The sequence below is a fragment of the Podarcis erhardii genome, assembly GCF_964252035.2.
Source record: "Podarcis erhardii genome assembly, chromosome: 7".
Lineage (NCBI taxonomy): Eukaryota > Metazoa > Chordata > Lepidosauria > Squamata > Lacertidae > Podarcis > Podarcis erhardii.
In genome coordinates, this window is record NC_138511.1 from 40,697,698 (window position 1) to 40,769,622 (window position 71,925).

The 71,925-nt window shown below is 43.3% G+C and overlaps 2 protein-coding genes and 1 long non-coding RNA gene across 3 annotated transcripts; 1 reads left to right on the forward strand and 2 right to left on the reverse strand.

Annotated features, from left to right (window-relative positions):
* Window positions 1-837: 837 nt before the first annotated feature.
* On the reverse strand, window positions 838-3,300 carry LOC309346498. The gene is made up of 2 exons (XR_014158635.1): window positions 3,179-3,300; window positions 838-1,004 (listed from the first exon to the last, which is right to left on the reverse strand). It is a non-coding gene; the product is annotated as an uncharacterized lncRNA (long non-coding RNA).
* A 25-nt stretch (window positions 3,301-3,325) lies between these two features.
* LOC309346463 (hepatocyte nuclear factor 4-beta-like) lies at window positions 3,326-27,428 on the forward strand. The gene is made up of 10 exons (XM_081870270.1): window positions 3,326-3,460; window positions 12,824-12,995; window positions 14,204-14,298; window positions 17,089-17,195; window positions 18,633-18,788; window positions 20,528-20,615; window positions 22,239-22,391; window positions 23,984-24,220; window positions 24,886-25,005; window positions 25,607-27,428. The coding sequence occupies exons 1-10, from the start codon at window positions 3,343-3,345 to the stop codon at window positions 25,744-25,746; spliced, it is 1,386 nt and encodes a 461-aa protein (XP_081726396.1). The 5' UTR covers window positions 3,326-3,342; the 3' UTR covers window positions 25,747-27,428.
* A 2,158-nt stretch (window positions 27,429-29,586) lies between these two features.
* ZDHHC7 (zDHHC palmitoyltransferase 7) lies at window positions 29,587-54,917 on the reverse strand. The gene is made up of 8 exons (XM_081872244.1): window positions 54,688-54,917; window positions 47,003-47,084; window positions 41,310-41,632; window positions 37,749-37,873; window positions 36,232-36,328; window positions 34,672-34,753; window positions 33,151-33,281; window positions 29,587-32,966 (listed from the first exon to the last, which is right to left on the reverse strand). Exons 3-8 carry the CDS (start codon window positions 41,613-41,615, stop codon window positions 32,790-32,792), a joined length of 918 nt encoding a protein of 305 aa, XP_081728370.1. The 5' UTR covers window positions 41,616-41,632; window positions 47,003-47,084; window positions 54,688-54,917; the 3' UTR covers window positions 29,587-32,789.
* Window positions 54,918-71,925: the final 17,008 nt, after the last annotated feature.

Below are 71,925 nucleotides of genomic sequence, written 5' to 3' on the forward strand. Positions count from 1 at the left end.
GCATCCGTCTTTGAAGATCCTGTGTCCCTAACTCCAAAATGGGTTTACTATTAATAGTTATAGGATGCATTTGGTACCCGTTTAGCATGCTGACACTCCAAGAAAGGAGACATAATGTCTGTCTTTAATAGGCCAGCCTCCAGTGTTCTTCATGTTTTAGAGCTAGGAATGTTTGACTTTTGCAATGTTTGTGTTTGGCATTGGCTGAAAGAAAACTCAAATGTCACTACCAGCCATCTTCAGGAAGCTGTTTCTGCTCATGGTACTGGGAAGTGGGAATGTTTTGATTCTGCACACTCTAACTTAGTTGGCACCAACTTGGTGTCCTCCATATGTTGTTGGACTACAACTTCCATACGCCCCAGACAGCATGGCCAATGAACTTATAGGAATTGTAGCACAATTCCCAGGGTGTGGAAAGCTGATCTCATGGTCAACTCTAAAAGGGCATAAAGAAAAATGGGTTAGCAGGTCTTCCATAATACTGTGCAGAATCCATGTTGGACAGGCAAAGCAGGAAGTGCTAGCAAATCCAACTTCCTATGTAATGTATCAATGGGAATCTAGGCATCTTCCTTGTCATTACATTAGTGAGTTGTCCATGTGTCTGAAAAATACCCATTTCCTGGTTGGTTGGTTGCTTTGCTGTGACATAACTCTCCAAGACCCACTATGAGAGTCACAAGCAAAATCAGAACTACTAATTAACGCCTAATTGAGCTGATGCTGGCATTTCTGGAAGCCTTGGTACATAGTCCAAGGATAAAAAAACATAAAACTCTTATCTTTCCAAGGAGTCTGTGCTGTGCTTATTCTTTGAAACAAAGAGGGAATTGATTGCACAACTTAATTATTTTATATCTTGCACATGATAACAAACGTTCTTGCTTGAAGATAGATTTTAGGGGTGGTCTTTGTTTCAGTTTTCACACCGGCTGATGGCAGACCAGACAGATCCAATCTTGTGTTTTCACAGGTCACATGTTGGCGTGGTAATGTGGGGTCTGCAAGTCAGAGATAACGATCAGAGGTTGAGCCTAGTGACCTCCAGCAAAAGGTTAGCCAGTCTGAGGACTGAATTGAGGTCACAAGTATGAAAAAGAGAGAATGACAGAAGATGTCGAGCTGTTCAAAGACCGGCTTTGGCTCATCCCGTTATTTGTATTATTTGTTTTATTAAAGGATTTATTAGGTTAAACTGGGCCTCCCTACTAATGGAGTTGAATCTGAGTTCAGGAAATTTGGCAGAGAAAGCAGTTGACAATCCTTTGGCCCAAAGCCTTCCTTCTGGAAATTGCAACCCCCCACCCCATCTCTTTCTCTTGAAACATGACTGCATATCAGAGTAGGTTTGCCTAGAGTTGAAAAAAACAATCCAATCATTCAATTTTCCATGGGTGTAATTTTAGTGAGGCACACACAAATTCTATGGAGGTCTTTCTTCTCGCTATCTTGGGCTGTGGGCCTCACTTTAAGATTCTTGTTCAAACCTCCAAATCTGCCACCCACAAAGTTTCAAAGTGTGCCACTGGATTTCATTCCCCATAACTGATGCTGCTCCCACTTCTGTTTTTGTGGTGCTATTTAATGCATTTTGTGTACATGCGTGTTCGTATGCCAATGTACATATTTCAATTTGGTGGCCATTTTTTCCACATGCACCAGTGAAACGGAATGGTGGTGGCCAGCAGCGTGATCCAAATATGGCAGCCATTTTTAAATGTGCAAATGCATGCTCACATGAACAATGGGGACAGTAGTTTGAATCAAGTGAAATTATTTGGGTGGAACAACTTCTGCTTTTGAGTGGAACTTCCCTTTCCTTCCCTCTACTAACCCCCTGTCCCCTGTGCCCCTCCCAGATCTGCTCCAGAGGGTTGGGGGATAACATAGAGCAAATTTGGGGGAGGCCACATGGGGGGGAGGGAGAGGAAGATCCGCTGCACAAACAGAAGTCTTTCTGCTTGTGCAATGACTTCATTGGATGCAATCCAGAGACTCAAAGTCCCCAAATGAGCAGTCCTAACTGTGAATACTAGTACCAGATACCAGTTTATACCAAAGTATAAACAAATACTGTATTAGCCCACTGTAATGGATCAAAGCGGAGCCAACAATGGAATAACTGAAACAATTATCCTTCTCTGCACGATTGTGGTTGGTGATACTAGGGCTGCCATACATTTTTGAAAGGTGGATCTTAGGCAAGTCAATTGAAAAATTGCGGGGGTTTTGTTAAAAAAAGCTCAACAGTTCCGTGGTGTCTTGGTTTTTACTTTTTGAAATATGGCAATCCTAGGTGATACAATAATGCATTGCATCTGATATTAAAGTCTGGGCATTTGAGGACTTTGAGTTGTTGTCCCCATCATTCTTGTGGTCTAAGTTAATGTGCTTGCATGCACATATGTATAAAGGATTGCCATCTATGTCACCCATATTTGACACCTGCCACTCCTTTTACATTTCAACTTTCCAATAGTTGTTCAGACATCAGCATTTTCAATGGCATATACACAATGCGTACGCAGTACCAGCACGTCTCTCTCTTTTGGTTAAAAAGAGTAGCACTTACTGTAACAACTTCATGATGAGTACCGGCACCTATTTTTCGGGGTGGGGGGAGCACTGGATATACATTATATTTCCCAAGCAGAAATACATGGGGGGTTGTTTGTTTGTTTGTTTGTTTGGTCTAAGAGCCAACAGTGGCCTTCATAGAACCTGGGTAACTTTCTCTGTGGCTTCACATGCTTCCTATGAATGTGTGGCTTTCATGTAGTTTCCTCCTCATAGCCAAAAACTTCCTTTTCTTTCACAAAATGGTGGCACTTTCCTTCCAGCATCCTTTCTGACAAATATCGATATTTAAAACCCTAGAACAAAACCTAGAACAAAAAGGGGCATGATAGCCTCCAACACTTCGTGTCCTGCAGAAAGAGTATGTTAGATCATCTGTTGTTGCCTGTGCTTTTCAAAATGTTTGCTTAAGGATTGCCATAAACCACACACTATTGAATGGAGGATGCAATTTAAGTTGATTTAGACCAGGTCTTATCTGCCACCATATAATCATGATTCAGGGCATAGACTCATAGGGCAGAAGGCAGAGAGAGAGAGAGAGAGAGAGAGAGAGAGCGAGAGAGAGCGCATGCAATAAAGACTAGGTCATTTTTACCTTCCAACCTTCTGATAGTGGTGGGGGAGGGAACAGCAGGAAAGTTAGGTAATGATTTGTCATCCTCAAGCCTGCCGTAGTTGTCAACCCTACCGTGCTGGAGATCCTCGCTGTGATTGACAGCAGGGTCGTGGGGGCCTCACTTGTCTCTGTTGACAGTAATAATGCGGATTTGTCAAAGCCTAATGGACATGGAGATGCCAGATTATGCTGAGTCCCTCGACTCCTCATACACCATGTTGGAGTTCGAAAACCTGAGAGTGCTGCCCACAAACTCATCAGGTGAGTGAGGAGATACCTTCCGTTGCCTCTCCAATCGGCCTCTGCTACCTTTGTTCAAATGTTGTCCTCTTCGGTGGACAAGAAGGAATGGGGTCGAAGGGTGGAGGGTGTCGCATTTGTGTGGGTGAACTCTTGGACTTCTGCATTGGGACGGGTCTTACACTGTGGCCTTGAATTATATTGCCGATAAGGGACTTAGATTGAAAAGCTTGCTGTATTGTGATTGAGAAAATGGATTTCTAATCAATGGAAATCTCTTGGAAAAGGTGTATTCCACACCTCACATACCTTGCTATGACATCACAATGCTGCAAAATACTTAGCCAACAGCAAAGACTATTGTTTATTAAGCCTGGAAAAATCTACTTTCCGAATATTATGCTGAAGGTGTATTTATCAAATAAATGGCATTTTATACCACTGTCGACTTTGTTTGGCAAGATGTACCATTGATAAATGAGATGGTGGGGAGAGATTACATCTAAAAATATATATGAAATAGCTTGGCCTCCTTCTTCTACCTCTCCTCCTCCTCCTTCCAAATCAATCTTGTCCGAAGCTGATTTCTGGGGCACAGGGAGAGAGGTCATCAGAGTTTTGTTGGGCATGTTCATTGTGAATGTTCATGGAACTTGCATACATTTAGAATCTCATGTCATCTTGGTTCTGATTGTAACTCTTGGATTTCATGACCATTTGCACTCACTCTTTACACACGTTTTCCCCATCTACCAGCTGAGGAGAACATAACATTTTACATATCTGATGAAGTACAGCATTTCATTTTCCAGAGGAGGAGCTGTGTTTGTCTGTTGTAGCGAACGCAACAGAGAACCCTATGCTACCTTAAAGATGAACACATTAATGACTGGATAAGCTTTTGCGGACTGCAGTCAACTCCATCAGTCCATAAAACCTCACACCATTATAAATGAGTTAGTCTTTGAGGGGAGAAATGACATTTCAAGCATCTGATAAAATGAGCTCGAGCCTTGTGCTACAATATTTCTCTTCGTCTTTAAGGTGAAACACAGGTGCCTCCCTGCTTTTCTTAAACAATATGGTGACACCTTTCTGTCACTTTGACACAGAAGGTTTGTGGGTAGCCAGAAAGCTTGAGCTGATGTTTCCTTCAAATATTTTTTTTTCTTTCTTACAACCTGTGGCTCAAGTGTCACTGACTGGACAGGACATCATTCCTAGGAGTACTTCTTGTGGTTCCCCATGCCCCCGAATTTCGGCCAGCCTCTGCTATGGACTGAGCCTTTAGTGTGGTAGGCCCTGCCCTGTGGAACTGCTTGCCAGTAGAAGTACAGCAAGAACTGTCCCTCCCTCCCTTCAGACATCTTTTGAAAACTGTTTAATTTAGAAAGGGCTTTGCAACCTGATTTTTCTTTTAACCGATCAATATCTATTGTTATTCATTGATGTTTTATTAATGTTTTTAATGATGTGTTATGGATCTTTGGTTGGTTTTATCTCTATAGCTCCACATTGTTATATATTTAGAAAAGTTAGGATTCATATCTATAGAATAGTGTAGAAACAACATGCTAGCTTTTCTGAAAGGTGAAGGCTGTTTCAAGTTGGCATTGTGGTATTTGCCTACTTGTTAATAAGTAAACCAACATAGTCAGGAACTTGCTGTTTTGAAATGAGCATGTTTGTCTTGGGTAAGCATCCTCATCAAAAATTTGTCCAAACAGCTTAAAAAAGAAAACACCCCCCTCCCTACAAGCTAGCCAAAACCTTGAGACCGCAACATATCCTATTAGTAAAATGATCCAAATGTAAGAGGTCTATCCAAGAGCTTTCACAAAGCTCTTACAATAGATAAACAGCCATCTTTTTAATGGTGTTTAGGGGAAATTAGGGGAGGTGTTTGCTCCAATTACGGAATTAGCAACTGCTTTAGAAGAAAGGAAAGGCTTTGTCTTGTATTGTGTTCTCAATCTCATTCTTATCCTGGGCTTTGGAGCTTTCACTAGTGTTCCTGCCCACCCCCCTCCACCAAACAAAAAGGAACTTTGATAAAGTGATACTTCTCTGTTGCAATGGGGAAGGGGGAATATATTGATCCCTGAAAGGAAGTTCACATTGAAACAAAATTAAGACTCTCAAAATGGTGGTACATCACTGAAGGGGGAGGAGATAGTTTTGCTGGCACTGCCCCTGCTTATTCTCTAAAAGGTGGTATGCCAGGAAAATGCTGAGGCTGGCTTTAGAGATGAAGAATAAAATTAAATTGAAATGTCTTTTAAAGCGTACAAAGATGGTGTTGACATGAGGTGGTGGTGGTAAGCTGCACTGCTTATCACCAGAGATATCACGAGCACTCTCTTGAGTAAGGTGTTCATGACATTGACGCAAGCACACCTAATAGGACTCTGCAAGTTTACTGGATGAAAAACTGAGCTCCCCTCCCCTCCACCGATTGCAATTTATTGCAGCTTGAGCACCAGGGAAATGGCATATCCTTGAAGCAGAAACACTTTGTAGAAGGAAAACTTGGTGGATCTCATCTTGCATGATAAACAAGCAACATCTGTGCACTTGTTTCTTGAAAAGCTAATCATCGGGTATGGTTTTAGATATGCCCGTTGAATCATCTATTTTGTCGAAGCCAATGCCCTTTCCAATGCAGATTTAAGAGTCAAAAGAATTTCTGAATTAAAATCCAGCAATGAAACCTTCTGACTTTCTTAATTTTGTAGTGATTTCCTGTAACCTCCAAGAACCCCACTGGATTTCAGTGGCCTTTTGGTAGCCTTCCCAGTTGTTAAGATGGTTCACTTCTGACATGAAATTGGGGAAGAGCTCTATGGTAGAGCATCTGCCTTACATGCAGATGGTCCCAGGTAACCTTCCAGCATCTCCAGGCAGACCTGGGAAAAGCCCCTGCCTGAAACCCTGGAAAGTCATCATCAGTCAGTATGGCCCATGGTTTCCCAAACTTGGCCCTCCAGCTGTTTTGGACTACAATTCCCATCATCCCTGACCACTGGTCCTGCTAGCTAGGGATGATGGGAGTTGTAGTCCAAAAGCAGCTGGATACCCAAGTTTAGGAAACTCTGGTGTAGACAATACTGAGCTGGATTGACCAATAGTCACTTGGTATAAGACAACATCCTATGTTCCCATGTGAAGCCGGCATAAATTGGCCTTACAAAGAACACCCATGTGGTTGCTTGGCTCCATTGCTACTCACTTCCAGGTGGACGACAAAGACAGTTTCATTTCAGTGGCATTTTTTTGAAGACTGCCTTGGGAAGGGGATTTTATGCTGACACTGTCTTTGTAATAATTTTAGCTTGTTTTATCTGGTATGATTAAAATTGCTCTTGCTTCATTTATTAGTATGCATTGATTTTTGATTTTTTTTTTTTTAAAAAGAAAATCTCTTGAATACTTAGTGGGAAAGTGGGATATAAATTGTGGCAGTAAAAAAGAAAGATACATCTCTTTCCAGTAGATTTTAGAATTTTGAAGATTCACCAGAAGTGGATTGAACCAGAACAAGATGTATGGTTGTAATCTAGAATACTTTATGATCCTATTTCTCACCCCCCCTCCCTTTTCTTTTCTTTTCAAATCAACTCTTACAAACTTAAGAAATATTCCCCATCAGGCTACATCTGTTTATTTTTCTCTTAGGTACCATTTTAGCTGTCCTGGTCTTCCTAACTTACATTGTTTATGCTGGACTAATACCTGCCCCATGATACAATTCCTCATATTGTTGTTTCAATATCTGGCTGATGTATCTCATTAATTGGAATTGCTTTGACAACTGGCTTGGAAAAGGAACTTCTCTTATGAAAATGTTTCGTTGTTTGCCCTAATACTTTCCCCCATCCTAAAAGTTCAGCATGACCCTTTTCAAAAATGTCACAGCTGCAATCTGGTCCATGGGTGGTGGCCAGGATGACCAAGTCAAACAAAGGAAGCTTATTATAGTGTAACATACCAAGAAGGCAATAGACTATATATCTGGATTCATGTAGAAGTGCACAGGGCATTGGGAGTAAAAATGGCTCCGCTCTTGAGGTGTGGCAGAACAGGCCAGATAACGTCTCAATGCCATTTCAATAAGCCTCACCCCACTCGTTGGCAAGGAAATACCCATAATAAAATACATTGTGGCATTGAGTAAGTTGATATCACATTATCAAGTGCCACATAACGTTCGTTCTGCACTTGTAAGGAATCATAAGAACGTTAGAAGAGTCCTCTGGATCAGATCAAAACTCCATCTAGTCCAGCCATCTGTTCTCACAGTGGCCAACCAGATGCCCTTTTGGGAAGCCTGTGAGCTGAACTTGCGTGCACTGGCACTCTCTCCACCTGTGATTGCCAGCAATGGGCAACAGCACCTACTCTTTGGAATGCCCTGCCCATTGATATTAGGCAGGTTGCCTTCACTGTATTGTTCAAAACTTTTTTTGTTTCACTAAGCTTGCAAAGGCATGCCATTTTAACATGTAATTTTTAGCAGGTAGTATGGCTGATTTTATTTGCATTTTGAGACTTTGTGCGTGTCAGCTTGATTTTAATGCTTGCTTTCATCAATATTTTAAATGAATACTTGCTATTGTTCTTTGTAAACCCCTTGAAGGTTTTCTGTCCGGTTAGCAGGATATACATTTTGTTCCATAAGAAGTACAGAAGAAGAAAGCAGGGAGAAACTTGACACACAAGCTGCAATTCCACTGCTAGCTCTGTGGAATTAAAATAATAATTGAGATTCCAAGATGAAAACTAGGACTGATCCTTTGCTATATAGGCTTTGCTAGGCTGCTCTGAGTGACTTACAATTATAAAAGCATACATGATACAAAATTTAAAAGACATCAGATGGATGAAATGGCATCCATTGACTAAACCCTGCAAAAACAAAAAGGGCGAAATCTTACCCCACACTACTAAAAGAAGAACACCAATACAGCCTAAGGTATTGTCATTCCCAAGTGACCCCAATTAACAGGCAACTAGTTGACTGAAGAGTAACATCTTTGCTTGCACTAAGAAGTTGAGAATGATGGCGCCAGGCACATCTCTCTACGCACACACATAATGAAAATACACAATAAAATAATTTCACCAGAACATTAAAATGAATTAAAGTGTACAATAAAACAAGCCCATTAAAACAACACAACAATTTTAATAGTCCCGCCCCCCCACAATTAGAGCAGGAATTTCAACTTAGTCAATTAGGGGAATGCTTTTCTAAACAAGTTTGTCTTCGAGAGCCGCGAGAGCCGGATGAATGCCAGTGCTGATGGGGCATCTCAGATTTCAGCAGTGAGATCATTCTACTACACTGGTTTCACCAGCGAAAAAGCCTGCTTGATGTTATCACAAGCTGATAGCCATCAGACCATGGTGACATTAACCAGGTTCCATTTATTGACCGTAATGCCCTTACTGGCCAATAGAATGAAATAAAGTAGAGGGGTTTTTAAGGGCTTTATAAGTAAGAACATGGCCCAGAGTTGTTTAGGGATTTATAAGTAAGAAGGAGTAACAAAGAAATAATTAAGTCTATCTTGTTGAGTGCTAACCGTAAACTGTATGTTTTCAGGTTTAAACGTCAGCCCTTTGTTCTGCATGCACTGTATATATTGAAGATCAACAATGTGCTACGCACTTCCTCCACACACGATGCGGTTGTGAGGATACATTTTCTAACCCGAGACATTGCCATAAATTCCCAAACTACACACAGTGCATCCATCACAGCCAGAATGTTTGTGGAACTTGGACGGAGTAGATTATTTTTCTGCCAGAGAATTCTCACCACAAATATATCTCAGAGCCACTCCCAGGAATTATTTTCCTGCCCCAGAACAAGGCCATTTATTGTATTTAAATTGGGGTATGTTTAGAGGAGATCTAGAACCCAAGTTCCATTAAGAACAGTTTAAAGAATTATTTTTTAGCCTGGAGAAGATTATGGAGAGACATCATAGTGGTCTTCAAATCTGTGAGGACTGTCGCACAGAAGATGGACAATACCTGGGCCACATCCGCACCATACATTTAAAGCACTATTATACCACTTTAAAAGTCCTGGCTGCAATTTCTAGAGTTCTCTATGAAGAGTGATTGATTGTTAAACCACTCTGGAAACTGTAGCTCTGCAAGGCAAAATAAGGGGATTCCTAACAATTCTCATCACCTTTAACAAACGACAGCTCCCACAATTCTTTGGGGGAAGCCACGACTGTTTAAAGTGGTATCATAGTGCTTTAAATGTATGGTATGAATGTGGCCGTATATTGCCTGCTTTCTTCCCACCCACCACCTGCTTTTGAAAAGCACTTCATTCCCCCTCCTTTTGACATCATCATAGCATCACTAATATTATTTCACTCACTAAAAGAATCAGCCAGCCTTTTCTTTCCAAGCAAAGGCATTGAGGAGTATTTATGGCCAAATAAAATGTCATCATCGTATATTCCAAGCTAACATTTACTTAGCTGAGTTAAACTAAATGACAGGTGGCAAGCATCAACAAAGGATTCCATTTTTTTAAAGGTTTCAGAAGGCAGAATTGGAGGGATGGCCCTATGACACAAAATATTAATGCCAATGATGCTTACCTTGGTCAGGCACCTTTGTGGGACGGCGCCAGGATCCAGCAGGCACTCTGGTGGTGAGGGGTTTTCCTGAGCCTGGGTGAACTCACAGGAGAGAAGAGTGCTGTTGTGTTCAGGCCTTGCTTGCAGCTTTCCCAGGGGCATCTTGTTGGCCACTGTGAGAACAGGATGCTGATGTTGGCCACTGTGAGAACTAAATGCATTATTGCCAGTGTGGTGTAGTGATTAAGAGCAGTGGACTCATAATCTGGTGAACTGGGTTCTATTCCCCGCTCCTTCACATGCAGCTGCTGTGTGACCTTGGGCTAGTCAGACTTCTCTGAAGTCTCTCAGCCTCACTCACCTCACAGAGTGTTTGTTGTGGGGGAGGAAGGGAAAGGAGGTTGTGAGCCGCTTTGAGACTCCTTAGGGTTGTGATAAAGCGGGATATCAAATCCATTCTCTTTATCATTGGCCTGGTCCAGCAGAACTCTTCTTATGCTATCTTCCCAAACACCTGAATGGCTAAATAAGGGAGGGACTTTTCAGTGCTCACACCTGAATTGTGGGATTAGCTTTCAGAGATACCCACCCAACTCCATCACAGTTGAGCTTTAGGTATCTGATTCAGAGAGCAGAGGAGTCTGTAGATGACCAGCCTGTTCATTGCTGGATGGCTTGGCTGCTTTACTGATGCTGTGGTCTCTTATAATGCTATGTTGTGCTTTAATTCTCTTGGTTTTATGACCACAAGCCAACTTGGCGATAGTAAATATGAGAAGGTCTCCTATAACTTATGGCTGTGCACAGCTCATCCCCTCTCCATCCAGCCTGTGGTCTCAATTGGGGTGGGCAATCAGGTTACATCCCCCACCCCACCCCAGCCACCTACCCCAGATCCAGTCCCAAATGAGTTTAGGGGTGGGACTAATGTTTATTTCCCCCCTTTAAAACCTAATTAAACATACAGGTGGGGGATGTTGCAACTCCCCACTGACTGAGAATAGGAGGGTTGAACCTGGAGGGGGCGCTGTTTCCTGCAGGCAAGCCACTTGGGAAGGAACACCCTGTATCCGCTGTTGCACAGAGACACCAATCATGTGAGGTGCTGCTTCAGAGATGGCGCATCAGGCAGGAAGGAGAATCAGGTGGCACTGGGCTCCTATCTTCTCTTGGGAAGATGCAGCTGGTGGTCAGATAGGCCTTGGCCTCTTAGTGGAAGTTTCCTGTGCACTGCCTGCCTCTCATTCCTGCCTGATCCCAAGTTGGTTGCATGTTTTTTTAATGTGAAATGGCAGCTGCCTGGATTGAGAAAGCAGCATTGGTAAAATAAGGTGGTCTGGGAGGGCAGTTGCTGGAAGATCCCTGTGCAAGACAAGAAAATAGAAGTCCGTTGGGATACTTCCATGTGTGCACAGTCTTGTTGCACCATCTTTTGCATGTGGCCTTGCACAACATTTCAGGATACTTGCTCACAGAAGATGCATTGCACATCATCACACAATGTTTTTCTGGTGGCTCTTACACAACAGTTAAATTGAACAGCGCCGCTGCCAGAAATTTGTCCTCTATTGCATCTTTGGATCCAATTCTAAATAAATAATTCTTCCCCTCTCCCCAAAAGATTGTCAACTGATCCTGGGTCGGCTGCTTTATTTCTCTGCTCTCTTGCGTGGTGTAGCTTGAACCACCTGAATCAATAGCTTTTTAATGATCAAGAATCTGTTTTGTTTTGTTTTCCATTTCAAGACCTATAAGGCACCATCTCTTGGCTTGGTCTTGGCTTGTAGCATCACATCCCAGGACTGCATAGACCAGGCACAGGCAAACTCAGCCCTCCAGATGTTTTGGGACTACAACTCCCATCATCCCTGACCACTGGTCCTGCTAGCTAGGGATGGTGGGAGTTGTAGTCCCAAAACATCTGGAGGGCTGAGTTTGCCTATGCCTGTCATAGACTGATTTTCAGGATCCTGATTGGACTAGCTTAGGAGTGGGCAGATCTTGCTTCCATGGCCAATTTCTGGTGGACCACCTAGTGTCAGCTGGTGGTTTTGCTAATTTAGACCACATTCATATCATAGACTTAAAGCACTGTGATAACACTTTAAATAGCCATGGCTTCCCCCAAGAATTCTGGGAACTATAGTTTGTGAAGTGTGCTGAGCAATGTTAGGAGACTCCTCTGTTCCCCTTACAAACCAATGATGCCCATAGTTCCTTCTGAAGAGTGATAGATGGTTATACCAATTTTTGAATTGTAGCTCAGGGTGGGTAAATGTGAGTCTCCTAATAATTCTTAGCACCCTTAACAAATTCTACAGCTCCCAGAATTCTTTGGGGGAAACCATGACTGGTTAAAGTGGAATCATAGTGCTTTAAATGTATGCTGTGAATGTTGACTCATTTAACACATAGCAGTGAGCAGTGTGAATTTTGATTTTAAAAATAAGGCAAGACCCAATACTCTATGGATTGTGTTGGTTTTGTTCCTTTCCAGAGCTGGTCCAAGAGGAAGGATAGAGCTTACCTCCCCACCCATTCCATATATAAAAGCCAACCAGATTTGTGGTTGTACCTAACTTAGACATAGGTGGTGAGAAACCATCCTCCACTCTGCTAGAGTGCCATAGATTAGTTTATAAGTTGCTAGGCAGACCCAGCTGTATCCATACCTCTTACCTATGGTCACCTGTGGCAGCCGCCTCCCTCTGCCTCAGAGTAGGACTGGCATCCCCAGGACACCCACTTTATTGACCACTGGTGAACTCCTTTTTTGCAGATGCCATTGTTTCAGAGTCAGGGAGTGGCGGCCTGCTGGCGAATGGGATCAGCTCAATGTGTGCCATCTGTGGAGACCGTGCTACTGGGAAGCATTATGGAGCTTCCAGTTGTGATGGCTGCAAAGGGTTCTTCAGAAGGAGCGTCCGTAAGAATCACGTCTACTCGTGCAGGTAGCTCTATAGTTTTGTAGGTCATCCTTGGACATTGACCGGCTTTTCCATAAGCTTTGAACATTGTCACTGGCTTGAAGATGAAGACGAATGACAACTTGGAATTTTCTCTAGTTTGTACTGCCTGAAACAATATGTGAACCATCCTTTGAAATTCACACGTTTCCTAATTTTGCAGTGGAGTTCTCCATCCAAGTAATTTGTACAAAAATGTAAATACTAGGGTAAAGTTTGCATATAAGGGCATGCTTTCATGAAAACAACACACAACAATGCATTATATATGGGGAAATTGCGTGCAGAAACAAGCACATTTCATCAAAACTGGATAGCTCAGTTGTTTAGAGTATGGTGCTGGTAACAGCAAGGTTGCAGGTTTGATCCCCATAAGGGACAGGTGTATATTCCTGCATTGCAGGGGGTTGGATAAAATGACCCTTGAGGTCCCTTCCAACTCTGCTTCTATGGTCAGGAGAAGTTTGCACCAAATTTCTAATAAATTCTCATGAGGACTCTTTTAACTAAAATTCATAAATTGCTACAGTAGCTTGAAAAAATGAATTTAAGCGGGTGGAAATGAGAAATGGAGAAACTGACCGTCCGTGAAGCTGCCCTGACACTTAGCTGAAGCTAAGCAAGTCTGGCCAGTGGCTGGATGGGTGGCCACCCAGAGACCACTTGTACTCCACCTTGGGTTCCATAATGGACAAATAGTGGGATATAAAATGTAAAATAAAATAAGAGTCTAAGACATTTTATTGCCTGAGGCAAAGAACAAGATAGCTCTCAACCCAACCACACTGACAGTTGACCCTTGTTTCAACCCCGGCAAAAGGACAGCGTACAAGGCAGCAGGATTTGGGAAGGGCTGGTAGCTCATTGTATCTGCTTTGCATCCAGAAACTCCCAGGTTTAATTTCCAGCATCTCCAGGCAGGGCTGGGAATATCCACTCCCGTCTGAAACCCCAGAGAGCTGCTGCCACTCAGCATAGACAATACTGAGCTAGATGGGCCAATGGTCTGACTTGGTATAAGCTTCCCCTGTTCCTATGCTTAGCAGGGGAATGTCCAGCTTTTAGCATTGCTCATTGCCACCTTCACCTCTGGAACCTGCCATCAAAGGCAGCTGGCTCACTCTGCCAAATGATAGGACTGGCCCTTCATACCACCAATGATTTTTTCAAAGCTTGCCTCTTTCCCTTTCCAGATTTAGCAGGCAGTGCATAATAGACAAGGACAAGAGGAACCAATGCCGATACTGCCGTCTGAAGAAATGTTTCCGGGCAGGAATGAAGAAGGAAGGTAAATGGTCTAAAACTATCCCCTGATCCAGAGTCCCATGTGCACTGCTGTGATGCTAGCCTTGCATTCAGTAGCCTGCTGCTAGCGTTGGGGGAGCTGATGAGTTGTGCCAAGTTCCACATCAGCAAATTCCTTTGCAGCACCGTTAATGAGAGTGCTGAATCACAACGGATGAATTCTGAATCACAAATAGGCAGAGCTGGATCATGTGGTTTGGAGGGGGGGAGGGTTGAAAAAATTTCAGGACGTTGCCCAGACAGTGCCATCCCAAGACATTTTGCTTCCTGAAGCAGAGTTCACATCTGTATTAGTAGTTTGATTTATTGTCTACCGTTCACTATGCAGTCTCAGGGCAGGTTTCAGCCATTCAAAAATACATTAAAACCAGTTAAAGACAAATTGCAATTGCAAGAATATAATGGCCCCTGAAAATATACCTCTCTAGTGTCAAAGGCCAGAGGTGCATCTTCAGTATTTGATAAAGACAGTATAGTGATAGTGCCAGATGAAACAAGATGAAAAACAAGGATAGAAACCTCATCTTGTTTTAAATTTTCTAAGCTGCTTTGAGAGCTTTATGCAGGAAAAGGGGACTATTTTTTAAAATAAAATAAAATAATATAAAATAAAATAAGTAATTAGTATATAAGCAGAGCACCAGATGTTGCATTCAAATCCTCATCATTTACATAGTATATGCATATCTAGTGAAAGTTTTGGGAAGTTACTGATTTGCTTCCTTTGCCAGAAAAGTGACCTCTACTGGGACAGGTATCGATTTCCTATGGGGTTTTTTTTATTTCTGCCCCTTGCCCCACCCTGATCCACCCCCTCTGTAGCAACCCAATCAGGTTTCAGGGGAAATGAAGCAAATTGTTTGGTTGGTGTTGCACTAGGAAGTCAAACAGCAAACACAGTCCTGTTTGTTCAAGATTTTGTACCTGGAAGGGACATTGAAGTTTTCCATCATTCAATTGCAGAATGCTCAGCAAAATTCAGATATAGCAAGGCTCCTGATAGGAAATGCCCAGTGATTTTCTACATCCTAAATTCTGGTCCAAAACACCAAGAAGGCATTGAGTTGGCAAAGGCAGAGTCAAAACTTGCTCTGTGATCATGCTGTATGCAGTTTCAGTAAGCCTCTGTGTCTGTCCAGCCTTTCAGATAGGCTACTGGCCTCAGCTTAGAGATGGAGGAGAAACTCAATTCAGTTTGCATGTATGGGCAAACCTTCCTAATTCACACTTTCCGTAATAATACACTATCTGAAATGCAACCATCCTTCAAAATTCACACATCTTTGAACTTTGCAATCTACTTCTCTAGTCAAGTACCAAATAGAAAAATGCACATATAGAGGCAAAGTGTTCACAGAAATGCATATATAAATGAAAACTGCATATAAAATGCATTATATAAGGGGAAATCGCTTTGCAAATATGTGTACATTAGGGAAAGCTGCATACAAAAGTGTGCGCATTAGGAGGAATTCACACTAAAATGCTGCTGAATTTTCACAAGGAAAATGTGGAGAACGCAACCTAATGCTGGGAAACAGAAAAACTGAAATTCACAGGTTTGCCCATCCCTGTCTCAGTCTTAATGTTTCCATTCATCAGAAATGCATTGCAATGCACTCACCACCTAATAATGACTTACTTTTACAGTAGGTAAAATATTAACTGGATAAGTTTCTTCCAAGGAACCTCCTGCGATAATGCCAAAATCATCTTGAGAACATCATGCTTTAGGCTGGGGGGTTGTTATCTGCCTTGAAGGGAAAACAGAAAAATATACACCATAAACCACACAAAAGATAAACAAGGAACCACTTTGCTCTCCAAAGGGTGTGATTATGATAGGAGCATTAATGCAACTCACTTCAATAGGATCCTGTCTTCATTTGTGCTTTAAACAGTATGTGACACACCTGTTTTTTTATCTCTTGCGTGGATGACCTTTTGGCCTCACTTTGTCATAAAATAATTCTGTTCTCAGGGTATATATATGCCTAGCTTATGCATCCATATACCTAAGTGGGACCCACAAAAGCTTTCAACACGAAAATGTGTTTGTAAGCCTTTAGGGTACTGTGGGAGAACACTGAGTCAGACCACTGGCCCCTTCAGCTCAGTATTGTTGACACTTAATTTATATCCTGGGCTTAGCGTAAATGAAAACAGATGCAACTTAAACCACACAATGAATATCAACAGCGGCACTGAAAACAAACCACACAGAGAGACAAAAATACAACACCCACCCTCAGAAGACACTGCCACAACAGCTAGTTGGTGGCCAAGGATTGTTGGAACAAAAAATACATTTTTGCCTGCTGGCAAAAGGAAAGCAGAGGGGGGGCGCCATTCTAGCTTCCCATGGGAGGGAGGTCTACAATCTGGGAGCAGCCAGCAAGAAGGCCCTGTCTTGTGCGCTTACCAAATCTGCCTGTCATGGAGGCAGAGAAACACCTCCCCAGAATATCTCAAAGCCCAGGCAGGCTCACATAGGGAGAGGAAAGTAAATATGAAAGGAATATGAATTCAAAGGTTGTGAACATTTGCAAATGATTCTAACCACGTCACCACCAGAACACTTGTCTAGGGGTTCTCCCTACCTGACCTGACCAGTTCCCAAGATTCTTAGCAACTGCATTTGGTGCAAATCCAGTAAGAAATGTAAACTTCGGAAATTACAGTGCAAGTCAGCCCTCTTGCTTATTGACAATTGGTTGTGTGGTCATTGGAGGGGATGCCTGCCTGACACGGTTGCTTCGTCTCTCTTGCAAAGCTGTACAGAATGAGCGTGACAGGATCAGCATCCGCCGGAGCAGTTACGAAGACAACGGAGCCCTGTCAATCACCATTCTGACCCAAGCAGAGGCGATGGCGCATCAGGTAGGAGGGGAACCTTCCCCCCCCCCACATTTCTTCTTACATCTTGTGGTCATTGTGAGTCTTCTTATCCTGAGGTCCTTAACCACAATGAAACCTGGCAATAGGGTATACAGTGGTACCTCGGGTTAAGAACTTAATTCGTTCTGGAGGTCCATTCTTAACCTGAAACTGTTCTTAACCTGAAGCATCACTTTAGCTAATGGGGCCTCCTGCTGCCGCTGCACCGCCAGAGCACGATTTCTGTTTTCATCCTGAAGCAAAGTTCTTAACCTGAAGCACGATTTCTGAGTTAGCGGAGTCTGTAACCTGAAGCGTATGTAACCTGAAGCGTATGTAACCTGAGGTACCACTGTAATCTTCTGCGGCACCTAGGCAGCACAATGTGGTTCAAGTCACATATAAAGGTGAACCTACCTAGTTTGTACTTTCCAAAACAATATGCGATTTGAAACACAGCCATCTTTTGAAATTTGTGTATCTCCATATTTTGCAGTGCGATTGTCAAGCCAAGTAATGGGTTCAAAAATACTAGGGTGAAATGTGCAATAAAATGTGTATATAAGCAAAGAACAACAACAACAAAAGGAGCAAAAGTGCATTGTATTAAGGAGAATTGCATATATGCTCTAAAATGAATTTTTGTGAGAACTAGTTGTTGGGGAAATGTGGATGACTGAGCTTAAGGCAGTCAAAATGAGAAACCAAAATGGACAAATTCATCCACCCCCAAACAACTGGCTAGTTTAGTAGGCCAAAGCAGGACAGATACTGTACATGGCTATGAACTCTTCAGCCTCCCTGAATGCCCACATTTCCTGAAATCCCCAACATCCTCAGCTGGGCTTTCCCATTAGCCCCAGTAGGTGGGGAAGCTTCTGACTGTATGTTTGGAATTTGTTTATCATTTTTTGGCTGTAACATCCAGACCATTCCCCCCCCCCCCTATCCTTTTCTTTATTCTTTTTCATTGTTCAACCACTCCCTACCACATGGAAGATCTTATCCAACAATGAACTCTGGAGAACTCTTAAGCTTGCCACATTTCGGCTACTTTTTGTTTGGTCCTAAAATAAAGGTATTAGCTAACTGTGTACTATGGAGTTAGTTTCTCTCTCTCTCTCTATGAAGAAATTCTAAAGTGCCCCAAACAGGAATCAATAAATAAAAAACAAGCCTCTTGCACCAAAGGACTACAGATTTCCAGAACTTGGAGGGTGAGTTTGGGCACAAGGCAAATTCATAATGTCAACATACGTTGTTGATAGAATAGTTGTGATCTATTGCCACCTTCTGGACAAATGGGTAACTTTCCATTTGGGCACGATAGACTCATCTATACGATGGTGTGTTATATGGAGGGGTGAAGGAGTGGGAAAATGGGGAAGAAGGAGATGTAGGATTGCCTAGTTAAAGGGTGCCTGATCTTTTCTCTTCTAGTATTCGGCTCTCCGTCCTGTGCACAGCGCTGATATTGCCATGAAGAAGATTGCAACCATCAACGATGTGTGTGAGTCGATGAAGCAGCAGCTCCTGGTCCTCGTTGAGTGGGCAAAATACATCCCAGCATTCTGTGAGCTTCCCCTGGATGACCAGGTGAAAAAAGCAACTTTTGGGGAGGAAGGAGGCATATGTAGCTTCTGCAACCTGGATTCTTTGAACGTTTTGCTTTCCTTCTGCAGACCTGCAATGTGCAAAGGAGAATCTGTACATTTGTTCGTTTCACAACAGTTATGGATTGATTTAGTGATTTGGGAGAGAGAGAATAGAAAACCTGGGTGTAAAAGATTAGCATTTTTCAAGCTAACACATGTATTGTATGGCAACTGTTGCACAGAGCCTCAGATATCAATGAGCTGGATGGGTAGGATGTTATGGAATGTTAGCCAACATTGCACTTGATCAGAGAACAGGTGTTTTCTGCTTCTGAGAAGGGAATGGAAGTTGTCAGTTTGGCTGAGATGAAAGCTTCGCACAGACCCTAGAGACAGGAGTGGCTTTTGGGGGTTGGTCTAGGAAGAAGTCTCAGTCCAAGAGAGAAGTAACCCCCATAAGCAAGGTAACCAAAAACAGGGTAGAATGGACTGAGAAAAAGGTACCTGAAGGGAAGGTGTTGATGGAAGAGAAGGGAACTTGGGTAATTGGACAGATGAGGTGACAAACTGGGGCAACAGGAGGCTCTGAAGAGACCTCATAGCACTTAAGGAGGTGAGGAAGAACATAAGAAGAGCCTGCTGGATCAGGCCAATGGCACGTCATGGATCAGGCCAATGGCACTGAAGGTTGTAGGTAGGCAGCATTGTAGGAACCCTAGGGAGGCAATGAGTGTGAAGAAGCTGTAGGGAGGTTACCAGGGAACGGATTTCACATATTGAGGCCAGCTTGGATGTAACAATCCTAGCTGCTACTCCAGTTTAGCAGGCTTGGGGAAAAGCATCAGGTTTGGATGGTCACTTCTACATTACCAAAACATATATTTTAACTTTGGTATGTTTTAAAGTATGGTTGTGATTTTTTTCTCAGTTTTATTGTTTTCTTTTTTGTAAATTGCTTTGAGGGCTTTTTTATTTTTACATTTGTGTATACATTTTTATGAAATACACACACACAGGAAATGCACCATTTGTAAAGGCGACAAAAGGAGAGGACAGGTTTGCATACGCTTTGCAAATGCTCATTTCCTATCTATAGAGGCGCATTGAAAGATAATGGCTATAATTCACACAGACGTTACTGTGACCAGTGTGGAGAAGACTGTGACCAGATGACCCATTTGCCTAGTGCTCACTGTCAAGTCTCACCTGCACTCCTTTCTTAGGGTCCTTTATTTTAAAACCAGGCTTAAGCCAGACAGCCCTTCAAACAGAGGCCACCTTCAAACAGGGGACTGACCTCTGTAGAGTTGGACACAAGGCCACCCTAGCCAGGCCTTCACACTCCTCTCCTTTTTGTGGCTTTGGGGCTTCAGTCCTAGTTAATTTCAAACAAGAGTTCTCCCATATATCCCAATGGGTAACTCTCTGGTTTTATGTCCATTTAATTAACAACGATCTTAAACCTATGGTCTGTATTTGGTTTTAGGATTCCTCCCCCCCCCCCCCCAGTACCAGTAAGGGGAAGAAAGTACAGAGGCTGTAGGTAGGAAGGAAGGGAATTTATGGCAGCACCAGACATAAGGATGTTGGCTGATTTATTTCATGTTTTGATCACTTCACCAGAACTAGGATCTGATCAAGATCCATTGTTGACATACACCAGTAAAGCAGACTACTGTTTAGTCAGTATGAAATTGTTCTTTCTTCTCTCTCTCTCTCTCTCTCTCTCGGGATTCACAGGTTGCCTTGCTAAGAGCCCATGCTGGTGAGCACTTACTGCTGGGAGCTGCAAAGCGTTCTATACCATACACAGATTTTCTATTACTAGGTAAAATACCCATGCACTATAACTCACCTCATTGTTTGGTTTCCACAGAGTAACCAGATCTCTTTACTCTCTCCATGTTTTCAAAACCACAGTGGTTCATTATTGTATTTTTGGTATTATAGAATAAGACAACTGGAAAGATTACCCCCAAAGACCATATTGTCCAACTCCCTCTAGTAAGGTGAAAGGTAAAGGTAAAGGACCCCTGGGTGGTTAAGTCCAGTCAAAGGCAACTATGGGGTTGTGGCGCTCATCTCGCTTTCAGGCTGAGGGAGCTTTCCGGGTCATGTGGCCAGCATGACTAAACCACTTCTGGTGCAACGGAACACCATGATGGAAACCAAAGCACACAGGAACACGGTTTACCTTCCCACCACAGCGGTACCTATTTATCTACTTGCACTGACGTGCTTTCAAACTGCTATGTTGGCAGAAGCTGGGACAGAGCAATGGGAGCTCACCCCATCGTGGGGATTTGAATCGCCGACCTTGATTGGCAAAGCCCAAGAGGCTCAGTGGTTTAGACCACAGCACAGCCTGCATCCCTCTAGTAGGTTAACAATAATATATAAACACCCCACCCTAAAATGTATCACCCTAACAAAAGAAGATCCCTGCTGGATCCTGTTTCCCACAGAAGATAAGCCAGGTGTTTCTTTAAAGCTCACATGAAGCAGGGCAAGAAATTCACATAATTGATTGAATTTATGCAGTATGTGAAGAAGTATTTTCTTCTGTCTCAATTTCACTGAGCCTTTATTATGAGAGAGGGGGAAAATATCTCTCTGGTTCCCTCTCTCCACACTAAAGATAGCACATTAAACAGACAGCTTTACAAACAGCCACCATATAATATCCCTTTCACAATGCAAATCTATACATGTCTACTCAGAAGCAAGCCCCAGGGAGTTCCATGGGACCTACTGCCAGGAAAATGGGCATAGGATTATTACCTTAAAGTGCATCCTATGCATCCATTGTCTACTCAAAAGTAAACCCCCCTGAGTTCAATGAGGCATACTGCCAGGTAAGTGTACATAGGGTTGCAACCTGAAAAGCCCCGAACACTCTAGCTTGGAGATGGAGATGGGACCGTCTAGATGATGCTGAACTCCAACTCCCCCCATTGGTCATGTTGGTTGAGGCTGATGGGAGCTGGAGTCTAAGGACATATGAAGGTCTACAGCTTCCACATCACTCTAACATCCTTTCCCCAACAGAGAAGGGGGTCCACCCTTTTCATTCTTTACCATCAGGTTTTCAGACAAGGCAACCAGAGAACTGTGCCTTAACTTTGTTTGGTGAAGAGTCCCATTTTAAATCCAGAAGCTTGTTCATTCTTACTTGCGGGGCCAATTTGTTAAAAATAATAATTTTGAAACAGCACATCAATATTTGCAATAAACATTGGAGAAGGTCTAGAGAGCTCAGTGGCAGAACATCTGCTTTCCATGTAGAAGGCTCCAGGTTCAATCTCTGGCACCTCCAGATTGGGCTGGGAGACAATACTGAGCAATACTGAGACAATACTGAGCAAGATGGCCAAGGATCTGGTGTATAGCAGCATCCTATGTTCCTCTTTGCAGCAAGGTAAGATGCTTTTTCTCCCCCCTCCCTTTTCAGGAAATGACTTCATCATCCCAATGCACTGTCCAGAGCTTGAAATTGCCCGTGTAGCTACCAGAATTCTGGATGAGCTGGTGAAGCCCTTGCGAGAAATTCAGATTGATGAGAATGAATACGCTTGCCTGAAAGCCATTGTGTTCTTTGACCCAGGTGAGGTCCTCTCATGTGCTACTGAACGTCACAAAATCCATTAATCATCAGAGGATGATGCAGATTTCAGCAGCAAGGCTCCACTGCTTATCCATCCACTATGCTTCAGGTTCCTTCCTGGACCATTCATTGATATGGCACCCCCTTCACCCTTTCTTCAGAACCCTCCCACAAACATCAGTTTTCTTTAAGGCCTTTTGCTGAACCCCTTAATCCTCTAGGTATACTGGAGGAATTCAGTTTTGGTGAATCTGAAAAATGAACTACTTGATCTACACCTTCAGGATTAATGTGTTTTTTTTGTATTTTGCACGTCTCTGAATATTACAACATGGTTCTTGACTCATGCGATTTAGCATTTGTATTGTAGGAGAAAAGAGTGCTTAGAAATGCATACGGTAAAGGTAAAGGGACCCCTGACCATTAGGTCCAGTCGTGGCCGACTCTGGGGTTGCGGCGCTCATGTCGCTTTATTGGCCAAGGGAGCTGGCGTGCAGCTTCTGGGTCATGTGGCCAGCATGACTAAGCCGCTTCTGGCGAACCAGAGCAGCGCATGGAAACGCTGTTTACCTTCCCGCTGGAGCTGTACCTATTTATCTACTTGCACTTTGACGTGCTTTCGAACTGCTAGGTTGGCAGGAGCTGGGACCGAGCAATGGGAGCTCACCCTGTCGCGGGGATTTGAACCGCTGACCTTCTGATCAGCAAGTCCTAGGCTCTGTGGTTTAACCCACAGCGCCACCCATGTCCCACTAGAAATGCATAGGTTGAAACAAAATTATTTATAAAACAGCTATTTTTCAATAATGTATTTATATACAAATCTTCATGCAGATTTCTTAGAAAACAGCAACAAAATATGCAATCAGAGGATAATTTATTTATTTTAAAAAGGTATACCCTGAGTTTCACCATCTCAGTCCCCAACAGTCTTACAAAATAGAAACATATGATATACAACATTTGAAACATAAATTAAATGCCAGAGATTTAAACATCAGTGCAGCAGAGTGGTCCTGGCATAAAACAGTTTCAACCAGGTGTCTGAAATTTAGCAGGAGTGGTACAGGTTAATGTGGAAATGGGTTGGAACAAGCTATGAGCACATGTGAAATTAGCATGGGGCATCTTTATCCCATAGCCAAGCCTAAGTCCATCCAATGGTATTTGCCCTTATCCATCCCTTGCTCCTCTTGTCTCTCCTTCACCCTCTTCAGTTGTCTTCACCACATGTCCATTTCCTGGGGCAGGGAATTCCACAGACTGGGCTGCACTAGGGAGAATGTTCTTTAAGGCACTGTTGCGAACTATGTCTCAGATGGTGGCGCAGGGCACACAGAGAAATCTCCTCAGGTGATCTCAGAGGGTACTGTGCATATCCTAGTTGCAAACCCTTTCAGGCAGGGACAGGGAAACTGCTGCTCTCCAGATGTCGGGCTCCAACCCCCATCAGTCCCAGCCAGCATGGCCAATGGTCAGGGCTGATTGGGGTTGGGGGTGGAATCCAACATATGGAATACCACAAATTCCCCTGAGTCAAATTGCTGCATGCAAGCCAAACTAACCTTAGTTAGTTTCTCTCTCCCTCCCAGATTGCAAAGGCCTGAGTGAGCCCGGGAAGGTGAAAAACATGCGTTTTCAGGTACAGGTGAACTTGGAGGATTACATCAACGACCGGCAGTATGACTCGCGAGGCCGATTCAGTGACATTCTCCTCCTGCTGCCTCCTCTCCAAAGCATCACTTGGCAGATGATTGAGCAGGTCCAGTTCGTCAAGCTCTTTGGAGTAGCAAGGATTGACAGCTTGCTGCAGGAAATGCTTCTGGGAGGTAACAACATTTGGAATGGTGCTGTGTCTTTCTCACCTCTGTGTCTTAAAACAGAGGAGAGGACCCTCAGGCCTAGAGGCCAGAATGTGACCCTCCAGACCTTTCTATATGGTCCTCAGAACTCTCCCTAGGCCACACTCTTCACTGGCTTTGTGTCATGCCAGAAATGTTTTTGCCTTGTTTGGATGTGTCATTGAACTCTGGTGATGCCCCTTTCTTCCATGGATAGAGAACGTACAGGTGTGTGTAGACACTAGCCTACTAGACAAAGGTAAACTTGCTGCACCCACTTTTGCCTTTCACCCTGCCCACTGCTGGTATGTGGCCCTTGCAGAGTTGCCCAGAAGGAAAGGCAGCCCTCGGATTGGAAATGTTACCCCGCCTGTACCTTTAAACAAAACTAGGGGGAATGACACACTTTGGGCAAAAGCCAGGAGACAAATCCATCCGTCCATTTGGGTGTTTGCGTACAAAGAGAATGGCATAATTAGAAAATGCTTTCTGAAGGCTCAGAGTGGGTCACATCAATAAAAGCAAAAGGATTGCATTAGGCTTTCCCATTAAAGGCAGAATGAACTTCAAAACAAAGAAAAATGACGCCTGTGTTTGGTATTTGGTCAATAATGACTGGCAGAATGAGACAGCTTTTCTCTCTGTTCATGCAGGGACAACTATGGATGCACCACAGTACCAGTCAGGACCTTCCAGCCTTAACATGGAGCCTCTTCCAGGACACATTGTGCTCCCCAGCAGCATCGGATCAGTAATTCACACCATTTCAGCCTGTAGGTGTCCAATTTCCTATCTGTTTCACTTAGTTAAAACCTTTGCTTATTAAGGCTATGCAGATCTTTCCTCTGAAATATTAAATTCTGAATGTGCACATATTGGAACATTTCAGAAAGACATGCGCTTTCTTCCAAGGAGCGAGGATAAGAAGAGGAAAATCTGGGAGCAATGCTTCAATTTCACTGCTAAAATTTAAGATACTTTAAGTGCGCATTTCTTCACAGCAATGGGAGAAATTGTACACAGCAGTAATGTAATTCAATGATAGCAAAGATGCTTTGCATCCAGAAGTACTCTGGTTTGATCCTGCCAGGATCCTGTCCAACCCAGAGACCTCTTTGGAGGGAAAGGTTCAGGGGATGATTACATACATAACATTTGCAGACTAAAAAAAAAAAAAAAAGGTAGTGAATGCTACTCATATTCACTTGTATGATTCCAGTTCCTGATCTCCAATGAACATGCAAATTGCAGCAATGTCCACTCCTGCTCCCATTTCAGATGGAATTCCCCAACATCTATAGTCCTGACCCACTGGTTGAAGACTAATGCCAGGCTATTGCAAATAACACCTTTTTGTGTTTTTCCCCTCCACAGCATCTCCTGAAACATCCCTTCCTTCTCCTTCAACCAGTACAGGAAGTGAAGATTACAAGCTAGGTCCTGCCCCCAGGCCTGAAGTAGTACCTGCAACTGTTTTGCCTCAGGCGGTGATACCCAAACAGGAGATTCTATAAAGTACCATGCTGAGGAAATCAATAATTTAACCTTTCAAGTCTTAAGTCCAGTAGCAGCTAGCACTGCCAACCTCGTGGGGCCCTTTTCAGACACTGAAACAAAACGGCACCTTTCAGCAAAGACAGGAGAGAGCCCACCTGTCGGCAGTGTCCCCTTCCTATGGGTTCATGTCGTTTCCTCAGTTAGAATTGTAAGGTGTTTGGGGCAGGTGCTTCCTAATGAAGCAGCAGGGGTTCTTTGTTAATGGAGATTAAGTAGAAGATAGATGCATGTGTTCTAAGTTCTCTTGGCGACGGGTCTTCATGCTTGTGTGTGTTCATGTTTTCCAAGCTCGGCCTACATACCAACAATGCCTGGAAGGCTCAAGCAGCAGACAGACTCAGAGAGACACATTGAAAAATTAGAAGCAAAGAGCAGGAAGCACATTGTGAATCCTAGACCTGTCTGCTGCTCTCTTCTCCTCTGGGAAGCTCCACAGTGCTCCAGCACAGAGATACTCCTTCCATGGGGCTTGGTAATATTACATCTTATGAGGCCTTAATAATGTGCTGCATACTAAAGAGGGCAGGCAAGCATAAATGCATCATCAGACCTTGTTTCCAAAGTCCCGTACCCTCCCACATTTCTCCAATGAAAATAATAATACTAATTTTACTATTTATACCCTACACATCTTGACTGGGTTACCCCAGCCACTCTTGGTGGCTTCCAACTAACAACAACATTGAGAAGCTTTACTATACAGGGCTGCCTTCACGTGCCTCAGGGGTCGGATAACTCCATACTCTCCAACATTTCTCTGATGAAAATAGGAATGTCCTAAGGAAAAGCAGGACATTCCAGGATCAGATCAGGAACTGGGACAGTTCTGTAAATCTGGGACTATCCCTGGAAAATAGGGACACTTGGAGGGCATGGGATCCCAGCTGGCTCCCTGTTTCACTGTTTCACTGCAGAACATCCAGTATCTCAGTCTTGCAGCACTCACTAAAGAGAGGCCCACTGATATTATTATTTGTGTAATTAATGGGTGTAAAGTGCTGTTTGCACTCTCCTCAGTTGGTATCTCAATGGAGGCTGGTTCATTTGGGAAAATTGGGCACTGCCCCACCACCCTCTAGCTGCCGTCTGCCAGTCCCCAGCTGCCTGCTTTCTTGCTACAGGCCACTTGCTACAGGCGACACTGGCTGTCACCTTCCAACTTCTTAAGTCCCAGTGTTGGCCCTGTAGAACTCAGTGTGGAGGAGGATGGGGACAAAACTAAAATGAGTTGGCTCCACCTTGGCTCTGTTTCTGTCTATATGGGTCTCCCTGGCTTCTACCTTACCAGTTCCAATGGGCATCAGTCTTCACTGAAGAGAGTGCTGCTCATCAAAAATTGGCACTTTATTTTCTGTTAACACTCCCAGCTGTTGTGTGGTTCTTTTGGAACAGAATACAGGATACACAATCCAAAGTGGAGAAGATTGGTTCTGCTCATATCAAAGCCACTGCCAAAATTGATTCCTACATTCCCATTGCTATTTCTTTTGATCCCATAGGTTTCTGTTTATTAATGTCTGATCAGCATACTATTAGAACTTACTAACGTTTCTGAGATTTGTTATGCCATTTCTAAAAGCCGTCAACATTTGAAAATAGGAACATGCTGTGCTTAAATAAAAAGTCATGAAGTATGTAATTAATGCTTCAGTCTTTTCATTGCTTCTTGGAGACAGAAGCCTCTTCATACGTGTCAAGCTATGAGGTGCTCCTAAGAATATGTATCATGTGAAAGCCACAAACCACTGTATTGACTTGGATGGATGCATTGACACTGCTGCCCTCATGAAGCAGGAACCACGACTCATAGCAATTATTGAAAGCCAGGGTCACCAATGCTTTGGACCCAGTGATTACATTTGGGTTTTTGAGAAAGTGCTGAGGCACAAGTCACAAAATGGCTGCCATGGAGACATGACAGAGCATAACACAAAATGGCTGCTGTGAGGTATGTGGCAGAACACAAAATGGTACCGTCGTGCCTCTCCATCAATGGTAAACAAAGGCACCTACATTAGGCACTGCCAAACTTGCTCACGGAGAGAGAAGCTCTTGGCACCACTCCTATGTTCAGAAGGGTGTCCTGTCCTGGTACACAATGAACTGTGGACATGCTTAGGAGGACATGTTCAATGTAACAGAGGCTGAGCCAGTGCAAATAGGTACTGAGTGGAAAGAGCACTCATGGCTTGTGGATTTTTGAGGGGAGACCTTTTCAATTGAGACCTTTTGTAAACAACAGGGGAAGTACTTGCAGACACACTGAAACATGTGGGCACTACCTCTGATTTAAAGCCACCTTCTGAGGATTTTGAGTTGAGAGATATCCTTTACTACATGGAGTATGTGGGGTATCAACAAATACATTAACCACCAACATCATACCGTATTTTTCCGTATATAAAACGCCCCCATGTATAAGATGACCCTTATTTTTTAAAACCCAAAATTAAGAAATTCAGTTGTTTAGCTTTTGGGGTGGGGGAGGTCACTTCCGCCAGTTGCTCACCAGTCTGCCCGCCACTGCCGATCGCACACCTCATCGCAGCTGCCAATTGTCTGCCCGCTCACCACTACCAACAGCCTACCCGCCCACTCGCTGCAGCCGCCAATCGTCTGCCCACAGCTGCCAATCACCTGCCCAATTGCCACAGCCAATCGCCAGCAGACCTTGCTGCAGCCACCAATCACCCACCCAATCATCGCTGCCTATCTCCTGCTTGCTGCTGCCATTGATCGCACGTCCCCTCTCTGCATTCACTATCCGTGTGAATACCCAATTTTTGCCTTTTTTTTAATAGCCAAAAGCATCGTCTTATGCACAGAAAAACACGATATAGTCTATTCTAGCCTCAGCAGGAGAAGCTAGTTTACATGCTATGAAAAAGCCACTGGGCAGCACACAGGGCTGTAACAAACGTTTCATTCAAAATAATACCATACTATGACTTATGCTAGGACAGTGCAACAAAGTCATGGGTAGGAATGGTTGCTATGAGTACATGCAGATCCTGTTGATTGCTCCTTCCTGGTAAAACTCCTGTGTTTGATATCAAGTATAACAGAGGCATATGTAACTACACTTCTGTTGCACCAAGGTGAATCTTCCAGGGTGGCCACATGCCATCTTTTACAAAGCACAGCCATCTGTTTGAAGGAGTCCTCTGTTGCAGAGCTATCTGGTCCAAGTCTAGTCTACAAATAGCCAACACTTAAGAGTGAAGAAATTAAGGCAGGAAATTGAGTGAGCACACAGGAAACCTAGCTTTCCTCACTATGTAGAGATGTAATGTATTTCTACAAACAGGAGATGGGTCGGAGCTCTGTGGTAGAGTATTTACTTTGCACCCAGAAGGTCCCATGTTCAATCTTTGGAATCTCCATGTAGGGCTGGGAGAGACCCACAACTGAAAAACTGGAAAGAGTTTTTCCCAGCCAGTCTGTGAGCTAGATGGACCAATGCTCTGGCTCAGTGTAAGGTACCTTCCTATAGTCCTAATACGACCAGATACCAGGCTTAACCAAAGCATATGTTAACAGTTGTTTCCTCTCTTTGAACAGATGAAAAAAATGTCAGGAGGACATAGTCCTTGAAGGTAAGGAAGTTCTTAAAAGACAAATGCATAGGGGGAAAAAGACATTAGGTCATCAGTCCCTCTATTGCCTCCTCTGTTTGGTTTCAGAGTTCCTGAAATTCTTTAGGTATTCTTCCCAAATTCAAAAAGGATGCCCAGACTTCTATGCCTGAGCTCTGCTGTCAATATATAAAAATGAAATTAAATATCCAACACAAAGCCCTCAATTAGTTACTTTATTTTACATTAAAAAAAATACAACAGAACAAGGATTCAAAAAGCCAAGAAACTCCATTTTCATACACACACGCACACACACTTGCTAAGTCACACACAGGTTCAGCTGCTTTAAAAGGGATTTGCTGAGTTCCAGCAGTATACAGTCCATCAAAGTGTATGTATGAAGTCTTGTGTTAAAGCAGATATAACCAATTCTCAAACTAGGTGAAGGTACAAAATGGAAATGGGCAAGATCTTCCTGGGCTTGCTGCATTTTTACCCCTTGCTTTGGTGATCCAAATCTAATGTTATTTATCTGCTTGCAAGTTCTGCTTCCCTAGTAATACGTGCACAGACTTGACGGAACTGTGAATATGTACATAAGAACAAACTGCAGGCTTTTGTTCATGGGCCGAGAATGGACTGCAAAGATCCCTTGAGGCATTGTCTGAGCATTTTTGGATTCTTACAGGTTGCTTAGTTCACCAGCTGTGTGTGCCTGGCTTCGCTACAAGTCACCACCCGCTTGAAATGAGCCCATTTTTCTGTACGGCAGGTAGTGCACACATCACCATGGTTCCAGTTTCTGCCCTGCATGGTGGGAGAGCAAATAGGACCCCTTCATCACCATATAAATACTGTGATTTTGTAAGAAGCCTCTCCTGATGGAGGCCCAATTCCCCTCCTCCAAGGGAGGATTGTTTACATGGATGTATGTACAGTGTGCTTGCCCCACAGCTTACACTATGTGTGTGTGAAGAGGGGGAGCTTGTAACAAATTCATCACCTACATTAGGAGGGTCAGTGAACTGGTATGAAACAGACCCTTCCATTGTATCTCTTGTTTCTCCTTCCGTACTTCCATTCCTCCAGATCACACAGTTTTCATTTAATGCCAAAGACCAAAATGGTCATGCAGGAAGCCCCCTTCATGGGGACACACGCTTGGGCATCATTGCCACCCTGCTATAAAACACAATTCAGGTCATTATAGTTAAGACGCTGCACAGAGACATAGAGAAATAGGCGAGTGAACCTCCAGGAATTAAAGATCCTACTGGAAAACTCACACTAAACTTATAGCCTACAAGTCATTCAGAAGAGGGAATTCTGCACGAGACAGAAGTATGCTTGCTGTTTGCTTGCTTTTGTAATAACAGAAGTCGCAATCCACACTCTAAGCCACTTCTCTTCAGCAGTGGGAAGTGCTGGGGTAATATCAGCAAAGTCCCAGCTTCCCAGGCACATGCATACTCTGTCATCTGTGGGGTGTGCCAGCCTCCAGATTCTTGAGCATGCTGGTACTGAGATACCAATGGCTAAGCGAAAGCTCAGCCTCGATATGTTTAAAGGCAGGTTTCAATTTAGAAAGGCTTCCTCCGCCCCCTCAAAAAACATTTCTCCTTTCTATACATGCATGCTCAAGATGTGAAGTATCCTGTTTAAATGACATTAAAAGAAAGGGGGGGGGGGAAGGATCAGCTTCTGTTGCTGAGCACACATATCACTCCCTTCAGACAATGTTTCATTACTTGCAGATGTAACAGCACATTCAGACCATGTAGTGGTTTCACTCTACAAGGGATGGTAAAAGCTGGTTGGATACCACTGATTTCTCCAGTTCAGAAGTGGTTTTGTTTGGAATATGGTAGCATGCTGTATTTCCTTTTGCTGCCAAGGATTTTTTTAAAAAATAAAATCATTACATGGAATCGTCACAGTCAAGTACTGCACTTGTTTCTGAAGAAATCTGCCCATCTCCTTTGCCAACAATGGTAAGCAAGTGTAGCTATGAGTCACACGGTTGGCATGGCTGCAAGGAGACTATCTGAACAATTGGCAACATTCCCAAATGCATTCAAGATTCATCATGAGAGCCCCGTATTTGTGTAGGAGTGCTGACGAGTACTCAGCGCTCTCACAAGAGTAGTGCCAATAGCTTTAACAGGACAATGCCACTACAAGAATCCCTTTGCGGAATCAGGAGGTGCCTCTCCCACTGCAATGAACATGAAAACTGGTGTTATGTGGCAGCGGTGCATCATGCACAATGGTGCATTAGTGAACTCAGCAATTAAGGCCATCTGGAACCAGCAAGTCTGACTTCCACAGAGCATGTTTAGAATCTGGCTGCAGGCCAGCATGTTTAAAGACATGCCTGTTCTTCAGATCTATTGCAGCTTACATCTTCCCACCCCCTATGTGCAAGTTCACTAGGTCTTACCCATAGCTTTTGAGAGGCCTGGCTTGCACTCTGACAAATTTATATAATGAAATACAAGAAGCAATTGAAGCTGTTGGTTCAATTAAGAGACTTCCAATATGCATTTTTTCATGCCACCAGAAGTTTATATCCATGGTTCCACTCCCGCCCCCCTTTTGGAAGGACTAAAAGTAATCCTTCAATACACCTAATGATGAGTTCCCTTAGAAATTATAATGAATAGGAAATTGGTGTAAATACCTCAGAGTAGAACAAAACCCTGCAATATGATTTCTGCACACTTACCACTTAAAACTGAATCCCAAAAAAGGAATACTTTTCTGAGCCTATGGAAATTTTGGACACTGACTGGCCTTGTATGTTTTGGCTACAAGGTAATGGATTACAGACCTGTTCAGATACCCACATGCAGAAGTACAGCTGAGGGGGTATTTGGGGACAAACAGAAAAGTTACATAATGGAGCTGAGCATTGCCTAAAAACTATCAGGTCAAAAATGGTTTCTTTTGGCTCGTGATTTCCAGCATTTGTACTTGTATAATAACATGATTGACAACTGTGCCTTGCCACAAAGTCATATAAAAACAGCAGAGGTCAACTCCTTAAAAAAAAAAAAAAAAGACACATATCAAATAAAAGGGGTTTGACAAAAATAAATGCATAATTAGTCCTCTAAAATAATAAGTTACAGTAGTAAAGACAATATTTTGGCTTCATAGTGTGACTGTCCACCTTTCTTGGTTGTTTCTGATTGTTTTGTCATCTTGCTTGAAAGCCATGTGTGGTAGTATCCAGTTTACACTTCTGAGAGTTAATGAGATGTCTGTGACTATAAATGTATAAAATTCTGCTTGCTACAAGCAAAATGTTTCATGTGTGTCAAATCTTCATTGGTCACAGGTTACTTGTGGGCAGCTTTTTTCCTGGTGCCCAATAAATACAATATACTACTTTTTGTGAGTTCCAGCATGATTAGACAGACTCAAACAGAAAACTCAGGACCTCCTTTCTTGGCTCTTAGCATAAGCCGTCTGATTCGAAATCCAGCAAACGGATTTATCCATAGCAGAGAAGGCTGGCCCCCAAAGACAGATTTCATTCCTTCCCAGCGCAACCTCCGTTCCCATGTAGGCTTCTCACTCTTCAGTCTTTCAATCTCCTGCAAGTAAATATTATAAAAATTGATGTTAAGAAATTTGGAAAGCACGCCAAACTCTAGCCAAGACTGAACATCTGTCTCAACAGAGGATATGGAAAGGGGCAGAACAAGGGCATAGGAGAAGCAGGTTCAAATCCCTATCCAGTCCTGAAACCAGACCCCAAGAAAAACCCTCAATTCTGACCGTTTCATCGTTGCATATCGAGTGGATCTGGGTGCCGAACATTACTGCGGTAAACGTCAGAAACAGAAAACCCTCAAGGCACAAGAAGATCAACAGGATCACAGTCACAGGTGGTGAAAAGTCACTGCATTCTGAAAGAGAGCGGATGAACTTCAATGAAAAAACAAACCGCAACAAGCACGCCAACAAGAGTTAACTTCAAAAGGATTAGCAAATCTGAGAATGTAACAGGAAGTTAGGAGCAATCTACAACACAAAGCCCAGGCTGAGGGATCACATGCATACACATCAGTAGCCAGACTGTTGTCCTGCAAGAGGCCAGTGACACTTAGAATGGGAGTTTGTTCCTGTATGGAGCTGCCACTGTACACAAATGGTAGTGGGACACCGTGTGCTCAAATGGAAAGTGCCTTCCAGGTGCTTCAGGCTCAGGTGCCACCAGAATTTGTATAGATCTAAATACCCAGTTGTATTTATATGGCAAAGTATAAAACACAATATACGCAGGCCTCCTTCATCACTGATTCACCATGCTAGGTAGGTGTGCATGACCTGCGCCCACATGCACAATTTAAAAAGGCAATAATTTTAAAAGCAAAGTTAAAAGGCATGGTCTATTGGAATGTGTCCCACCATTGTCAAGCTCCAAGGACTTCCTTAATAAGGAAGGATGATGCCTGTTCATCTTTGTGATGGAAATGGCAAAAACCACCTTAGCAAATACTGCAGGGCTTCTCAATCATAGATTGACATGGGTGACCAGTTTTTTAGGCCAAAATTTCAAAGGGCTGTTTTTAATCTTGAAATCCCTATACACCCTGAGCTGCCAGAGGACTGCCTTCTCCACTATGGATCTGCCTGACCCCTTCAGAGGTCCTTCTCAAGGTACCCCCATCTTCAGAGGTAAGGAGGATGGTTGCCGGGGAAGAACTTTTCAGTGGTGGCCTCTATACAATCATACCTTGGTTGACAAATGCCTTGCGACTTGAACGTTCTGGCTCCTGAACGCCGCATACCCAGAAATGAATGTACCGGTTTGCGAACGTTCTTTAGAACCTGACTGTCCAACGTGGTTTCTGATTGGCTGCAGGAGCTTCCTGCATCCAACTGGAAGCCGTGCCTTGGTTTCCGAACGTTTTGGAAGTCGAACAGACTTCCGGAACGGATTCCATTTGACTTCCGAGGTACCACTGTACAATCCCCAAACAAATCTGGGAGGCATTTTTTAAAATAATACTTATGTGGTGAGTGAAAGCTTTTCTTTATTAACCAAGGTGTTTGAATGACTGTTCTGCTGTTTTTACTGTTTTAGTGGTTCTTGAGGTTTATCTGCTTTAAAAAAAAAATCTGTTACTGATTTTTTTTTTTTTAAGATAATGCTGTTTACTTTTCAATTGTTTGATTTTTACATTATAGTTTCTTTTATGGCACTTGTATCCTCTAGTAAAAAAGTGACTTAGATACACCAAAAATAAATAAGTAAAACGCCATATTACAAAAGCAACTGAAGTGTGTGCTTACCAATCCACTGTCCTCTGACGCAGGAGAAGAACTGAAACCCACACAGGATGAGAGCATGAGCTGAAATTAGAGCTATGTACATCTGGAAGTGAGAAAAAGATTTTGAAATCAGCTCTGAAAACCATGCAACCATTAGGCAGGCAGTCAATATTTAAATTCTTTTACAACTTGTAAGAGGACCATGCTACACTGTGCAGTGCTTTCAAAATTCTCTTTTTTTGAGGCAGGGCAGGTGGGCAGGGAATTTGCTGCATTAGCTCAAGGTTCCATCTAGTGCAGGGATAGCATCATGCCTCCATCCAGATGTTGTTGGACTGCAACCCCCATGATAATAATAATAATAATAATAATAATAATAATAATAATAATAATAATTTATATCCCGCCCTCCCCAGCCGAAGCCGGGCTCAGAGTGGCTAACAACAATAAAAGTAACACAGCATTCTAAAATTAATTCATCTTAAAATCAATTCAAAATCAAATTAATGGCAACCATTGGGCTGGAGTTCTGTGAGGATTACCAAAGGAGGAGGTCAGACTTTGCCTTGGCCAAAGGCCTGGTGGAACAGCTCTGTCTTGCAGGCCCTGCAGAAAGATGTCAAGTCCTGCAGGGCCCTAGTCTCTTGTAACAGAGCGTTCCACCAGATCGGGGCCACAGCTGAAAAAGCCCTGGCTCTGGCTGAGGCCAGCCTAACCTCCCTGTGGCCCAGGACCTCTAAGATGTTTTTGTTTGAAGACCATAAGGTCCTCCGTGGGACATAGCAGGAGAGGAAGTCCCGTAGGTACAAGGGTCCTAGGCCGTATATGGCTTTGAAGGTTGAAACCAGCACCTTAAACCTGATCCTGTACTGCACCGGGAGCCAATGCAGCTGGCATAGCACCGGGTGAATGTGATCCCATGGAGAGGACACCGTAAGGAGTCTCGCCGCGGCATTCTGCACCCGCTGGAGTTTCTGGGTCAGTCTCAAGGGCAGCCCCACGTAGAGTGAGTTACAATAATCAAGTCTGGAGGTGACCGTCACGTGGATCACAGTGGCTAGGTCAGAGCGAGAGAGGTAAGGAGCCAACTGCTTAGCTTGGCAGAGATGAAAAAATGCAGCCTTTGTTATAGCTGCAATCTGCACCTCCATGGAAAGGGAGGTGTCGAAGATTACACCCAAACACTTAACGGACGGTGCTAGCACTAATTACGCCCCTGCAGGAGATGGAAGTTGCCCCCCCCCATCTCAAACCAACGGCCATGAAGGCTGGGGATCTACACGCTGACTATCTGTGATCTAGCCCATCAATGTTTACCAACTAGTCAGAGAGATCCAGGAAACTCACAAGAAAGCCATGAAGTCAACAGCTCTCTCCTGCGGTTTTGGCATCTGCCCCACCAACTGATATTCCGAAGCACGCTGTGCCTCTGAGTGTAGAGGTTCCAACTTGAAGATTCAACCCCCAAATTAGGATAGCCAGGGCAGGGAGTTTTATATTGGCAACAAACAAACAAACAAACAAACAAACGGTAAACAACTAAACAAACAAACAAACAAACAAACAAATAACCATACTCACAGTAAACAGCACAAAAAACCTCTGGTTTCTTTCCCCCACACAGTTATTGACCCAGGGGCAGTGATGATCCATCTTCCGAATGCATCGCTTGCAAATGCTAGTGGAAGGAGGGGGGGAAAACACTGAAAGTTATGCTGTGGTATGTGTTACGGATATTTTGCCCTTGGTGACTGCAAAGAGGCCATCTCTCTGGAAATCTAAGACGCTGGCATGCGTGGTACAGGAGGCCAAATGGAGGATGATTTCAAACTGCAGCTCGTTCAATGCAGCCGCTCTACATTAACAGATGCCGTAGGACATTCAAACATTGTGCGACTTAATATTGTTTGTTTTCTGCATGTCAAAGTGAATAAACGTGATTAAAATACACACAAACACACCTCAGGGGGCACACCTTGCTCCCTCCCCAATAAAAACAGTTCAATGAAAACTGAATATACTTAGAAGTCTTGGAATATTGAGTATTAGCTGGAAAAGAAAAAAGGAAAATTGGGGTGGGATAACGGAGGAGGGTACAACTGAATGGGTGGCTCTCTGAGCAGCACTCAGGTTTGAAGGTGAGTATATACATGTTGTTCCTTGTCCCACCAACAATACTAATGCTACTAATTATAATAATCTTCAATACATAACAACATTGCACAGTTCCACATTTCTTTCTACATGAAGTGCTGGCACCTTCCCTTACCTTGAAATGAAGGCTCTCAAGCACCACATTTTTTCACTAAATACATCTAAAGCTACCAATTTTTAGCGCAGATGAGCTCTGCCAGATCTTCCAGGAATGGCCAGATTCAAGTGCTTTGCTATCACAAAGCCACAGCAAGCTTTTCAGCATTCAACTTAATGCTGAGAAGAGCGAGGCACAAAGAGATGGTTGGACAAAGTGGGGAAGCAGCTGCAGGCAACTTGTGGAGAACAACAACCCTTCATGTTCCTGCTTAGCTTGTTCAGACAAAAGGGAATCTGAAAGGAATCTTGAAAGAATTGACCTTGTCTGCCACTTTTGCACAAGCTATAGTGAATTGCAGGCAATTTAAAAGTCACACAGCAATGCTCTGTTCCGAGAAAGCTGCAAATAGAACACACATGAAAGCAAAGAATACTTTTAGGGAAATGTGCTGAAAAAGGCATCTCTGAGGTCTGAGAAACCATGCAAGAGTCAAACTATACATTACACTGAGACTGCCATTGTTTATGTGATTTAAAAAACAAAACAAAACAAAAAAAAACAAACCAACCACAGCTTCAATCCTTACTGGAAGTATTCTGCAGAGACCGTGAGGCTAACTCATTTCCCCAAGTGCTGAAGTCACAGGGAAAATTGCCTTACTCTTTTCCCCAGGAGGGAAAGTGGTGGTGGAGGATGATTTTCATTGGGGCTGTGGAAAGGAGGAAAGGGGTCAACTTCCTTCCACCTGCATAATTGCAATATGCAAAGACGTTTTTAACATCACTTATAGTTTGGGCCTTGGATTCCAGGCTGAGAACAGTACAGAAGCAGCAATGGGACATACCTGCAATGGTGGGCACGTTCCGGTTTAATGCTGCAGCACTTTGGACACTTGTAGATTACTTCGCCTGGTTTCAACTGCAAACTCTCCATGTACTCTTTCGTGGCATTTCCTTTTGGAACAGCCCCCTAAGGCATTACAGATGGAAAGGAAGACAAGGCCCAGTTACTGGTATATATCTGAAGAGTGCCAGTGGCGTTTTTGAGAGTGATCTAAAAGGCAACCTGAAGGCACAGCGGAGAATAGGAATGGGTATGAATGCAGCTACACACAACTTTAATGTTACTTCTACAGGGGCTGAGGTCCACAAGTTTCACGCAAAAGATATGCTCCAAGCAGGGATTTGGATAGAAAGAAACAGAGCACCGCCACGTTTTTGAGGGAGTTCTCAGCAAAAAGGAAGAAAAGGCAGAGTAATTTAGAGGACCTGGAAACATTTGGGCAGATGAGGGTGGCAGAACAAGAAGGTTGCAAGCAAAGGTGTAGCAGGACAGGAGGGCAGAGTAACAAGATGGGACAAGGATCTGGGAGATTGGTGGTAAGGGCTAACTGCCCTCAATACAGAGCCTATATACATAGAAATAACATTTTAGAAAGTTAGAGGGAAACTGCCGTATTTCCTCAGACACTGGGCCTTCTCAATAAGCTACCAAACTGAGCAGTATCATGTTCAGACAAAAATTGCTTGTATTTTAATTTACAATCCTAGTTTAGGTAGATAAAAAAGGATCCTATTCCTCCATTTCTTTAGCAAGTGATATTATAGACATGTAAGATTTAATCTTGGGAATACACCAAGGAAAAACACACTATGACTATGAGGAAGGTCTGTGGAAGGAAGATGTATTAAGGGTTTTGTAGTAGCAAGACCATAATGCGGCAGACACTGGAGCAATTTCTTTGATTTCTGGCTACAATTTCCCACTTGACTATTCATGATGGTTTAAGCTTTGGCAACTGAATGTTCACTGTGATCCAAGCCAGAGGAGTGCATATGTATTCTATGGGCAACTGGACTGTTTTCTTATTTTCCAGCACAAAGTTCTGTGGGGTGCGCGTGCATGTGCAAATCACCTCTCTCAATTCTAAAGGCCGCTTTCCATGAAAGAGAGAGAAAGGCAGCAACACAAAACTGATAGCAGTTACTGAAGCAAAGGTCTTAACAGTAATGGACAATTAAAAGAAACAAGCAGGCACTAGGGCCTGGAGGGAGTACTGCCCCAAGTTTCTGTTACGATATAGAAGCAATGCAGCTGCAAACTGCTAGCTTGAAAGCAAAACATAATGGGAATGTTGGGACTGTCCGTAGGAAACAGAGGGACAGTCAATTCACAGTGCAAAGCACCGGAATTAGCTCAGAGTGTAATATGAGCTCTTCCGTTTGTTCCTGTCCAGGAAGTACAGGAAGTGGTTGTCATCACTAGACTGCTGGAGCATGAAGAGAGCAGTCACGTTTTTTGTAACACTGCAAAGACAGAAATAAAGGCATGTAAATACGTTTCTGTCTATCTCTTTCCCCTGCCCCGGGGGGGGGGGGGCAGGAAAGAGGGTGTGTGTTCTATCGAGACCTAGCTTGGATCTTGCTGGGGAATGCAGCCAGGGAGGTCAACAGGGAATCATGCCGGGTGCCTGGGAGAGTTGCCAGTTTCTCTTGATAAAGGCTTGATTTCCCGACAGTTTCAGTGTGGTAGCTAGGGATAACTGCAGAGGGTGAGGCTATAGGGATGGAGAATTCTTACATGATAACAAAGCAGATGCAGCAGTCTAGAGGCAAGGTTGAGCATGATATGTGTCAAAGAAGAGGCTAATGGGGGCAGCTGACCTATTCTTGCCCTTCAATTTCCCCTCATGTCATTTAAGGTGAGCCTCCTAACTGCCCTTCGGTCAGTGAACCTGCAGTTCACTGACTGTGGTTTAACTCAATGTATCTGGCTCTGTATTTAAAAGCCTTTCTAAATGACGTACTATGAAATCTCTTAAGTGGTGTACAAAAAAACCATACTGGCCACTCTGACTGGTGGTGACTCTTCAAGGTTTTCTCCAGTCCTGCTACCCATGTTTCATTTAACTGGAGGTATGGGAAAGAAGTCTGGGACCTTCTGCATGCACAGTGTGTTTTTAACTTCTGAGTTATGGATACTCCTACCATTCTCAACACTCAGCCTGGAATGGGGAACTGCTGGTTTCTTTGGAACCAGCCCAGTCTCCTGTCTAAGATCTCACCCTCTGATAAATAAATTAGATTTAGTTGGGAAAGCTTTCATTGGTGCTAATGGGAGCTTTTTCTCTAATCCCAATTACTATACTTGGAAATTCTAAAGGGGTGGCAGCTGAAGAGTAAGGTTAAACTCTGCCTGACATGACCCCCCCGCCAAAGTCATCCTGTGTAGCAACTGAGTGTCAATGGAAGCTTTTCTTTCTAGTTATTGTGTAGGGCTGATTTTCAGTGTAGAAAGAAGTGCAAAGAGGAAGAGGGTGTGTGTGTGTGTGTGTGTAAGATAAATGAAAAAAGAGGGGAAACGTGTAACGTAAAGATGAGTTGGCTGTGGTGTTTGTCACTGTAACTGACTTGTACAGGTTTGACATTAAAGAGACATATAGTAAAATGTTATTTAGGGAGATATTTGTAAGTTGTAAGGTAAGATGAGTGAAAGGGGGCGCGAGTGAGAATGGGACAGAATGGTGTGGTGTGTGGTGTCCTGATTGGCTGAGGGTGGAGTATGACAGTGTGTGTGTTGTGTGTGTACAGAAAAATATAGTTGCGTTCTGGAGAAGGGTGGTTGGTGTGGGTGCTGAGGAGCAGGGGGCAGAGTGGGTGGGATAGGATTAGGATTTGTATTTGTATTAGGAATAGAGTTATAAGCACATGCTATGAAATTTCTAATGCTATTGCTGAAAGTAGATCATACCTATTAATGACTGCTTTTGATATAATAAATATTTGTTCATTCAAACACCTCATATTTGGCCAAGCCATCAAGGCTGTGACAAAGTCGGTCAGAGATATTATTGTCTATGTGGCAGTAGCAGAATACCAGTGGTTAGAAGATTGCTTGAGGTATTGGAATTCCAGATCTGGAAACACGGTAAGGCAAATAGGAGCCCGGGGGCTGAGAGAACATTCACCAAAAGGGATTGATGCTTTGAATTAAAGTATACTCTTGCGCCTAAACCTGAGTACGACAATGGGTGTGGCCCTGCCTGATTTTGGCTTTAGCAGTATGTGGTCCTCAAGAGATTATCTCTAAAGGAGCACAGTCCTTAGCATAAAAAGATTTCCCAACCCTGTGGTAGGCAATTCACAAGTGCATGCCAATAGAATAAATTACTAGGAAAGGCTTCACACACAGTAAGAAGTGTTGACTGTTCAAGCATGATGTGCATAATGCTAGTTGTGTTTCCTGTTTGGAGCATTTTTATTTGACTGTAGGTTCTGTTTCTTCTCAAACACGTTTGTGGTGCTATGCAAGTGCCAAAAGTTCTGCCCAGAAAAGATTCCCTGTGTATCACTGTTCCATGCACACAAAATGGTTAAACCCAACTCTGAGGAACATGTCTACTCACGGGATCAGTCAGCATTGTTCTCAGGTGCGAGGACAAGGCGAGCACCGCCAAGCAGTTGAAGAGGACCCCATTGATGAGGGAGTACCAAAAGTCTTTGGAAGGCAGCAGCATGACAAATGTCACTACAAAATCCGCATAGATAACGAGAAGCCAAGTCATCACCGCACAGACCATCCCACAGCCGTCACGGATGAACCAGACCCGGTCAGCCATGTCAGACTCCGACGATGATGAATCATAGCTGTCATTTTCGGCAAGCAGCGGGTGATGCTCGACGTCGCGGAACCTGTGCCCAGATGACTGCATGATTTTCTGGACTGGCCCTGCAGAAAAAAAGAAGAGGGCAGCCATGAACCAAGGCATTTTGACAGCAGATGCCAGGTTCTATTACCATGGGACAGAAGCAGGTCTGATGGTAGAGGTTACCTCGCCATAACAATTTTGTTCAAGGAACAGTACTTTAGCGAGAGAAAGTGCAAGTCTTCTGCCAGTTACCTGAATATTTTGCATCTCCCACTTCTCTCTAGCAGAGATTTGTTGTGGTTGTAAGAACATTCACAACCCAGTAAGATACATCTCACACCACTTCAAGGGCCATTTCTATTTTTTTACAAAGTCTGAATTCTTATGTCAACTGCAGGAAAGAATTTTGTTTTAAAAATTAACTGAAGTTTTTTTGTCCCTCCTTCAGAGCTCTCTGTATGTATTCTCATCTATTCTAATCCCAAACCTGTGGTATTTTCTGCATTTCACAGCACACCATTTTTTCTCTTTCTGCACTCCATCCATTATCCTCTTTTCCATCACTCATGAGTAGTGTGAGGGAATTAAGCCAAAAACAGAAAAGCAAGTGGAAGCAGAGATTGCTGCAGTTAAAGGTTCATCTGTGGTCTGGAGCATAAATTAATCAAGCAAAGACATCACTGTTGTTTTCTTTGAGTCTGCAGATGACTTTTTAAACCATTGTTTTGACATTTGCTTTAGACTGAAATGAATGTAAGTTACATACCTTAACTAAATAGTTATTTAACTTATGTTAAACAGCAGACAGAACACAAATGACACTGTATATGGTGGAAACTAAACTGCAGCGGAATGGAAACAGTGCCGACTGTGATGAATGGAAATTGCTGCCTTTTTGCATCTCTATCTGCAGATTTCTCAGCACCCTCACTTCATAGGTACTTATTTTTTCTCTTCCTCACCCTCCAAATCACTTTGCACTCCATGTCACCTCTTTTTTCTCCGTGCATCCTTGTCCCTCATTATTATCCCCATCCCTTCCAGGCTCTAATTTTTGCTCTTTTTGTTGCTGTTGTGCACTCCCTTCCTCACAATCACCTTACTTCTACAACCACTGCCTGAAATTGGTGGCAACAGCAAACCAAATGTTTGCTAACCCAACCATTAACCCCACTAAGGAGTCTTCACATGCAATCACCAGCTCACTTACTAGGGAGTAAGCCCCAATGGATAACATTGGATTTCCTTTAGAGTAAGCAAGTTTATGATTATGTTTATGATTATGAAATGGAGCATGCAGCAAATTAGCTAAAAATACTGGTGCCAGCTCCACTGGCTGCCTCAGCATACAGGGAGAGGAGCAATGAAGATATTGTGCTGTAGACATTCCCCCTCCCTCATCTCTGCCTTTAACAGTAAGGAGAAGCAGGCTTAGTCATTTTCAAAGAGGTGGGAGATGACTGTAAGATGTGGACATTTGGAATTCCCCAAATAGGAAAGGAGGAGTACAACTGGCTCATGTGCCTAACATTACATGAATGCTCAAGAAAATGAAGCCTATGCAAGATAGGTTTTTAATTCACTGAGGGAGAACATTTATATGTTTGTACAGAGTTAAGAATAGTTTTTATTACATCCAGGACAGATTCCTCACTTACAACAGTTAATTCTAAGTCTCATTTAAAAGTATGAAGAAATGGCCTTAACTGCTCTAGCTAATTAATGTTTACTCTGAAGCAGGATCTACTGAATTCAACTGAGGCTCATATTAACATTTCCCTGGGAACTAGCATCATTTTTTGATCCCAAGGGCCGAAAAAAGGATTCTGCCCCCCATCACCACAAGTTATAAGTAATTTAGGCAGAACCGTTAGCATATGATGAGAGCACACTACAATTGGTACAGCAAGGTGGCAAAGAGATTAAATGAGGCAGGACACCTGATTTTCATTCCACCATAGATTAGATGGCCTAAGGCAAGCCACTCTTGCTCTTAATCTCTGCAATTTGAGGTTTATCAGACTTGGGTACCTTTCAGGGTTGCTGCACTACTAATTCCCATCAGCCTCATCCAGCATGCCTAATGACCAGGGGTTCTGGACATTTGGAAATCATGTAAATGATTATGTTCACATCATAAACTAAAAATATACACTTCTGTGTAGACGGAATAGCAGGGAGATCAAACAATTGATCCCACATGGTGCTGGCAAGCAGATACAATTGCTAAAGCAGAGACAATAGCTAAAGCACACACACAGCAAAAAATATGTATGCCTCAATTTATACAATGACTCAGCGAAAAAAGAAAAGAAAAGAAACAGGGCAGAGGCTACTCAACGCACTGCAGCAGCAAGATCTCTGGAAGGGGTTGTGCTTTGCACTTTCAGCTAGCAATTTAATCTTGGGAACAGATGCTCTTTCTGCTGCCCACACATTCTGTTCATTCAAAAGTGGTTAAGTGGTGAAATAGGTTCCAGCCTTATGAAATAAGACTGCTTTCCATGAGAACACCTTATTTTTACACACTGGCTTTTATACTCATTCCCAGGATAGAACGATCTAAATCAAGTCAATTTAAAATCAGTTTAAAATAGTAAAGTTATTTAAATCACTGTCTTTAAATCAAGTTTCCCCATTTTAAAATTGATATATTTTCTGAACAAGTGTTATATTCACTGATTCCTGTTGTGAAGCAAATTGGTTGCAACTAAGCTGAGTTGTTCTACAACCTACAAATGTAGGAAGCTGCCTTATATAAACTATAGTCCTACACAGAGTCAAACTAGTGGTCCATTTAGCACAGTACTGTTTACACGAAGGTAGCTGAGGTGGAATCCTCCAGATGTTTTGGACTCCCAACTTCCATAGAGCAAAACATCATCAGGCCTTGCTCGTGCTCAAGGGAGTTGCAGTCCACAACACAGACAAGAGATAAATTTCTCTTTGGCCTTCTGCACACATATGCATGGATATTAAGTGAGAGTGCCTTCCTGTAGAATATGCACATTTATGTGAAAGTAACACCTACTGAACCAAGTGGAACTTATTAATAAACTTGTATATGATCTGATGTTCAAAACATTACAGAAATAAAGGTTGGTCTTAAGTGGGAAAAATATGAGATGGAAAATGCCTATGCTGTTTGGTTATTGGGAATTATAACTATTCATAATTTGGAAACAGAACACTTTGCAGAGCTCAGATTGTTGTAGGACATAAAATAAAAGGTATAAAATCACACATATGAACTAGTTAGATAAAGGATGCCATCTCCTGGCTCCCAGTCTAATGACTGAAACTTCCTCCAAGAATACAACTTTGAGCTCATTTGTCTTACTTTCTTCAAATCCTTCCTTGAAAAGCCACATGTTCTTTGGTGCATCCCTATAGTTCTCATAACATTACCAAATCTAACATTGTGCTGCTGAAATATTATTCCACTGTATACACATGCTTTCAATTCCTCCTTTCCTCTTCTTCTGCTATCTTCCTTGTCAGAAACTGCCAGCCCAGTGCTTGTGGGTACCATGGCATGAACAAAAGCTTTAATTAGTGACCCTGGGCAGGTACCCCAGTGTCGAGTGAGCACCTGGGAGACCAAATCCCTTCTATATATAAAGGTGTGATATAAATGCAGCCATAAATAAATAGATAGTCTCTAGCCCTTCTAGAAAGAAATGGAACAAAATGTGCTGCTATCTTCTAAGTGATTTCAGTGAAATGAGAGTGAGTGCCGTGTCTTTGTACTTAGTAAAGCACCATAACGATGGATGGCGTGTTGTAAATAAGAGTAATTTTGATAGATGCTCACAATAATGTCAAGTGCATGCATTAACATTGTTCCTTTAAAATTTGGCATTATTTTTGAAAGAGAAACAGTATCATTTACTTAAAAAATAAAATTGAGGGTCATATCCAATGTTAGACTCATTAATACTACTTTACTTGGATACAACTCAGCATCTTTAAATACTAAATAACATTCCGACTTTTTAGCTACCCTATTGGTTTCATTTTGCAATAATGCTCTCTCCCAGCAGATGGAGGGTTTTTGTTTTGCTGGTGGAACTAGGTGTTCACTGAACTGCACTTGGTGTCTGGAGTGGAACTATAATGAGCTTCATTTATTTGCACATTGCCTCATCACTCCAGGAACAGAAAGGAGGCCCCAGAGAGCCTCCAACTATCTATATAGAAAATCAAAGTATTATGACCAGATTGCAGCATAACCCCAAAAGTGCCAGAAATAGCATGAAACCCTAGAAGCACTTTCATCACTGAAATCCCTATTGATTCACTGCTATTAAGGACCATGTTGGAGAGCAACCTGAAAGCACTGCATTGATTTGTGATATCTGAGCAGATGCCTCACTGCTTTCCAGCTTATGCTAGGTCCACTTCCCTATAGCAAGCCAGCTTCAATGTAGTTTAAAGCACATGCTTATCAATTTGTGTCATTACTGATTCTCTTCCAAACATTAAACTTGCACCATCCAATTTGATCATAGTAAGAACTTTTGGTGTTTCTGAACCATATAAGGCAGACCCCACCCCACCCCTTGTCAAAGGGTATTCACAAACAATGGGAGTTGTAGTCCAGGAACACTTGGAGGGGAAGCAAGATTTGAAGTAGAGACTTCAGCCTCAGTCGCATTACAGCACATCACCTCTATGCAACATGCTGCTTTAAGTCTCTAAAGCCTGTTGAGCAAATAAGCAAGTTGAACTGCGGCGGGGGAGGGTAGCTGCATAAATTGCTCAACTTACTATGATCAGGATGCAAGTACAAAAAGGCCTATTAAGGTAACGTCCCAGGAACAGCATGAACTTTGAATGGAAGCATGCTGAAAGTTTATCTTGAAGACAAAGACCTTGAAGACAAAGACCTAATGAACACATACAAATGATCTGCCATTTATGTGTGGCAGGTTGCTATGCCAATCCAGGGGTGCCGCCAGTTCATAGGAACATAATACTGAGTCAGACCATTGGTCCACCTTGCTCAGTCTTGTCTACGCTGACAGGGAGTTTTTCGCAGTCCCACCTGGAGACGGAACCTGGGACATTCTGCATGCAAAGCTGGCGATTTACCACTCAGCTATGGCCCTCCCCTCACCTTTTTTTTGGGGGTGTGTGTGTCTGGCATATACAGCATTTGAAATAGCACAGACAAATGCCACTTCTGCTTGCTGAGCCGCTGCACACAAGTTGCTTGAAGAGTGGAGGAGCCTCCCTGCTTTGGCATTTTAAGGTGAGCTGTTGTGGCTTGTTCCAAGGCATCATACTTATGTCTATTGCTCTATTTTTACAAATCTGAAGAAAGCTTATTCTGGGCTACAGGCTCACCATTAGGGACTTACCGGCATCTAACCATTTGTATTTCTATTTGCAACCCACCTTGAGCCTCTGGGGACAGGCTGGGCAATAAATCCAGAATGAACACATACCTGACAAGGAGTGTGAGTGTTAGTCTGACATCTTGCTGTTCCTTTGGGCTTCTAAGATGCATGTAGTCATAGTTGATGTAACCTGCACAGACATAATAAAGCCACTCATTAGTTACAAGCACAGCAGCAAGGTTATAACAAAGCATGAGGTGTCTTCTGTGATGGAATTACAACACATCTGTAGAAGCCAAAAACCTGCACTAACGTGGAGGAAAACTTCCATTCTGACCTCTGATTCACTTATCTAGTTAAAAAGGCTGCTTTTCTCCTCTGTCCTTGGATAAACACTGAATCTCTAGGAAAAAAAGTGGGGGGAGGGGCTTTTCATTTTTCTGACGAGAGGATAATGTTAATGATAGGCATTATCTACCATCAGCTGTTCAGGAAATCTCAGACTCAAACCATTTGCCCTGCCCAGCTGCTCCACGTTGCTGTCCAGCTGTCTGATCCTTTCACCTCCATGTTCTTCCAGCAAGAGATTTCACAACTGGGAAACACCAATATGTGCTGTAGAAGACTATCTATCTAAGAACTTCTACCTGGAGCACAACATGGTCACTAAATCACTGACTTGGATTGAATCTTGTAGTTTCATTCTGGGCACAAATTAAAAATGCTGGTGTTGACTTTTAAGGTCAGTAAAGACTTGGAACCTGGATACCTAGGAAGCCATCTGCTCTTACATGAACCAGTCCAGCCATGATAAACTTCATCGGAAGTCCTTCTCCAAATATCTGGGCATTGTCTCTTCCTCCATGGCTGAACCCCCTCCCTAGGGATGCTTACCTGACACCAACATCATGAAGCTTTAGGTGCCAGTTAATAATGATGTTACCTGCCATTTGTTTTTCTTTTTTTCTTTTACTGAATTATGATTTAATTTTACTACTTCTGAGTGGATTTGTGTGTGTGTGTGTTTATATTTTGCTGTCTATTTATGCTGCCTCCTTGCTATTTATACAGGCAATGTTTCGGGGAAGGTCTTAATTATGTTTATTTAAATATTAACCTTAACTGGGAACTTGCCTTGGAAATTTTAGTAAACTGAAAGGTGGAATATCATGCCCTCCATTTATGAAGTTCAGAGGTAGGTGACAGAACTTGCATAGCCAAAACAGCCGCAGTCACAAGATAGGTATCAGCAAGTTTGCAGAACCATCAGAATTTGCTGAAGTTAAAAACAATAATAAAAAAGGAGGGATCCCAAAACAAACCACTGAGCACTGGCCACATTCAGTGGTCACAGAATACTGACTAATGATTTGGGGAGGGAGAGAACAGAAAAGCAGGTAGGTGGGGAATAGAATGGAATGTTGTAGACTACCTGGGACAGTAAACCAGTGTACAGTGGTACCTTGGTACTTGAACAACTTGGAACTCAAACACTGCAAACCTGGAAGTAAGTGTTCTGGTTTGTGAACTTTTTTTCAGAAGTCGAACACGCTCTGTTTTGAGTGTTACGCTTCCGATTTGAGTGCCACACTTCCATTTTGAGTGTTATGCTGAGGTCTGTCTGTTTTTGCTATTTATTTTACATTTCAGTTTTTGCGGCTTTTTTGTTTTGTTTTTGTGACTGTGTGGAACCTAGTTCAGCTACTGATTGATTGATTGTGTCACTGCAGTACATTGTTTATTGCTTTCATTTTATGGATCAATTGTCTCGTTAGATAGTAAAATTCATGTTAAATTGCTATTTTAGGGGTTGTTTCTAAAAGTCTAGAACGGATTAATAATTTTTGCATTACTTTCTATGGGAAAGCGCGTCTTGGTTTTGGAACGCTTTTGTTTTGGAACGGACTTCCAGAACAGATAAAGTTTGAGAACCAAGGTACCACTGTATGGATACTGCAGCATCATATATAGAGGCACCTTCACCTATTATCTCAAGTATGAACACATCCCCAGACACAGTGCTTGAGGTTTCATGACCATGAATTCAATTGGGAAAAATTCTGTCTCTGCAGTCAGATTAGCTCCCCCTTCCCCAATAAAGATTTCTGTTGACAGAAAAGAAAAATCTACAGGGCCCTAAACGTGGGCACCAGTGACAATATTAGCGAGAATATCCGCATTGACAATGTAAGCAAAGCTGTCACACACAGTTAAGGCATGGTTTCAAAAACGAAAAATGAAAATCTCACAGCAAACTGGTTCTGCTAACTACAGAGTCAGCATCTCCTCTCTCAGAAGGAAGGCCAGCCAGTCTTTCATTATACAGGTCTGTAGCCCAGGGGAAGCCCTTCTGCAGGAAAGCAGCAGCTGCAGGAGACTCAATCTACCTATAAGTGCCCAATTAACCCCCTCTTGATTATTTTGTCCAAGTATTCCATGCTCAAGGTCACAGTTGCTCTACTCTAGTTAATGGTAGATTTTCTGCAATTGGATACGCAAAATGATCTTGAAGTAAGATATTTGCCCTGGAAGCTGCCTTTGTACACAACCAGCTGTACGTTAGGAAAGTCAGGGAATTATTTTCAATTATGCCAGGCTACCTTTCACTTTTTGTATCTCCCAAGTCTCTGACCTTCACAGTTTGTATATGCTTGTATCTTGCACCCTCTCCTTCCACCCACTGCGTAATCCATAATCAGTCCTTTAAGATGACTTTACTTACTAAGTAAGTAAGGTGAACTGTTCTAGCTGAAAGGGTGAAGGGGCTTGGGAATTCTGCAGGCCTCGCAGGCGCTGCCCGACCCACACGGTGCTGCATGATGTCATCCCATCATGGAAAGCAGGCAGACCCTGTTCAACCTTGAGGGCCAGTCACAAGTCCATAGCCCCCTTCAGCAGCAAGTCTCAGCCATACTGTGTGAAACCGTGATGTCACAGAGCCCAGCCATCTCCACTCTGCTTGTGAGGAGGGCAGGGAAGGAGGGCAGACCCACTTATTCAGCAACAGGCTGGTTGAGAGCAGTCACAATTTGAGAGTTGGACACAGACACACCTAGAAGGGCCTGAAGTTTAAAATGGCAAGATAGGAACATACACACAAATCTGAAACTAGTCCTTCTTCCTACATAGTTGAGATTTACTGAACCCTGGGTTTGGTTAGGATTATATAAGCAAGCCCACAGACACTACCCCCCCCCCCATTACAGTTACACACACACACAAAACCCAATCCAGGTTTTGAAAGGCAGTCTTCTGGAGCTTTCTCAATGCTTATGAGGTTAATACGAAGCAGTGTGATGTATGTTCCATTGAACTGTATACACATCCAACCACTTTCATTTGAAGAGCTTTCCAAGTACAGTGGTACCTCTGGATACGAACGGGATCCGTTCCGGAGCCCCATTCGCATCCAGAAGCAAATGTAACTAGTGATGGCACGTCTGCGCACGCGCATGTCGCTTTTCGCTGCTTCTGCGTATGTCATTTTGAGCGTCTGCGCATGCGCAAGTGGTGAAACCCAGAAGTAACACGCTCCGTTACTTCCGGGTTGCTGCGGAGAGCAACTCAAACATGCTCAGCATGAAGCATATTCAACCTGAGGTATGACTGTACATACAAAAATCTACCTATTCTTTTGCATGCCACTTACTGGATTGCTTAATCCAGTAGAGAATGACCATAGCTTTCAGTAATGAAGTGCCCACTTTGCATGCAAGTACAGTCACTGCCTTCTCCAGTTAAAAGGACTTCAGGTCCAAGTGCTTGAAATAACCTCTGCCCGAAACCTTGAAGGGTCAGTCCAATCAGAAGAGAAACAATTCAGCTAGATGAACCAATAGTCTAACTCAGTTCCACATAGAGCTGCTTCACATGATTTGTCTCGAGTACTGCTACCGACGCCTTTATTAAAACACTAGAGAGCTTGGAAGTACGCAGGTACACAGCTAAAGTATTTGACATCAAAGTCCAAGAAACAGCACTTATCACAACTACTTACTAAACTACTGACTCCTATTTTTGGTTAACGAACTTTACTGACGAAGGTTCCCTTCCCCACAAAAATTCATCATGCTCACATTCATCACGTTAAAAATTCAAGAACAAATTATGTCACCCAAGTCAGTTTTCGGTAAGCAAAGTAAGAAGCCAAAGGCTGTTCTCTTCTAATGAATTATACATGTAAAGAACCTTATTGTACCAGGTAGAGGGCGACTGCTTTACACCATTTGGTTTTCGGCAAAACATTTCAACAAAGTGTCCTACTGCACTGCACGGTAATGACAAATATGCATGGGGAAACTACCATAATTTTGTTTCACTGCCATGATGTTTTCAGACTCCTAACAACCAAAAGGACTAGAATCATATTTGAATAATAGGTAACAATATCACAATATCACTGCTCAGTGGTGCAGCATCTGCTTTGCATGCAGAAAGTCCCAGGTTCAATTCCTGGCATCTCCAGGTAGAACTGGAGAGACCCCTGGCTGGAACCCTGGTGTGTTTCTGCCTGTCACTGTATACAATATTGAGCTATTATTTACTTATTGAATTTATATCCTGTCCTTCCTCCCAATGGAGCCTAGGGTGGCAAACACGTCCATAATTTTCTTAAAGAGTATTCCAAATCCCCAGATGACAGCTCCCAACAGTTTTATACAAATGTTAAAATAGCAACGAGACGAAAAGGGCCCTTGTGGGACCCATAGTCCAAAAACCAAAACTCTGCAGGTAGGAGTGGACCCACTTTAACACAGAACCTCCTGCTAGGTGGACCAATGGTATGACACAGTGTAAGGCAGCTTCTTATGATCCTAAAAGCTGCACAGAGATACAGTAGGGACTACAAATTCTTGTAGTACAATAGGGACCCTCTCTCTACTTTGGTGACTGTGATTGGCTTTAAACTATTTTAATATTGTATTTTTATAATGCTATAACTTGCCCTGGGATCACATGGTGAAGGGCAGGTAAGAAATCAAAATAACAACAACACAAGTTGTGTGTGCCTACTTCAAAATGATTATCAAAGTTTCAGGTTCTTACTTGTTTTACAATTTGCTTAAATCATCTGAAATGTGAGGACCTTAAACAGAGAGGTTGTATTGAGCAATGATGGTTGTGGGGAGCGAACTGAGGAGTTAGGTGGAGTACATGCAGTTTCCAGGCAGTATGTCCTACCTAGTTCAATCCCTTGTCACAGAAAAGGAAAAAAAGGAGTGAGGAGAACCAAAGACTGCTGAGATGGAAATATCATCTCTCTACCAGAGACTCTTGAAAGCCAATGCTAGCCACAGTAGAGAATGCTGGTGTAGATGGACCATCGGTCTGACTCAATATAAAGAAACCTAATGAGCAGTGTCTCTTAAAGCCAAGGATAATGAATTAAATCAATGACAATGTTCCTTGATTTCTTTGCTGCAAAGACAGCAGCCAACAAAAGCATCAGCATCTGGCTCTCAATGTGAGTTTTTCTGTACAAGGTGAATGAATTTTTTTTAGCAGACATATCAGAACAGAAAGCCAATTATCCCAGACACTGGGCTGATTAAAAACATTTCCCCTCAAACTTGGTCCTACAATCATGGAGGAACACAAAGCCATGGCTGGAAAAAAAGGAGAAAACTTATTCTCATTTACAGGACTAGGTCACTGGCAGTCCTGGAAAATGAATGCTAATGGTTGAGGATTTCACCTTTATGCCAGGAGGAAAAATGTAAGCCTCTGAATTAAACTGTGCTGAGACAAGAACAAAGATAACAGCATGATGGGAAAATCCTGATCAATAGGGAAACCAGGACCAATTTCTCATAGAGATGGCAAGCCAGTGTCTAGACTACACTACATCAGCCTGTAAGTGGTGACTTGAAAGCAAACCATCAAATCATGAGCTTAAAAAAAAAGCAACTATGTCAGGGAGACAGCAGGGTTCCTGATTTCCTGGTTTTCTATGTGGATGGATATATATATATCCATCCACATAGAAAACATATATATATATATATATATATATATATATATATATATATATGGAGGGAGAGAGAGAGGGGAACATTCAATCAAGTGCACCCCCCCTGAGGCAACGCAGTTCAGGCAAGCATATGCTCAGTGAGCCCTAGATGAAGCATGGTACAGCTTTTGCTGTAGGATGGAACAGTTATCCAAGGGCTGCAATCTCGTACACATTAACTGGGATAAACACAAAGTAACAAAGTATTGAAGAGTAGAAGGCAATAACCGCTGATTTTATCCATGATAGTTTGTAGGGGTGAGGGTGAAATACAGGCTATCAGTTGTCAGATGGCGATGAAAAGTGTGGTCAAGTAGAGGTTGTTTTCAAATGCACAAATAAGACTGGGAGGGGTTTACAATTAACCAGTTGGAAGAGAGAGAAAAATGTCAGCGCTGTTGGTTTAGGACTGGAGAGGCCCAGGTTCAAATTCCCATTCAGATGTACAACTCAACAAGTGCCAGTCATGACCTCAGCCTAATCTACCTCAAGGGTTAGTGAGGATAAGAATGGTAAAGAGAATGGCAGAAAGATGTGATTTAGGTAAATAAGCATAAATAGTCAAGCAAACTAATTAAGTACAGTGGAACCTCGGGTTACGTACCGTCCTCCTTATGAACACTTCAGGTAACGAGCTCCGTTAACCCGGAAGTAGGTGCTCCTGGTAGTGAACTTTGCCCTGGGAGGCAAGCGGAAGTTGCATGCCGGCAGTGGGAGGTCCCGTTAGTGAAAGCGCGCCTCAGGCTAAGAACGGTTTCGGGTTAAGAACGGACCACCAGAACAAATTAAGTTCATAACCGGAGGTACCACTGTACTTTATTTTAGTATATATTTTAAACATCTATTTTATTATATTTATTGCATTTCTATCACATCTTTTCTCCAATGATCTGAAGGTGGCTTATATGGTTCTCCACCTCATTTAATCCCTACAACTCTGTGAGGTGGCCCAAGGTCACCCAATGAGCTTCATGGCTGATTTCCTAGATCCTAGTCTAACACTGACCACTACAGAATACTGACCCCACTGTTTCTCATAGGAGCTCATCAGGTGGCACAAACCACCTCTCACCACTTTCCCGAAGATGGTGACTACTAGATATTGCTGAACTCCAACACTGTCATTTCCAATCAGTGTGGTCAATGGTCAGGGATGGGAGCTAAAAGCCCAAGATCTGTAGGATGCCAGCTTGGGGAACGCTGCTCCAGCTTAAATGTGCTATATGGCAGCACAGGTGTAGGCCTTCCCAGTGGCAGCACCACCTTAATAAACTTCTTTTCTGAAATACTGGTAGTGTGAACTATTGATTGGTTTTTTTGGCACCAACCAAAGGCCTTACCTTGCCTGCCCTGGCATTTGTTGGGAATAAGCACTGACGCTGGGTGTTGTGGTGTTCCTCTGCCCAAGCTGGCTGCAAGTTTAAATTGCTATTTGTTCGATATAGTTTTAGTTTTGATTGCATTCCCCTCCACAGGGTCGCTTTAGCGATGGCAGCACAGGCCAAATAAATAAATATTCCAAATAAATAAACCAAATCTACATCACACAGCCATGAGAGAAGCCCGGTTGGGGGGGAGGTACAGTTTGTGGGGCAGAGGAACCTGGGTGGGGGGGAGAGAACTGGTGACATGCTTGGTAGGCGTGGTCTAAAGAGGAAGGAGGGGTCGAAAAGGGCGGGGCTTGGGATAACTGAGGCGTGGGGACACCCGAATAGGCGTGGCTTAGAACAAGGGCGTGGCTTGCTTATCTCTCTTTCTCCCTGCCCCTCCCTCACAGACTCACCGTCGCTTCGGTCCCTTCAGGGCTTTGCCGACGACAACCCAGGAAGATGAGGGCGGCGGCGGCAGCGGCAGCGGCAGCCTCGCATTCCAAGGCCCGGCCCATCCCAGGGAGAGAGGAGCCCCTCCGCTCGCGGCCCGCCGAAGGGAGGTTGGCAGGCCGTGTGTGTAACGGCCGCTACCGCTGCTGTGAGGGGAGCAGGGCGCGCGCGAGCTTGGGAAGCCAGCCCGGCCCACTGCGCAGGCGCCTCGTCGCGCGGCTTAGACCCAGCCCCTGAGGGGTGGGGAGGAAAGATGGCTTTGCGCATGCGTAGAGCGATGGGTTCCAAAGGGCAACAAGAGAAAGAAGCAGAAAAAATTTGGGCAATGCAGCGACTCTGGAAGTCATGTAAGCAAGCCTCTTTTCCTGTTCTCCCATTAATCGAAAATGCCGGGGAAGGAAGCAGAAGTAACAGCGCGGGAGCTGCGGAGCACACTGTACAGGACATCTCGTTTTGTTTTGCTCTCAATCGGGATTACGTCGCTGCCCCGCAAATGGCAGCTGTCGAATGGAAACTCGAAGTGAGGGGTGATGGGAAGGGCTCCTGGAAAGGCCCGGATTCCTCGTTGCGCTTGCGCAGTGCATAAAACGTGTCTCCTCTGGTCCTGTTTTTTAATGTTTTCTCCTGGGAAGTTTTTGACCTGTAACCTTTGCCGTGATTGTAATTAATTGCTGCGACCGGGCTTCATTAGAATCCGGGGGCTCAGCCTCACTTCCAAAGCCTGCTTCTCTAGGCCAGGCTTCATCCCTGGAGAAATCCTCCCCAAATTCAGGAAGGATAGGATTGCAACTTTATTTAATTACAATTAAATTAAATAATTTCTTTAATACAGTTTGATGTGCATTCATTCATTCACACACACGTGCTATTTATGACTCCTTTCCCATAAAATAATCTCGAAGTGATTTCACATTAAAACATTAATAAAATTTGCACAGCTTCATAGATAAAAACAATCAGAAACATTAAAACCATTTAAAAACACTTTCATTTGTATTTTTAGAGGTTCATATGTAATATAGATACAGACTGGAATAAATTCCCTGCTTTTGTTGCCATTTTTTTTCTGAAAATGAATCTAAAAAGAGCTGCAAAATCAAATTATCTAAACCAATTAAGCAATACTAGATAAAACGGAATGAAATGACACAATCTATTCCCAGAGCGTCCTACAATAATTTTCTTGCAAATACCTTGATCTTCAAGTGGCTCAAAAAGCTGAGATTAAAAGAGCCAAATTAGACGTAGGGTTGGATCTGAGCATATATAGGGCAAACCTGTAAAAGTCCCAAGATAGCCTCACTGAATTTAGTGGGAGCCTAAAGCAATGTATACACAACAGCCTTGTGAGGTAGGATAAGCTGTGGTAAATACCTGCCTCAAGGTCAGCCTGTGAACATCATGGCTGAGAGGAGATTTAAACCTGGGTTTCCATGCAGCTGTTCTGATAGCTTAACAACCATAACACCCACACTGGCTCTCTACTCAGCTGGCTGTCAAAAAATAAGGAATAGCCAAGGAATGAGAAAACCTTTCTATAGCACATATCAAGAAAGGGCCTTGGCATTTCATTTCAGTGCAAAAAAAGGCAGAAGCCTGACGTCCATTTTCCAAGCTCCTCACTGCAGTATCTCATCCCCATGCAGGTTTACTTGACAATAAGTCCCACTGTATTCAAAGGGCTTTATTTCCAGGTAAATAACCATAGGACTGCAGGCTGAAATAATTTCCTGGTTCTATTTTCCCCATAATCCATTGATCTCTATTTGGCCACCAGGTGGTGCATTTAATTCAAAGGCTGGTGCTGGAAAAGTGTTATTTCAGTTATTCCAGTGTGTTATTTCAGCCCTCTGGGAGCTGATTCAGACTGGTCCAAGGTCACCTAGTGAGTTTCATGGCAGACCGAGGATTTGAACCCTCGTCTCCCAGGTCCTAGTCTGACACTATAACCACCATGCTGCACTGACTCTCTGTTGGAACAGGGCTTAAAATGGAAGGTGGATGCAGCCACTAGGCAGTAGCTCCTCAGTGCCAGCGTAAAGAGGAATTATTGTGGGATGGTATTCGGACAGTCATATTTCCAGGATGGATAACTTATTCATTGCTTTCCTTCTAACAACATTTGTAAAGCTTGGTCATTTGTGTCTGATGGAGCACAGCTGTATGGCTCAGCTGGGATCCAGATGTTCCTGAATATCTTTACATCTGCTGCTTTCAGATTGGTCTTCCTTTGCCTGGCAAGAGAATATAAATGAAAACAATCTTCTCATCCAGCTTCTCACTCTCACACTCTTTCACCCATCCCCTCCCAAAGTGGTGATTTTAAAATATAAATATATGGGCAGGATTCATTGAGGAAATTAAAGAGCACGAAAATAAAGAAATCTCTGACTCCTTCCAGATGGGTGTCTCCTGGAGCTACTCAATAATTGTTCTTTTGTTGTAAGCTGTGAGTAGATTTGCAAGTGACTTTCCACACTATTGGGAAGTGGGTGGGTTGTTTTTTGGTTTTTTTTATATAAATATGGTTCTTCTGATCCTGCAGCACATATGGGGCTGGTTGGCCATTTTTAGAGCAAGAAAATGCGTTGAAACTGTAGAAAAGCCCAGGTTGTGCTTGCAGTGGCACAGAATGCTTTGGATTGGCACAGAATGCTTTGCAGTGGCACAGAATGCTTTGAAAACAGACTTCCAGCCCAGCAGCATTCCCTTGTATGCCTATGTGACTACACTGTGGCGGCAACTTAAATTAGTGAAACGAGACTGACCTTGAACTCATTGGGATTGGTGGCTTCTTTGGGACAATTTCCAAAGATTATTGCAACCTTACTTACATAGGAAGCTGCTTTAGACTGAGTCAGACCATTTGCAGGTTATGGTGGAGCCCAGGTAGACTCAACCGTCTACAACCTTTCAAGCATTCAAAATGTTTTCAATGTATTTTTCCAACAAGACTCACAACAGCCCTGGTAGCAAGTACTGACCCATGTTGCCAATGATGGACTGAGAGTGAGAGAGACCGTGCGTGTCTTTACTGAGGCCACAAAAATATTTGAAACAGGATATTTCCATTTCTGGTCTTGCCCTCTACATTGCAGATGGCCACCCAATAATTGCTCTCTGTTGCTGCAGCTATTATTCACAGTGCTTGGTGGGTAGAAGGGCATCTCCCTTTGGCCAGTAGCCAAGTGGTCTTCCACCTGCTTGACACATGAGGCAGGTGGCTCCAGAACCCAGGGCCTTGCTACCATCTCCTTTTCTTAGTTTTTGCCAGTAGTGTAGTGATGAAGGTGTATCTTGATTGTCAAGCGAGTTAGGGAGAGCAGATTATAAGATTTAAAGAGCTGGGCATGCAGCACAAACTCTTAGCCATGGGGTCATTTATTTAGGGAAGCTACAGAAGAGACTGGAGGGCAGCAATGTAGAGAACTGGAGGCTGGTAGATGCCTAAGGGTATGAAATCCACTGCAGAACAATTTCAACATTCACAGTCTCTCTTGCTCAATAGCTAAGCATGATTTACACTAGCAATGGGGAACATGTGGTCCTCCAGATGTCGCTAGACTCCAACTCCTATCATCCCTGACCATTAGGCACACTTGTTGGGGCTGATGAGAGTTGGAGTCTAACAAAGTCTTAGAGGCCACCCTAATTTATGGAGTTACGACAAAGTTATTCAAATTTGGGTGTCCAGGTGTTGGACACCCAGTTATCCAATTATCCCATTATCCAGCTTAGCCAATGGTCAGCGATGATGGAAGTTGTTAGTCCAACAGCTCTTGGGCATCCAAGGTTGAAGAAGGCTGGTTTAGAATAGAGCTGCTTTGGGAACCTCATGCAGCCTTTGAGTGGCTGAGAATCAAACTGGCTGCCTTTTAATAATCAAGATTCTATTCTGGGAAAAGCCAGTTTTGTAATCTGAATAATTTGTACAAAGCCTATTAGCTTTCAGACACAATCGTTTGTGGGTTCCATTTTTATTTATAGAATTATAGAAGCATAGCATTGCAGAGTTTGGGAGGGGTCCTGAGGATCATCTAGTGAAGTTCAACTCCCTGCAATCTCAGCACATGGCCCCCACCTAATTTGAAAACATATTTTATTTGAAGGAAGCTCATTCTTAAATACTGTAATAGGTTATCCTTTTAGGAAGATTCAGAGTGACCTCTAGTGGCTGAAAGCAACATAAATGCTATTCCTCTCAAAAAACAAAATTGAAGGTGTACAAACGACCAGAACTAAGAACGGGATGCCCTGAAAGAGTTGATGCAGCTCCATATTTCTTTCCCCCACTCTTCCGGATGAAATCTAGTGCAGCCTTTCCACCAACCCTGGTGCCTTACAAACATGTTTGGACTAAAACTCCCATCATTACTGACCACTGACATTGCTAGTTGGGATTGATGAGAGTTGCACAGCGCCAAAATCTCAAGGTTGGCAGATTGGGAAAAGCTGCCGCCGTGCCACCGCCATGTGATTTCTGTTCACATTGTGAGGTATAGTTCTTAACCCTAGGTACTACTTCCGGGTTAGTGGAGTCTGTAACCTGAAGTGTTTGTAACCTGAGGTGTTTGTAACCCGAGGTACCACTGTATTTGAAGATGGATATCATATCACTTCTCAGTCTTTTCTTTTCCAGGCTAAACATACTCAGTTCCCTCAACTGTTCCTCATAAGTCTTGCTTTCCGGACCCTTAATCATTTTGGTAACCCTCCTCTGTACACACTTCAGCTCATACTGAATGATAGTGCCCTGAACTGGACACAGTACTTCAGGTGGCATCTGCCCAAGACAGAGTACTATTACTTCCCTTGATCTGGACACTATACTTCTGTTGATGCAGCCTAGAATTGCATTAGCTTTCTTTGCTGTTGCACCACACTGTTGATTCCTGTTAGGCTTGAGGTCTACTAAGACCCCTAGATCATTTTCTAACTTATGATAGATGTATCAAAAAAGTTGTGTCAGCAATGAGTTCTTTTACTTCATTTTTCTCCAACCAACATGCTACCCATCCCTTCCACTTGGTTTATTTTGTTTTCTTTTAAATGGGTAGGATGTAACCATTGCAAAGGATAGGGAGTGCTTTGCTACCAGCTGTTAACACTAAAAAGAGGTGTTTTGATGCTCCAAATTTAGGAAATAAATTCTTTTTGCTTCCCTCCACTTATTTTTTTTATTTACAGTATCATTTCCAACATATTTGCAAGGGGGAAAGCAGCCTGCACAAATCCAGTGCAACTGAAGTTCATTCTAATACAGCCGTAAAGTTTCACGATGTACATTAAATCACGAGGAGCAGGAAGAGCTAAACCGGCAGCAAAGCTCTGAAACTGTCAGGCTCCCTTACCGGAGCTGTTTCCCCAAGGGAGCCATTTATGTAACAAACGTTTAAAATCCAGTTGTAAATGATGGCAGGACAAGGAAAGTGCTTTGCTCAGTTTACAAGGGGATTTTTCTTTCATTTTTATTCTTTTTTTAAAAGTACACTTTGTTGACAAATGCTCTTTTCCCTATGCTTATGGGAGAGATTAAATTTTCTTGGTAGTTAGCTAAGGCCTTTCAAAGACAGTTCTGCCATAATAATGTAACATGGAATTATTTTGGCAATTTCAGTGGATGCCATCTGCCCTGAGTTGCAACCGTGGCAAGAGGGTCCCCTGATGGATGGGGTGAGGACTTAGCAAAGGCCTGCTGTAGAGCATCTGCGTTGCATGCAGAATGTCCCAGGTTCAATCCCTGGCCATTCTAAGGCTGGGTTGACTAACGATGGGGGTACTAAGGGGAACGGCCAAGTATTTTGATATCCCTCTGATTTGCTCTTCGGTGAGTCTAACGTGCCTGTTTCTCATCCTGCCAAAAGATGGTGCTGTTTCATAGAGCTGGGAGAAGAACCTAGCCCAGGAGGAACATAGGAAACTGCCTTGTACGACTCAGACTATTGGTTCATCTAGCTCAGCATTGTCTACACTGACAGGCAGCAGCTCTCCCGCAGTTTTGCCACAGCTTCCCTGGAGATACCCAGCTATGGCCCTTCCCTGTAGAGTTCAAAGTCCCGTGGTGGGACATGATACCTAATGCCTTAAACATTCCAAGGTGTTGCTGATTCACCTTTGCCTTAGACACCATTAAGGAAGAAGATTGCTACGCACATTTCTTAGGAAATCCATTTTCCTTGCTCTGTGCCATTCTGATAGGGATGCACCCAACTTTCAACTTTCAACTTAAACCTACACAAAGCAGCAGAATTCTTTCTTTCAGGCCTTGTTATCAGCCCTGCAATTTGCTAGCCGCGTGCCAGCCAGTGGGGGAGCCGTCTGAATATGATGCTGGATATGGTGCCTCAGTGCAAGTCAGGCAGATTGGCCAGTCACCCCTGCTGGGCTATAATGAAAGGAATAATGCAAAGCTGAAGCCAGGAGATGTGTGTCCATCTCAGTGGGACCATTCCCCACTGCTCCTTTGTTGGCTTTGGGCTCCATTCAAGGGCTTGGGCTTTCATCTTTGCCATCTCATCCACCGCCTCATCCCATATTCTGCTGAGAATCATATATGATTGCAGGAGCGGCATAGCTGTATATCCAGGGGCCGCCGGTAACATGTTTTCAATGGACTTTTGCCTTTGAAATTGTCTTTCCCTTTCTTGAAGAGATAATGTTGGAGTTTGCTGAGTTTTGGGCTCAGCTCAAAGGCTGTCCCTTGCTGTGAGGAGATGAGAACATAAATCATATATTTATTTGAATTTGGGGTGGGGTAACATTTTGAATTGGAATTTCTGGTCCTGGGCTTTAAAGAAACTGCGTTTGTTTGGATAATTGCGATAAACTTGAGACTCGGGTATATGCTCTCCTAACCATGATCCCTTCTGTGCTTCGAAGCTGTAAAAATAAAAAGGAAAGGGGAGGGGGAACCCAATCACTCTTGTGTTTTGTTTAGTTCCTCCAGGCGAGGAATTCATGAACATGGATCCACAGGTAGAGCCAAAGGAGCCAAGTTATGGCCAGAGTAGAACCATCTCTTGTTATTTTCATGGAAATGTTTCTTTGCAAATGCATTTCAGTTCCAAGATGGTCCGGATGGTGTTTTCATTGGATCAGCGACATTGACAAGGCAGAGGAGCAGCCTTCCAAGTTGTCTGCTTGAGCCTTCAAACATTCTGTTATGGTGGGCACTGTAAGAATGGAGGAGCACAAATCCCTCTAGGTCAGATCAAAAGCCCATCTAGTCCATCATTCTGTTTCCTTCCAAGTTGCTTCTGTGATGCTCATAACTGGACCAAGGAGGCAGCCATCTTTCCCCATTCTCCCCAGCATGCATCCAGATGTGCACAGCCCCATGGAAAACTCCAAAATCCACAGTTGAGCAGTACCTATTGACTGCAATAGAATAAGGGATAGACAAATCTGTTGATTCTGGTTTCTCTCAGTTTCTCACTTTTCCAGTCTTAAATTTAGTTCTCTTTTAGTTTCAAATCAGTTTGACTTAAAAAAAGAGAAGTCCTCATGAAAATTTATCAGCACTGGAATGCACATTTCTCCTAATACGAACTTTTTTTGTATGCAATTCTGCCTAATTCAGGACTTTACTGTGGTCCATAAACCACACACAGTAGACTCATTTAAATTAATGGACCAAAGTTATCCATCAACTTGAATGGGCCTACTCTTGAGTAGAACCAGCATTGGATCCCACCCTATCTCTCTACAATGAGACCTTATATGATTCCTTGGTTCTGATCTCTTGGCTTCTGATTCTTGACTGTTGCCTGGAGTTCAGCTCTGAGATGCTCAGCACAATCCTATGCCTGTTTGCTCAGAAATCAGTTTTGCTGCATTCACTGAGGCTTCCTCAGAGGCAAATGGGCACAGGGTTGCCAGCCTGATATTCATTTTGTCCTATGTGTTTCTCCGTTAGCCTTCTGAGGAACTCAGGCTGGTGGTGTGCTTGGCTTTTTAAATCCCATTTTCTCCATCAATCTTGTGAAGCAGGTTAGGCTGGGAGAGAAAGAAAGTGCATGTTTGTTGCATTTTTTTGCATGTGAAACTCACCAGGAAATTGAATACAGGCTTCTGTAGTCCAGAGTTGGCCAAGCCATAATATCCCCAACCCCTTGGGCAAGGACCACCTTATTCAGCCTAAGGGCCACCTTCTGCTCTGGGCAGCCTCCCAGGGACTGCATGCCAGTGGTGGGCAGGGCTAGAGGTGAAAGAGAGGAGCGCAACGAATGCAGATTTTATCTTTGTATATAAAGCTGGTTTCTATGCGCATCCACACAACCATCCTCCACCCAGCCAAGCAAGAGGCACCATCAGAGTTGAAGGGAACATTCCAGCCAGGCAAAACCACTTCAGGGGTGACACAGAGCCAGTGAGGAGGGTGGCTTGCGGAGAGTATCAAAGGCCTTACAGAGAGATCTGGAGGGTGGCATTCATCCCCTAGGCCTGAGGTTTTATGACATACAGGTGGGAGAGACACATCACTTCCAAATGCTGTAACTCCCAGAAGCATTTCCTGCAGCAGGCTGCTGATCCTCACCACTCCAAAGGGCTTAATGAACTTGACCTGCTTGGTCATCTGCCAAACCAGGGCCACCAGAGGGTTTTCCCAGAGACGGGTGTGTGGCTGAGTCCCAAGGGGCCAGACAAAGAGGCCTGGAGGACCACATTCCACCCCCACGTCTGAGTTTCCCCATCTCACCCCAAATTTTTTTCTTCTTTTCTTTTTTGCCCCCATGTATTCCAATTTAGTCCTAGTCCAATTTACTTGGAACAGTAAACGTCTTTGAATTCAGAGGGAGTAGATATACATCAGAAGACCTAGGGAAGGATCCTGATTTGGAAAATATTTAAAGGCTTTCATACAAAGTCAGCTATTGTTGAGGCTTCCCTCTGCCTCCCCCCCCCCCCGCCTAGAATTTTGGATTGTGGCCACAGTCAATCAGCTCCAAATATGGCTTTTCTGGCATTGGATAACTGTCATTCCCTTACTCTCAACATTCTGTTTCTCTCAGTAGGCTGTGAAAAACCACCCAGGAAATAGTCTCAGACTTTAATTTTTTTTAGGAAGGAGGATTTATCAGTCCATTAGTATTTTGTTCTCATATTCACCATCTTCTCCAGTTAGAGCTATTTCCATATTTCTTGTTTTGCAAAAAGCAGAGCTGTTGTTTTGCTGCTGAAACTGCAATTTTTCACTGCAGTTGACCAGCTATCTTATTTGCCTGATGATGAGAAATGTGATATATATACATATATAAAAGTTGCTATCCCCCCCCTTGCTTTTTTAAACGCTGTAAAAGCAATCGTGAACTCAGTGGGTGATTTTCCTGTTGTTAAACCATAGGCCGTAATCAAAGGGAAACAACCCACCCTCCTTTTATTTTCATTTTTTGAAGCAGATAAGATAGGCAGTGTTATTAATCACGGATTTCAATGGCCATGGTGGGAATTTGAGGCTGGGACTGACGAGTTCCAGCTTTATATGAAACTTGTCAACATGTACAACAGAGCCCGGCTGAGGTCTGGAGGGAGCCTTAAAAAGTCATTATGCATCTGTTGTACGATAAAGAGCAATTGGCCTGTGGTGATGTCATCTTCTTTGCGTTTTTATGTTTCACATAAAAGGAACCCAGCAACACAGTTTCTCTTGTGCAGGGCAAGTAAGGGAGTAATGTCTTTAATCAGGGGCAAGTGGGGATTATTATTTACCATCTCACAAACTTCAGGGCTAAGCTGAAACAGAAGGGCTGGTTGTATGAGAAACGTGACCCCTGCCAAACACACACACAGTCATTTCAGTCTGGGAGAGGGCAGAGAAATGGAGGGGAAATGTTTGCCTATTCAGGACGAGAGCAAGAAGCATCGCCCTCACTCTGATCTGGCTTTGTAACACTGGTTGGTAACCTCAAGCACATGATTTCCCCAAAGGATCCTGGTGCTGGGAATGGTATCTCTGTGAAGGGGAAACCATGGGTCCCAGGGTACTTTGGGTAAAGTCATGTGCTTGAAACGTGTGCTGAATATGCTCTTGATGTATAGTGGGGATCTGTCCACAATATTAATTCAGTTAAAACATTTCACAATTAGATGGGTGATTATCCATCTAGTGGGGAGAGAATTCCACAGCCTAGGAGCTGCCACAGAGAATGCCCTTTTCTGGGCTTGTTGTTGTTGTTTAGTCGTGTCCGACTCTTTGTGACCCCATGGACCAGAGCATGCCAGGCACTCATATGCCTGTTGTCTTTGTCCATGGAGTTTTCATGGCAGGGATACTGGAGTGGCTTGCCGGTTCCTGCTCCAGGTGGATCATGTTTGGTCAAAACTCTCCACTATGACCTGTCCATCTTGGGTGGCCCTGCACGGCATAGCTCATAGCTTCTCTGAGTTATTCAAGCCCCTTCGCCATGGCAAGGCAGTGATCCATGAAGGGGTTTTCTGGGCTGCCACACCCCAAATCTCTGGGGGCAGTGTTTCAGGTATTTGGGGCCTTGAAATGAACCAAGCAACCAGGGCAGCTGTTTTCAAGCAGAGATTTTGTGAGATCTAAACAGGACCCCAACCAGTTATCTGACCACTGCATTTTGGACTGGTAGAAGTTGCCAAGTCATCTTCAAGGGCAGCTGCACATAGAGTGCATTGCAGTGATCCAGTAGGAGGGGGAAGCAGCTCCTCCCATTTCAGGTGGGAGAACTTATTGCAAAATTCAAGTAACTCAAACGAATTCCAAAGGATGGCTTTGTTTCGGTTTGCGCAGTTTCAGAAAACACAAATTTTATAGATGTGACTGTAAATGCAGACTGAATCGGATTTCTTATCCGCCCTTAACCTCCAACAGCCTGATCATTTTTGTCTCTGCTGGAATCACCCTGGGTAATCTGGATCAGCTCCCAGGTGATAGGAGGCAAAGCAGGACATGTGGGAAAGTATCTTGGTGGCCTGACACATTGAGGACATTCCCCCCCCCAACCATTAGCAACAGCTCCATTTCTGCTTCTGCAGAGCCCGTGTTGCTGAGAAAGAGTGACATCATATGTCTGCAATGTTCGAGCCTTGAGCAGTAAAGCAAAAGACTTAGGACACAAGCCAGAGATGTGCTGGACATGCCATGCACATTGTCCCTGTAGGTTATTATATTTTTTTTTAGTAATAGTCAAGGGCTCATGCACAGCAAGTTGTTTTATGCAGTTGGCATCTGCAGAAATCAAACCAACAGAGCTTTCCCCCATCATGATGGGGTTCCAGGTCTGCAAAAGCAGCATGAGCTGAATTTTCAGCTTCCTTCTCTATCTCCTTGTTGTTTAGGCTGATACGTCTAAGGTGGCATCCTGTTTACAACTCCCTCCTCCTCACACTTCTCTCTCGGACCTCCATATGCCATCTTTAACTATCCTCTCTGGTGAAACTGTAACCCAGATCTGGGAAGGAAAAGTGCCAGAGGACAAGTGTCATCACAGAAGCAAGGAGTGAACTGGTTTCCGCTGGTCTTTGTTTCAGGAAAGGAGCAAGTATATCTGCCTTGTTTTTCTCTACACTACTTGGACTAGAATGAGAAACTTTCCTATCCAAGGTATGCATTTCCTGCAACAAGCCACTGTATAATGTTCTCACCTACAAGCACTTCTCTGTGTGTGATTGCAACAGATGAAGTCTACTTTCTAGCCAGATTCACTAGCTTAGCACTGCTCACTCTAGAGGGTTTCAATAGATAATTGACCTTGTTATCCCACTAGGAGTCAATCCAGCACTCCTGCTGGTACATTTGCTCCACACCAACCTCTACTCTGCACCATAGAAGGTGCCAACAGCTGGCTTGCTTCTGACATTTATCAATAGCATACCTTAGATGCACAAATGTTTCCTGACTTTAGATGCCAACTTTTAACAACTCTAGTACTGCAATCGTGACGTCTTGCTGTTTTATTCTTGTATATTGTTATTGCAATGATTTTATTGTGGCAAACCACCTTGGGATTATTTCTTTTAATGAAAAACAGCAGAATTATTTTAGTTAATTAAGTTGATCGGCTCTTTTTCTTTTGTTTAACCTTTCTAGGGTCTAGTTCTTAGAAAGCAGCTGATGCGCTCAACCTGGTCCTGGGCTTTGCAACTGAAGGGTTGAATGCTCCTTAGGGATGCTCTACCCAGACTTTCCCTACCGTCTGCTCATTTGCTTTGTAATGCCCAGTGAATGATTTTGGTATGGAGAAATGCACAGCCATTTCAATACCCCACCTGACATTCAGCCCAGCACAGACTGACCCACCTCATTTGCTGCTCCTGAGAGGCAGGCTTATATTTATCTCTAAATCAATTGTTCTGAACCTATAAAGCATATTGCACTACTTCGGTAATCCTGGATTCTTCTTCCTTTTTACATAACATTTACAACCTCCTGAAATAGTTTGCAAGATGGACCTCCCAAGCTTTGATGCCTTGCTGCGTTCAGTGTGTGTGTGTGTGTGTGTGTGTGTGTGTGTGTGAATGTAACTTAAACTGCCCACCCACCCCCCTTCGGCTAACAGATTGAAATGATTACACTCCAAGCTAGGTGTTAATGCTCCTGACATTTGCCCGTTGTGAGAAATTTATGTGCCAACTGTCCAGAGCTCTGCGGCCAAATTGTAGCCTCTCTGCTTTGCCTCAGAGCTGCCCTGCTTGCTGTGCATTTGCTCCTTTATCTGCTGCAGTGAATCTTGGGGAGAGAGTCCCACTCCACTCCTCGGAGGGGCCTATTGAACGCCAACTTTTGGCAATAGGTGGAACGGGCTCAAAGGCAACAAGGAGATTTTTTCAAGATGTGCCCACAACGGCCTGAAGTTGCAGCTTCCATAAAACGCATCTTTGTTGCACGTGATTGCAAAGAAAAGTGCTTTTGCCCCTGTGTGGTAAGCACAGCTGAAGAAACACATTAAACTTCTGAAGTGTCGGGGAAATTCAGTTTACATCTTGGTTACAAGCCCTGGAACCATTTGGATGGACTTAAAAAAAACACAAACCACCTCGTTGGGCAGTCTTGTAGGATTCCTAAGGGCAGAAAAGAGCCACCAGAAATGATTCAAATGTTGGCTCACCTTCCCTAGCAGGAAAAGTGAAAGCATTGGGGAACTTTTAGTTAAGGGGAGATACAAATAAAAATGATAAATGGCAGAGATTTATGAAAGTAAGCACAAATCTTCAAGGCATGCATAGAGAATATTAACTGTCTATATTACCATGAGCCAGCCAACATCACACTTAACATTATGCAAACTGAGTACTGTAGTTCCTCCTTCTGCTGTGCATTAAGATCTTTAGAGGGATCATTTGTAGTAATTACAGTTGTACTTATGAAGGAACCCTCCCTGTAGATGTTCATGGATCTAGGTGTTGGGAATGGTGGGGGGGGGGGGAGACTTATAATACCGGGATAAGTAAGACTTTTAAAAGACACTGTTCATTGCATTATGAGTTAATGCATACAGCACAGAGTGTCATCTTGACTGCATCTAAGGAAGAGATGAGACAGTGAGGCCCCCTCCATCAGCTCAGCCATTTGGCTCCTTCCCTCCCAGAAGGGTCTCCATCAGCTGTAGTAAATCCAGCACTATAACACTATAACAATTGCATAACCTTCTATAAGAAACAGAACCCAAATCAGTTTATTTTCCTCTTCCATCCTCATCTCCTTTTCCTTATGTGCCATGCACATTGGATCACATGCCATGGATTTTAAATCATAAACTGACTCGAGTGTGTTGCTATGGCATAAAAATGCAGCAAAGAAGTAAGTGAGGCAGAGAGACATATGGCGTGCCAAAAATATAGTCCAGGATCAGTTCTCAGTGTTTTATAATCCAATGATGACTAGGAGCCTCAAGGAGTAAATAAATGAGGTGCATATCAGGGAACTGACAAAACCCTTCAACTCCTGGTGAGAAAGGAAGCCCCGTTTTCCAATCTGGTTCGTATCTCCGTCAATTTGAGCTTGGCAAGTCCTGCTGGCTCCTTATTATTCCAGGTGGCTAGGTGTTGGGATTAATTGGCAGGGGTTTCTGTGTGGCTTTGACAATTGCTGTAATTTTCCTATCAGGGCCCTGACATGTTACATTCTCACAGGGGGTGGGCAGGTGGTGGTAGAGGAGCTGAGCTCTGAAAGTTTTCAGGCTTCTGAACCTTTTCTAATTATCTCTAATCAACATGCCCTTCTGCAGATAGTGAACCCTTAGCACGCAAGGCGATGAGTGAGAAAAGGGGTGAAGGACAGCAGCCTGGAGAAAATAATCGGGCTGCAGAGGAAGGCGAAAGAGATCGATGTGGAGCTTGGAGAGTTGCGGAAAGGGAGTTCCTTTTCCGACATATTCCAACATCTGCAACGCACATTTGTGAGGGGCATTAAAAAAAAAAAACCAGCAGTAGTCTACCAGCAGGTCTTTGGGGAAGAGGGCTCACAAAAGACTTGAAGATGGATGGATGGATGCAGAATACACAACTTTCCGGAGGGTCTAGCTTAGTAAATCCATAGACCATGACAGGGCCGTGTTTGGCAGTCAGCAGTATGTCCAAGGATAGCCCACTGGTATTTTGGAGGGCAGGGGGTGAGGTTGGAAATGGGGTTTCCCTGAGCAAGGCTGTTCATACCTCTGCTTTAAAAAGCCTATTTTGCAACCTAAATACACCTCACAATTTAAATTTATTCACTAAAGTTACAGTGGCTTTCCAGAGCGGGACTTAATAATAGTACTGATATGTTATTCAGATCACAAGTAGGGCATTGGCAACATTTTTAAAAATAAAAACTCACCAGATTTTCCATGGAAAAGGTAAATCTGGGTTAAAGGGAAGGGATGCAGGCTGGCGTTTTGATGCCAACACCGTCATGTGGATGCTACAAAACAATTTGCACGCTCCAAGAGCACCCATCCCACAATAAACACCCATGTGGAAGCATCCATCTTTTTCTCTTATTTTGCGTTTGCATTTGCATCTAACATGTCTTCCAAGGAGCAAAGGTTGATTTGCATTGGTACTGAGCGAGAAGGGTCATGGAAGTGGAGGGGGGGAATGGGGCTATTTTGTTATGGCTGGGGATGGAGAGACCCATAATTTCAAGGATGAGACAGTGGACACAAAACTCATTGGTGCTCCCCACCCCTGAAATTCACGCGACTGGCCTTTGAAATGTAAACTGAATGTAAACAGTTTGACCAGCCCCAGCCAAGCCCAAAATTCCACCTCCCCATTCAATGCTCTGTGCTTTGCTCACTGTGTCAGAGGCCACATTCACACCATACATTTAAGGCACCATGATACTGTCATGGCTTCCCTCAAAGAACTCTGGGAGACAAAGCTTGTTAAGGGTGCTGAGAGTTGTTTAGGAGAACCCTATTCCCCTCACAGAGCTACAGTTCCCAGAGTTCACTATGAAGAGGCTTTGATTGATACTGATATGAAAATTGTAGCTTTGGGAAGGGAATATGAGTCTCCTAAAAGCACCCTTGAAAATTATGGCTCCCATAATTATTTGGGTGGAAGCCACAACTGTTAAAAGTGGTGCCATAGTGCTTTAAATGTATGTTTCGAATGTGTCCAGACTGGCTCTCAATTATTTACTAGAACCATAGCAAAATGGCACAAACTCATTTCTTATCTGATGATATGCTTATATACTACAGAGTACTATATAAACCTGTAAGAAACTGCTCGTGATCAGAGGACCAGTAGAACCTCCTCTGACCTGTCTGTCCCTCTCCTTAGCAATGGCTTGAATAAAGTCTTGACAGAGTTTAACCCTAAAGTAAGCTGAAGGCTCATTTTCTGGGACTGTATCTTTCCAGATCTCTGCAGGTACAACCCAATTGGCCCAAATCCTTATATGGCATGGGCACCCAGAGCCTTTGCACCCTGGGCAAAAAGAGAAAGAAAAGGTCATTCTATGCTTTAAGAACCTGAAGCCTTTCCCACTTAAAACCTAAAGCCAGAGCACTGCACTTTTTGTGACGAATCAGTGTCGTCATAAATAATTTTACTGCACAGTTCTGGTGCTAATGCTTATTACCCACCTCCATCTTACAGCTTCTGTGGCCTGCTCTGTTATCTGAACAATGAGTTCCCATTATTAACTTAGCAGTGAAATAAAGTGGTAGAGAAACAACACACCTATCATCGCCACCATCTTATGGCCCTTCATTTGTTTTCTCTCCTAATTGGATCTGAAAAGGCTAGACCCTCTCAGCGGGAATGAGTTTTCCTGCTCAAGCAAAGCATGCTCGTGCTGTGCCGGACCAGTAGGTGGCACTGTCCTATGCTTCATGGGGTCATGTTTAGGCCCCACAGAGGTTGAGATCCCAAGGTGTTGCAAACTTCTTACTCCTTTCCTGCACGAAGAGGAGGCCGAGTGCTAAAGAAAATGTGTTTCTGCTCTATTGGTCAGGTGCTAAGGACAAAAGGTTGGCTGGGGATTAGCCAAGTACATGTTCTGAAAGGGCAACCAAAGCGATCAAGGGGATGGAGTGACTCCTAAAGAGGAAAGCTGGCAACATTTGGTCCCTTTTTGGTTAGAGGAAAAGTGAATAACATGACAGAGGTTTATAAAATAATGCATGGTGTGGAAAAAGTGGATAAACATTCCCAGCCCCTGCCCTTGCATAATACTTCATCAGGACCATCCAATGAATAATAATAATAATAATAATAATAATAATAATAATAATAATAATAATTTATATTTATATCCCGCCCTCCCCTCTGAAGCCTGGCTCAGGGCAGCTAACAACAATAAAATAGTACAACATTCTAAAATCATTTCACTATAAAATTAATTCAAATCAAATTGATGGCAACCATTAGGCTAAATGAAGCTGAATGTTGGAAGAATCAAGACAGATAAAAGAAAGGGCAGTGCATTAGTTAAACACTGGGATTTTCTCTCACAAGAGGCAGTGATGGGCACCAACTTGGATGGTTTCAAAATGAGGATTTAGACAAATTCATGGAGGATAAAGCTAACCCCGAGTGGTTTAACAACCAATCCCTCTTCCCAGAAAACTCTGGGAATTGCAGCTCTTTGAGCAGAACAGGGGTCTCCTAACCACTCTCAACAAAGCAAAATGTTTTGTCTGTATCTGAAGAAGTGTGCATGCACACGAAAGCTCATACCAAGAACTGACTTAGTTGGTCTTTAAGGTGCTACTGGAAGGAATTTGTTTTGTTTTGACTCTCAACAA

Bases quoted from the DNA above. Each gene is read 5' to 3' on its own strand.
- LOC309346463 (XM_081870270.1), top strand. From the start codon at position 3,343: ATGCGGATTTGTCAAAGCCTAATGGACATGGAGATGCCAGATTATGCT. The intron at 3,461-12,823 runs GTGAGTGAGGAG...CCTTTTTTGCAG, and splicing joins GCTGCCCACAAACTCATCAG to ATGCCATTGTTTCAGAGTCA. The intron at 20,616-22,238 runs GTAAAATACCCA...CTCCCTTTTCAG, and splicing joins CACAGATTTTCTATTACTAG to GAAATGACTTCATCATCCCA.
- ZDHHC7 (XM_081872244.1), bottom strand. From the start codon at position 41,615: ATGCAGTCATCTGGGCACAGGTTCCGCGACGTCGAGCATCACCCGCTG. The intron at 37,874-41,309 runs GTGAGTAGACAT...GTAATGCCTTAG, and splicing joins GAACAATGCTGACTGATCCC to GGGGCTGTTCCAAAAGGAAA. The intron at 36,329-37,748 runs GTATGTCCCATT...TCCTTCCACTAG, and splicing joins GAACGTGCCCACCATTGCAG to CATTTGCAAGCGATGCATTC.